Genomic DNA, 72,089 nt, shown 5'->3' with positions numbered 1-72,089 from the left:
TTGCTTTGGATTCCTGCCTTTGTCTAAGGGTGCTGGATGCTCCTGCATCACTTCCTATTTTGAGAATTTCATCTTGGTACCATTCAATATCCCTATATTTCCCCTCAACGATCTTCTTAATCCTGAACTCAATGTCTTCCAAAGAAAATATATCTTCCGCTATAAGAATGTTTTTGATGTTTCCCATGGTGTTCGGATAGTCATAAAGTTTCTTGATATAGATATATGATTCCTTTAAGTAGACTAGACCCTTTTCTTTCAATTTACGGATAAGAACATTCCTCCAAATATTTTTAGGCTCAACTTTAGAGAGTTTAAGAAGATGATTTTGCCTCTTGTTCATATAGTCCCTTTTTTCCTTTTCATAAGAGTTTTATACACCCTAATTTTTTCACCCAACAGTTTCATTGGGAGCATCTGTAATCTCTTTCCTAGCATACTTACAATCATTATCGTACCAGGGGTTGGAAGTTCTAATTTTACTTTTATATGATAGCTTTGTAAGGAAATTTTTGATGGTAGTGAAAAGAATAGTAGTAGAATTGTGGTATATGTGATTAATGTTGTCATTATATGTTAAGGAACCTAATTCCCTTGTTAAATCTTTGAAGATGCGATCCTTTTTTTTTTTTTTCGAAGCGAATGTGTCTTTAGCTATCACCATTCTTATGCATGTGGTTGGTGTAAATATCAAGGTTAAGGGTTAATGATAGAGGTATGGGGTTAGAGTCAGGCTCATGGTTATTTAGGAGGTTAAAATTAAAAATGCAGGAGAGAACCTCAGTATCAGATATTATGTAGTCCACAACAATATTGTCGCAACCATGAATACAAGTCATATGGTTAGAGGAAGGCTGATTATTAATCCCATTAAGAATAATTAGTTCTTGGGAACCATAAAGCTTGATTAGCTCGGTACCAAAAAGGTCCTCGATAGTGTCTCGATAATTTCTTTTGAATTTACTAGCTAGATCATAATACTCATCAAGCCATAAGCGATTAGGGTTAGAGTTATTACTTAATAGAGTGGCTTGGTTAGTGACAGTTGATTTCCCCAAGAAAAACGATGTTGCCTTCATTTCTTATGTTGTGGATATCATGTTCTAAGTTAATGAAGGGACAATTCTTATCCATATTGTTTCATCTTATAGGAAATAGAGTTGATGGGAAAAAATTAACAAGTTGCAAGGAGAATCCTATTAGTATTAGAGTCAGATATTGATCCAAATGTATTGATTTAGGGGGTAAATCTTATGAAGATAAATGTGGGAAGCAATGTTATTATTTATATAATAGGCCTATACCACAAAATCCTCTGCAAGAGGATTTCTTGTTCCATGTGGACCAAAGAATGAAACCATCGATGTGGGGAACCCTAGATTCATCATGCTCCCAAGTTTTGACTAAGAGAATGAGATTAATATCACTCATGATCCAACTTAACGTAGGACGTTTGTGCAACGAAAAACCATGGCAGTTTGATAAGAGGATATGGAGCATTCCTAATTTCTATTTATCACTTTTAATTTGGAATTTATCTCTAATGATAACTTTTCTATTTTTTATGATTGCCCATTTTCCTTCCTTTCTTTCCTCCTTTACCTTTTGGACCTCCTTCCCTAGTTCAACTTCGTCTTCTGGAATAAAATCTTCATTTATAAAGATACATGGCCTTTTTAGACTGGGAGATTTACTAAATATATCTATTTTGTGGTTATCATTGTAGCTTACCTTAACACGGATTAGTCTATGCTTATGCTCAAGTGTCTTTCCCACCCTTTGTGCTTTCGTTAGATAGGTTGTTTGAATTTGTGAGTGAATTTTCAGTTGTTCTTTTACTATTTCTAATGTGTCCTCATCTTTTTTCTCCTTTATACCAACAATGATAAGGTTTAGGGCTATTTTCTTTCGTTCATGATCGAATTCAATTATTTTTTTCATTTCCTCTATATGGGTTTCATATCGAGTTGATTTTTTGTGCTACTTAGAGCTGAACTGTTATCTAGTTTTTCATTTAATTCTTTAATCTCATCTCTCAAGGTGTAACTTTCTTCGGCCATTGATTTATTTTTGTGTTCTAAATCTTGCATCCTATCTTTCATTATTTGAATTTTAGTCTCGAATTTGGTAATTTTATCTTCTAATGACTTATAGTTATTGCTAAGCATTGTAAATAATTCAACTTTATGTTTTTTAAGCATTGAAGACAATTCTTCATTATGATGGTTTTCTCTTTCTTCTCTTTGTTGTTCTAAAGATTCAATGTATTAATAGAGACTATCTAAGGTAATTTTGCTTGGCCTCCCTCTACAATAAGTAGGCTTAGAAATATGGAGAGAAATAATAATATTTACCAACCATAATTCAGTAGAAGGAAGAGAGAGAGGAATTGATACACTTGGAATGTTTGAGGAGACCAATTGACTCCCAGCAATATTACAAAGCCAAAGCCATAGAAATTCTCCCACTAGGATCCACGGAGAGACTTGAACAAAAATACACTGCCACCTCAGATCGTGTTTATGGTTCACCCATAGGAGAGAGAATTAAGGGTTCAACAACCCTCACTATGGTACTTTGCTTGTTAATATTCCAACGTAAAGATATATTGCAGATTGGAGCATGAAATAATACAAATGCAAAAATAATCTTAGAAAATCGATTGTTAACTCTCTCTCTATATAATTTATTTATTTTAGTTCAAAGCACTAAGATAGTCTAATCACAAAATCTACATCACCATGCCGCATATATTACAAACAAGACCCCTAGAAAGCAAAGATCCGTTGCAGTGTTTAATTGAGTTGTAGACTTTATACCACCGAACGATATCCACGGCAGACTTTATATTGCAGCAACAAATATAACTTATATTGCCATCGCGGAGATGCACCATGATAATCCAACTGCAAAGACACTAATATAAAAAAAAATCAATTGCGGGCCACAGATATATATTGCAGAGTGAGACTCGGTGGATATATGCCACAGCGATGGTGTTTATAAAGATCTCAGAGCGAGCTTCAATATTTAAATTGATATTATATATATATATATAAAAGCATATGTAATATAAACTTTATATATATATGCATTTATTTGTCAATACATAAATATATAATTATTAATATATGAATTAATAAATTTAGTTATGTTTATTGTTTTTTATTTATTTATTCTTTCTTAAATAAATAAATAAATAAATAAATATATATATATATATATATATATATATATATATTATTTTATTTTATTTAAATTCAATTATATATATAAACTCTGTTATATACCCGTTAATGTAATGGGTAGATCTGGTTTATTTTCTGAATATTTATTATTTTTTAAAAATTCTTCTAATATACATATATTCTAGTAAATACAAATAGATATTATTAACACACGGATATATTAATATTTTATTTATTTTAATTTTTTTGTCTTACAATATATTAATGGTTAATGTAATTTATTTATTATTTTTTAACTTTTTAATTTCATTTTTTCTTAAAATATTTTTTAATTTAGATATTTCGTTTAATAGAAAGATTTTAATTATTTTTTATCGTTAGAATTTAGTTGTTATAATTATTTTCCCCTCTTGGCATCTTTATTGTATCTTTGCATCTCTAGCGTATTTAATTGCTAGTTCACATTCTCCATCTTAGTCTGGATGATGAATCATACTAGGTGGTTCAAAATGTATCTACTAAAGACATATGAATGTGATTTTGCTTGAAAATTTTCTTTGAAAGAAAAATAGCTTTCAATTAAGTTTAAAATGCCTTTTGAGATTTCAGCTAAGGTTGACAAAAAAACAAGAATCCTTTCAACCAAAAATTTAATCAGAATCAATTGTCCTCCCATCGATCTCCATTGATTACACCATAATTTTGAGCCTTTCCAACTTTCTTATCAACCATTGACAATCAACCACTGATCTGAAATGAGATCTTTGACTAAAATTAAGGTATTACAGACTCATGTGCATGGATTTGCCTATATTGCTTAGTGCAATGGATTGATAAGATTGCAAATAACATAGACAATGAAGCAGTTAAAGAAACATAATAGACAAACACACATAACACAACAAGTTTAATATGGATTTCACCCAAAACTCTTGGTCTATGTCTCTTGGTCCAGCCTTCAATGCTGACCTCTCTATTATGTCTTCAAGAGCAGAGTTTTACAAAATGTGAGCTCAAATTGAGTCTCAACACAATAGATACAAAATGGCAGGAGTTTGCTTGAATCCCTCAGGCCTCTCTGAGTACATATACTCTTTCTCTCCTTCTTTGGTTATGTTTCCTCTCTGTCTCAGCACTAGTTGTCTCTGTCTTCTATCTTCTGTGGCTTTTAAGCCAATCAACATTGTCTGTTCGTTTCCTCTTCTGGGCTCTCTGGATTTTCGGCCTCTGTCCACTCAAATCCCCCTCTGAGTGTTAGCAATCATTGCTAAACACCTTCAGGGATGGTGGCCACCTGTTCTGTAATGGAAGGACCATCAGTGCCTTTGAAATCCTTAGAATAATCATTCTCTGTTTACATGGAGAAATACGCTAAAACACAGGAAAATCCACTAATTTGTCATTTATTGGACCTGAAATATCATTAAATCCATCCTAGACTCCTATCGGGTCCACCTTTATATCGCTATCGCATATCCACCGTTGATCTGAGTGATCTTGATCCAACGGTTGAGATTCATTTCGGGCGGCTTATGCGTACTAGGATAAACCACCCGAAAAGGGTGGTTTCCTCTCTCTGGCGCCTAGCCATGTGGCAGCCAATGTATGGGCTCAGGCAGAGCCCGGCCAATACCACTTATTGCCTACAGCCCGCCCAAAATCCTACTCATTTTGGAACTCAAATGAGATAAAACTACATATATATCCCTTTTGGGTCCGTTTTCATCGCATCGGACGTGTTTCTCTTGTTTTTTGTTTATTTAATGAAAATGCAAAATACATTGAAAAATCCCTTTTACCGGACTTGAAATATTATCAAATTTCATCCATAATCCTATCGGGTCCGTTTTTATCGCATTGGATGCATTTCCTTTGTGTTTCATTTATTTGGCGAAAATGTGAAATACACCAAAAAATGTCATTTTCTGGATCTCAAAATATGTTAAATATCATCTATAACCCCATTGGGTCTGACTATTGCAAGTCATAATTATATTGGCCCCGCTCCATTATATTACTCCGACGCGATATTGCGATGCGATTGATCGCAATCACATATCGCATAGACCCTGGGCCATTTGTAAGCGCTCCTTTATAATCTGCCGATTGCGATATTGTGAGTTAACCTGGGCCATCGATCTGCGTGCTTGATTGATGGTCCTTGTTGACCTGCGCTGATCGCTATCACATATTTCATATGGTAGCCTCTGATAGCCTCTGCCGATTACGATATGCTGATTGAATCTGGTCTGTTGATTGGCCAGATCTGACGGCTCCTGCACATCATTCCTTTGACCTTCGATAGGCCTATTTTCCACTATTTCTTCATGTTTTTCACTCTCGATAGTGATTTCCGCCATTTTGTAAAGGTTTTCCTTTTGCAATAGTTTTGATTTTTGAAGACTTAGAAGGTTCTTAGGATCCATTTTGGATCATGCCTTCCCACTGAAAAAGCTTTTGGACCACCAAAAGTTGACTTTTAAGCATCAATCAAGTGAGGATAAAACATCCTCACTTGTCTAATCTCTATCCATCTTGCACTGCTTGGTTTTGAACCTTTGAGTCTGATTCTGAGGTACTCAACATCTCCTCTGCACGTAGTTCTCACCGTCCTATCCAGAACTGTGTCTTCCTGCAACTCATTAAGATATTCAGGCAACAGATGATCAATAGAAGAAAACTGACTTTGCTCTTCGGGATCTTCAATCAATGAAGGTTCATATAGTCTCAAGTTCTCTGCATTAATGACTAAATAGATATGCATATAAGCTGGCAAATCAAGGCGAAAAGTGTTTTCACCAATTTTCTCAAGTATCTTGAAAGGCCCATACCTTATTAGCTTTAGCTTCTTACCTTCACCTTACATTCTGTCTTTGCTGATGTACATCCAGACTTGATCACCAACTTGGAAGCTATGCTCAATTCGATTCTTATCATGCCTTGCCTTGTATTTGGCCTGGCTTCTCTCCAACTATTCCTACATTGTTTGGTGAATTTCTTGTATTTGTTCAATGAACTTGGTTGCTTTGTCCACATCATTGTGTCCATCAACTGCTATGTCTTTTCCAAAGACAAAATCCAAGGGAGACCTTTGTGAAAAACCAAAAGAAGTCTCAAAAGGAGATCTCTGTGTATAAGAGTGTTTAGTACAGTTGTAAGGATGTTGCACATAACATAAATGTTCATCCCAAAGCTTGGGATGCTTGCTGCCATAGCCCCTGAGCAACTGGATCACTGTCTTGTTGACCACCTCTGTTTGGCCATCTATTTGTGGATGAAATTTTGTGCTCTTCTTCAATCCGGTGTCCATCAACTCCCATAGACTTGACCAAAACTTCCCAATAAATCGGGAATCCCAATCAAATACAATAGAAGTGGGTAACCCAAATGAACCCACACATGCTTAAAGAACAACTTTGTTGTTTGTTCAACTGCAATCTGCTTGTTACAAGGTATTAAAATAAACATTTTGTTGAACCTGTCCGCAAGAACATATAAATAATCATGACCTTTTCTAGATTTTGGCAATCCCCCAAGAAAGTCCATGGAAACACTTTCCCAAGGATGAGAAGGAACTGGAAGTGGAGTGTACAAGCCTAGTTTTCTATTGCTGGGCTTGCTTTTAGCACACATGGTACACCCTTTAATATATCTAGAAACTGTTTCATGCATTCTTGGCCAATAACGGAACCTTTGCAGTTGTGCAACAGTTTCACTTACACCAAAATGACCTCATATTAGAGAAGTATGTGCTTCTCGGAGTATGTTAACTCTTTCAGTTTGAGGAATGCATAACTTTCCCAAATGATACAAGAGTTGGTCCTTAACATGATAATCCAATTCTTCTAGTTGTTTGCCATGACTTAAAGTTGCATATACATCTTTAAAATCTTCATCTTGAGCATATTGTTCAATGTAGCTTTCATCCAATATTGAGTTATGCTTAAGTATAGTAGATGCATTTATGATTGGTCTTGATAATATCTCTGCAACCTTATTGTGTAAAGAAAACCCATCCACCTATAGTGTCTTGATTATTGCAATTTAGTTTGTGAGTGCAAATATTGAGGTGGTTGATGTTTTGTATGTATAATTGTTTCTTTGCCCAATAGGTGATGTTTCCACTTTTTCACACTCTGCACTAATGCATATAATTCTTGATCATATGTGGGATAATTAACTACTGCAGAATTAAATGTCTCAAAATGATAACATATGGGTTTACTATGTCGCATCAACACTGCTCCCATGGCATAGTCACTGTCATCTATTTCAATCTTAAATGGTCATTGAAGATCTCGTAGTGCTAGTACTGGTGTTGTACTAATTTTTTCTTTCAAGGTGTCGAAGGCTTTTTGCTATTTTCCTCCCCACTGAAACACCTTGTTCAATCTTGTCAAAGCATGTAAGGGAGATGCAATCAAGGAAAAGTTAGCAATAAACTTTCTCCAATATTGTGCTACTCCTAGGAAACGCCTAACTTCTTTAGCAAATTTGGGTTTAGGTCAGTTCACAATGACTTCAACCTTAGAGGGATCTATCTTTAATTCACCACCCCCTATAATATGACCCAAATAATTTAAAGATGTTTTGCCAAATTAACATTTTGATAGCTTCACATAGAGATTTTCTCTTTTCAAAACATCTAAAGTCTACTTTACATGATTCAAATGTTCTTCCCATGTTTTACTGAAAACAAGAATGTCATCTAAATACACAATTACAAAATCATCAATAAAAGGTCTGAGTACATCATTCATAACTCTCATGAAAGTGGCAGGAGCATTAGTTAAGCCCAAAGGAATAACTAGCCATTCATACAACCCTTGCCTTGTTTTGAAAGCAGTCTTCCATGCATCTTGTTATCCAACTCTGACCTGATGATAGCCACTATGCAAGTCCAACTTGGAAAAGTAATCTGCTTCTTTCAATTGATCTAATACATCATCTATGCGAGGAAGAGGATAACGATTCTTGATTGTTATTTTATTCAGTGCTCTGTAATCAATGCACATCCTCCATGAACCATCTTTCTTTCTCACTAACACAATTGGAGATCCACATGGTGATGTGCTTGGTCTGATGAACCCTTTAGCGAGTAGCTCCTGTACTTGCTTCTTGATCTCTGCATTCCCTAAAGCAAATAACATGTACATTCTGATGCTAGGCAATGGAGCATCTTGCTGCAAATGAATATCATGTACTATTTCCCTTTTGGGTGGAAAACCTTTTACGTTCTTGAAATAGGATATCATATTCTGAAACATCTTTATCTAAATCAACTTTCTGTTTAGCATCAAAGCCTTCAAATACATTGGTTTTATCAGGGGTCCTTTCCTTTACAACCATTAATAAAAAATTGCTTGCATGAATTTACAATTCTTTTCATCTGCCCTGAGTTTATGAGAGTGCTGTTATTTTTGAGTTGATGAGCTCTTACAATATATTCTATTCCATCTTTTGTGATTTGATACTTATTTTCAGTTCTATAGAAAATGGATTTTCTATCATACAGGTAAGGACTTCCTAAAACAATCCCACATATATCCAGGGGTTCCTAAAGCACCTAGAGTTAAAGCTATTTTCTAAATTTCTGGGTATAGAATTGTACACTTTGGCCCTTTAATTGGCAAAGAGTTTGCCAACTCATCATTGCTTGTTGCATATAAGCTAGTGGATAGAATTGTTTTTTAATGGTAGAAAGAAATTCATTCCAGGTAGAAAGAATTTTACCATGCTTCTTCAAATCAGCTTGTGTCCTGCCTTCCCACCACACTATGGCAGTTCCTTCAAGGCGAAGGCTAGCCAGTTGAATCTTTCTCTTCTATGAGTCAATGTTTTGCACCCTGCAATATACATGAATCTGTCTAATCCAGTTATCTATCTTTTCTACATTTAATTCTCCATCATAGATTGGCAAATCAAATTTCACATCTAATTTAATCATAAATGTTTTCTTCTTTTTCTTTTAAGGGCTAGGAGATGAGGATGATGGAGGTGATGGTGGAGGAGATGATGGAGGAAGCTTTTCCCCTTTCCCTTTGCCCTCTATGGCATCTAGAGAAGGTTCCTTTTCTCCTTTGTCTTGTTTGGAGGTACAAGTACTTTCACCTCGACCTTTCTTAAATTCTCTATACATCTCTTCCACCATGGCTCTCATGGTCATGAAACTGTCCATGAACTAAGATTCTGATTCCAGTGGGGTTTGCTCTGCCATTCTCATCTTAGGATAGACTCTTCCAATTTCTGGAGTAGCCTCAACAAGTTCTCCTTCTCCTAGTTTGAGCTTTGACCTAGTTAGCATACAACAATCCAACACAAGCTTGTCTAACCTTAGCAAACCTAAAGCTCTGATACCACTTGATCTGAAATGAGATCTTTGACTAAGATTAAGGTATTACAGACTCATGTGCATGGATTTTCCTATATTACTTAGTGCAATGGATTGATAAGATTGAAAATAACATAGACAATGAAGCAGTTAAAGAAACATAATAGGCAAACACATATAACACAAGAAGTTTAATATGGAGTTCACCCAAAAATCTTGGGCTATGTCTCTTGGTCCAGCCTTCAGTGCTGACCTCTCTATTATGTCTTCAAGAGCAGAGTTTTACAAAATGTGAGATCAAATTGAGTCTCAACACAACAGATACAAAACAGCAGGAGTTTTCTTAAATCCCTCAAGCCTGTCTGAGTACATAGACCCTTTCTCTCCTTCTCTGGCTTTGTTTTCTCTCTACCTCATCACTGCTTGTCTTTGTCTTCTATCTTCTGTGGCTTTTATGCCAATCGAAACTGTCTGTTCATTTCCTCTTCTGGGCTCTCGAGCTTCCTGACCTCTGTCCGCTCAAATCCCCCTCTGAGCGTTAGCAATCGTTGCTAAATGCCTTCAGGGATGGTGGCCACCTATTCTGTAATGGAAGGACCATCGATGCCTTTGAAATCCTCAGAATAGTCATTCTCTATTTACACGGAGAAATACACTAAAACACGGGAAAATCCACCAATTTTCCGTTTATCAGACCTGAAATATCATTAAATATGCCCTAGACTCCTATCGGGTTCGCTTTTATATTGCTATCGCATATCCACTTTTGATCTGAGTGATCTTGATCCAACAGTTGAGATTCATTTCGGGCGGCTTATGCGTATACGGATTAACAGCCCAAAAAGGGTGGTTTCCTCTCTCCGGTGCCTAGCCATGTGGCAGCTAGTGTATGGGCTTGGTCGGAGCCCGACCAATACCACTTACCGCCTACAGCCGGCCCGAAATCCCACTCGTTTCGGAACTCAAATGAGATAAAAGTACATATATAACCCTTTCGAGTCCATTTTCATCGCATTAGGCACGTTTCTTTTTCTTTTTGTTTATTTAACGAAAATGCAAAATACATTGAAAAAACCCTTTTGTTGGACTTGAAATATTATCAAATTTCATCCATAATCCTGTCGAGTCCGTTTTTGTCGCATCAGGTGCATTTCCTTTGTATTTCATTTATTTGGCGAAAATGCGAAATACACAGAAAAATGCCTTTTTCTGGATCTCAAAATATGTTAAATATCATCTATAACCCCATCGGGTCCGGCTATCACAAGTCATATTTATATCGACCCTACTCCGTTCTTTTACTCCGACATGATATTGCAATGTGAATGATCACAATCGCATATTGAATAGAACCTGGGCTGTTTGTAAGCACTCCTTTGTAATCTGCCGATTGCGATATTGCGAGTTAACCTGGGTCGTCGATCTACGCACTTGATCGACGGTCCTTGTTGACCCGTGCTGATCACTATCACATATTTCATATGGTAGCCTCCGATAGCCTCCAATAGCCTCTGCTGATTGTGATATGTCAATCGGATCTGGACCGTTGATTGCCCATGTCTTATGGCTCCTGTGCGTCGTTCCTTTGACCTTCGATAGGCCTGTTTTCTAATGTTTCTTCATGTTTTTCGCTCCCGATAGTGTTTTCCGTCATTTTGTAAAGGTTTTCCTTTTGCAATAGTTTTTATTTTTGAAGCCTTAGAGGGTTTCTAGGATCCATTTTGGATCAACCACCTTGTAATAATTTGGTTTTAAGCAAAAAAAAAAACCAAAATATTTTAGCACTTCATTGAGATGGCCAAAAGAGAATGGAAAAATATGCTTCAAAGGGATTATGTTATCCTCCTCCATATTTCTACTCAGAGAAACCAATTTCTCCATGCTCCCATTAATCCAAAATGTACTTATAAGTATTCCACTCTTCAACACAACCCATTTCGAATAGTAGAACATTATTAACAAAAAGATGTGAGTAATGCATAGATCATCACTCACCGTCACACCCTGAATTCTCCCTTCATCCTTTTCTTTTTGGCTCATCCTAATTAACCCCTTCTTTCATAAGAAGGAATAGGAAGGGGGATAATGGGAACCCTTGTTTAATTCCCCTCAACATTCTTAAGAAATCAAAAGGTTATACATTAATCAAAATAAAAAAAATTGTTTATCTAATCCAAGACATAATCCAGGAGACAATATTGAAACTCATTCTAATCTTCAAAAGAACCAATCTAAGGAACGACCAATCAAATTTATCATAAGTGTTTTTTTAAATAAATTTTCATTAAAAGATGAATATTTTTTCTTTTAATAGAATGCATTATTTCCCGAGTCACTAAAGAATCATGAATTAGGTGATTGTTTAGAAACACCAACTGAGTTGAAGACATATACTTAGGAGAGCCCTACTTTTAATCTATCTTCTAATAATTTTGAAATCACTTTAAACAAAGAGTTACACAAAACTATAGCACAAAAATCATTGAAATTACTAGGATCTACACTTTTAGGAATTAAAGTTAGAAAGGATGCATTGAGACTACTAGACATAATTCCTCCTCTTGGGATACTCAACTACCTAGACTATATCCTTACCCATCATTTGAAAACAGTGTAGAAATAGATCCATTGTCCAGCCATCACAACTCCGAATTTTTTCCTTTGGCATTTATTTTAGAATATTGAAAATATCCTCTTCTCATGTTGACCACCCAATCTAATTGATGTCCTCTTCTGAAAGGAAAAAACGATAGGACTTGATAACCTACATTTGACCCCCTGTATTCATTATTCCCATATCTAAGAGGAAAAAAAAAGAAGTGACACTTTCTTGAGCTAAATCATAATAAGAGACCATAAACCTTGACCCATCCAATGACCAAAGTTCCCAAATGTGGTTTACAGTCCCTCTATGATTGACATAGTTATGAAAATATTTAGTATTATTGTCCCCCTCTACAATCCAATTATCCTTGATTTTCAACCTCCAATAAATTTCTTCTTCCCCTTAGTAAACCCGCTTTCCTTTGCTTGAGCCTCTTAACCCTATCCTGTTTAAAATCTATTAAATTTCTTTCACCCCTTGCGAACAACAAGAAAATCTCTCTTTCGATATAGTCCATCTATCCATCTTCCTCCTATTTCTTCTTTGTAACCTAGGACACCACCACTACCTTTAAATTGATCAACTTTTCTAAATAAATAATCCATTGGAAAAATCTGAAAAGAGTTATTGACATGTTTCCATACCAACCTCATAATAGAATCAAAAGAAACATCCTCCATACAGACTCGATTGAAATGAAAATCAAATCTCCTTTTTCCAATTTCCCCGATTCTAAGAATATAGGTTTATGATCAAAATTATTATCACATGCCATTGAGGATCTGAATATACAAATCCTTAATAGAAATTTGGCCTCCACGAGAAAGAGGTCCAACTTCTTCCCTACCTGTCGATCCTCTCTATGATTATTTTTCCAAGTAAGGAGCATTTGTGATGGCTACACATTAACATAACCCACTGGCGTTATCGATTGTCGAAAAAATGCAATAAAATCATCTCCTTTGGCATTAACCCCCAAATCTCTCGACGTAAGATTGTAAAAGACATCATTATCCTTTCCAAAACTATCACTATCTATAATTTATGACCAAAACATTTCTCTTTTAACAAACGTACTATGACAATTCACTATAACAATAGACACAGGTTTTAGATATTTTTTCTAAATATACAAACAAAAACATAGTTATATAATATAAACAATATTATGTGATAATAAGGGTAGAGTTCAATATTTTGTTGATTATCATTAGGTTTTGGATAATTCACTCTATTATTTTACTTAAATTTATATAATAAATTTACATATTTTTATATTATTTTCAATCTCTAATCATGATAAGTTTGAAAATTTTTAAAAATAGATAAGTATATTAAAGAAAATTTATGATGATTATAATTTATTAAAGTATTTCATTACAAGATGATTTTTAAAATTTAATTTTCTAATTAGCAATATGGGTATATTTTGTTTTTACATACTATATTTTGAAGTTCACTATTTATGATTAATTTTGAAGTGATTGATGCATGATGAAACTACATTAATTTTTCTCGTAGGGTTTTATTTTTCAATCTCTTTGTGGATAAATGTAAATGTATTTTCTTTTATTAAGGTAAATTTTTATTTTTATTATAATTTTTTATAAAACTTTTTATTAATGAAAATTATTGGGCCTTTGTGGATGAATGCAAGCGTTTATTATTCTACCAAGAACATCTTTACCAAATTTCATTATAGAGTTTTATGAATTGTTTCTCAATTAAAGATAATGATTGGTTTAGTTTGACTGTAAATTCCTAAATAAGTGTATTTATATCTCCAAACAAATATTAGATGTTCCTTCAGCCTTCTATTGAGCTAGCAAGAACCTTGATTACTATTTTCAACTTCAACATATAATGGAGGAAAAACGAGCATGGGGATCCTTATTTTGTGTGGGTGTTTATGGAGCTTCATGGACTTTACAATATATTGTCTTTGTTTAATTTGAAGTTTTTGGTTATGAAGCTTGTCTTATTTCTCTTATCGTTGAAACTGGGCAATCTCATCAAATACTTACTTTGACAACTTCCGTAGCCTCTTAACAATTTGTTTTGGCCCCTTACTGATCCGAGATTATGGAGGAATGCAAAAAAATACAAGGATACCCATATACACAGAGATGCAGTAGAAATGAAACTTCATTTTATTAATATCAAAGAATTGAAATATGCTTACATACAGAAACAAAAATAAACTAGCTCGGGCGATGGTAGGTTATCTCTAAGAAGAGATGTGGCGGCTACATGCCTCTGAACTGGGTTACAATGAGGGTCAAAGGCATATTTATTATTGAGAAACAATGGAAAACCCTAATCATCCAAAAACCTAAACCTAGGAGATGAAGCGTCAAAACTATGGGCCCCGTTTGGGTAGATTGGTACATCAACTTCCTGGGGTTGTAACTTTGGCATACGGTCTCCGTTTTGCTATCATAATACCTCATTTCAAATATCTCAAAGAAGAGGCCGAAAAAAAATTAGAAATATTGAATGAGATTTTCTGGGTATCTCTGTTTTCCCTAAAAACGTCTTTTAGTCCCACAAAATGGCACCAGAAGTTTAGGACCCACAAAACTACCAAAAATAATAATTTGGGTTAAAAATAAAGGAAAATGAAAAGAAGCAATGGTGGGGGTCCAAGTGGAATAGGCTGGTGGCCACTAATATCCACCTAGATCAGTCCTCCCCCCATAGGAAGAAATGGTCCCCATTGCATTGAGTGCCTCCATGACATGGGGAAATTCTATTGAAGTTGGTCCATGGTGAGCCACTTGCCTTGGTGCAGGAGTTGGACAACTTTGATAGCCTGACATGGTTGGATCTTCTGTTGGCGAGTGTTCTTGATTTACGTGTCCATGATTTGATTAGTGGTGGCCTATTTTATGTAGTATGGGTTTAACTTTGTTGGTGTGAGTTGTTCTGCAATGTCTGATGTGTCTAGTAATGGTGGAAAGTATGGTCCAAGGCAATCCACATTGAACACTGGGTGCAGTCTAAGGAATGGTGGAATGTTGAGCTCAAAATAATTGTCCCCTACAACCTTAGTGACGTTGTAAGGCCCATATTGGAGTGGGTGAATCTTGTGGTGGGGCCTAGTGAGGTTCTCCTTCTGCAAATGTAACCAACTTTGACGCCCACCTGGAACTTGTGTGGCACACGATGCGATCATGATGCTACTTGTACTTAGCATTGGATTTGTCCAATATCTCATGGACCTTCTGGCAGATGTGATGAATGCGCTTAATGAAGTTGTTAGCCCTTTCATCTTCAGACTGGATATGCACCGAATCTACCTAAATAGCTACAAATGGTATGGCCACATCATTGGGACATCGTGGCTTGAATCCCAACCCCACCTGAAAGGGGCTATGGCCATTCGACCTACAGAGAGCTCTGTTATAGCTATGATGGACATAGGGGAGGCTTTCATCCCATGTGCGTGCATGCTTCGAGTTGTAAATACACAGGATGTGTATGATGATCCTTTTGACGACCCCTGTTTGGCCATTGTGCTGGAGGTGGAAATTCGTAGACTTAGTGAGCTTGGTATCCAACATCAACCAGAGACTCGCCCTAAATGTGCCTAGGAACCTACTATCTCGATCTGAGATAATGGACTATGCAAACCCAAAATGTACGCACGCTCGTTCAAAGAAGAGCTTAGCAGTGGCTTCTGTTGTGATACTCCTTTTGCAGGCTGCCATAATGGTCATCTTCGAGAATCTATCAATCATCATGAAAAAACAGTCGTTTCCATTCTTAGTAGAAGGAAGGCCCGACATGTAATCCATGGAGATGGATTCCCAAGTTCGACTGGGAGTAGGAAGAGGAGTATATATGCCTTTATTATTGATGGTCGGTTTGGAAATAACATTGTTAGTGCAGGATATGATGTACTTCCCAACATCTCGTCAAAGATTTGGCTAATAAAAATACTTCTGCAACATTGAAGATGTTTTCTCTACCCTGAAAGGTCTAGCGACCTAACTGTAGTGCGCCTCCCAATTCATCTTGGCACGCTCACTTGAAGGAACATAGATGTGTCCCAGGTGGCATAATAGTGCATCCTAGAGGTGAAAATTTGGAACTTTCTTACCTCCAGGAGTGTCTCGTATGTGTTTCTAAATTCTGAATTGCTCTCATAAAGATGCAGCCACCCTGCAGTCTCGTGCCCATAAGAGTCGAGCACAGTGGTCAATGCCATGACCGATGGTCGGCTAAGGCAGTCTTCAATATTTTTGGTGCTGCACTTCTTGTGCTTAATGTTCAAATGGATCTATTGCAAGCATGTGGACCATTTATGATGGCTATCGTTCCACATCTTCCCTTGTGTCTGTATGAACTACAGGGGTCGGTGGTCTGTGTGGATGACCATTTGCTTCCCCAGAATGTAATGCTTCCATTTTCGGCATGCCTGCACAATGGAATACATCTCTTTTTCATAATTGGGATACCTTTATATTGTCTGTGAAAGTCTATCACTATGATATGCCAATAGATTCCACTGTTGAGTAAAAACTGCACCAATAGCATAGTCGGAGGCATCTGTCTTGAGCTTAAATGGTTGTTTTAGGTCAGGTATTGTGAGCATTGGTGCAGAGAAAAGGTGATGCTTCAACTTGGAAAATGCCTTCTATTGGGATTTAAACCAAAATAACTTTTATTTCACTCCACCCTTGGTGACTTGAATTAAACGCCAAGTTATATGAGAGAACCTCAACACAAACCTACAATAGAAATTGACAAGGCGCACAAAGCCATGGAGCTCTGTTAGAGTGGTTTGTGCTGACCAATCTCGGATGAATTGTATCTTCATTGGATCCACATGCACACCCTTCTCATCAATGATGTAGCCTAGATATTGAACCTGGGTTTTTCCAAAAGTGTATTTATCCAAATTGGCACACAACATGTGTGGTTGCATGGTTTGAAGGACCTGTCGAATATGGTGTAGGCTCTCTTCCCAAATCTAATTGAAGATCAAAATTACATCTAAATACACCACCATGAATGCATTGGTGAAGGGTCACAAGATGTCGTCCATCAATATCATTAAGGTTGCAGGGTCATTGGTGAACCTAAAAGGCATGAACAACCATTCAAAAAGGCCCTCCTTGGATTTCAAGGTAGTATTCCACACATCAGATGTTTCGATAGGAACATGGTGATAACTGGACTTCAAGTCAATCTGCCTGAATATTTTCCCCCCTTGAGTTGGTCCAAAAGGTGATCAATCCATGGAATTGAGTACCTATTCTGGACAATGATCTTGTTGAGTGCTCGATATTCCATATATAGTCTCTAACTCCCATCCCTCTTTGATACCAATACAATCAGGCTTCCATGGGGTGATGAGCTTACCCTGGCGCGCCCTTTCTTCAAAATCTCTTGATAGATTGATAGATTGGTCCATTGGGCAGCGGCATGGCTAGGGACCGATCGATGGAGTGTTTCACCTAATAGTGTAGAGGTACCCTTGTAGGTGAGGCGAAAATATCTCTATACTCCTCCATGACCTTGTCCATCTGATGCTGTTGTGCGGAGAAGCCCCGTCTAGAAGTCGTGGCCACAACCTTCTTCTTGTCCTATGGGAGAGTCATAAAGAGAACAAATTTGCTGGTCTGGGAAATGATCTTACTACATTTCGTTGGAGTGATCAAAGAGATGATAGTAGGCGGGGCTACCTCTTGTATCCTATATAAATGATCACCCAAAGTAATAATCATAGAGTGAGGTCTAGACTCATATACAACATGTCGCTTTAACAAGTATGGTTGTCCTAATAATATATCACAAACTTCAAGAGGAGGAACATCACACAGTACCTCATTTGTGAAGGGCTTGATGCTATAGGAAAGGTGACACTGTTGGCTAACGTGAAGATATCATCCTTGGTGAAGCCTCCTAATGGTGTGCGACTACGGATGTGTTTTAGTTGCTAGGCCTAACTGCTTCATGATCTTTGTTGAAACGAGGTTCTTTTAGCTACCACTGTTGACAATGAATTGTAGTGGAGAACCCTTTACCCACATTTGTGAGTGGAAGAGGCATTTCATCTCCTCTATATCTTTAGGGTCATTCTTTTGGATCTTAGTGGTGGCCATGGTGGCACTAGGCTCTGCGTCAGTGATATGATTCCCTTTGTCATTTCCCTTGTCCGTTTCCAACTCAGAGTTGGAACATGTGTTTGATTCGGAAGCCTTCAGCTTGGCCACTAGTGACTGCTTGTCCTCACACTCACTTGTGTTGTGTGTGGAGCTCTTATGGATCTCACACAATTTTCACGTGTCCTTCTTTGTGTTTGTGGTATTGTTCTTTGCTTGTGGCTTAGGTGGGTTTTCCTAGGTCACCTTGCCTTGGATTTGTCCTTTGCCTTGTGGTTTGGGGGCACATTTTCCTTCCATCGAATTCACATATCCAAAGTCTCACTTATTCTGTTTAAAATTTTGCTCAATCTTGTAGCCTATCGATACATTGTTTCAAGTGAGGTTATGTACTGGAACTCCATCTCATGCTGAATATACTTGTGTAGACAACCACGGTAATTGAGTACCAAATTCCTCTCAAAATCCTTGATACCCAGCTTTGTGTGAAGGGTATGGAAAACATTTGTAAACTTTGACACATCTTGGTCCCTTCCCTGCCATAGCATGGTCCACTTTATGTATTTATCTTCAGAGCTCTAGAAAGGGTAATATTGTTCCTTGATGGTGTCTCCGAAAGTCTTCCATGTTGGTGCAACTGGAAATAGTGAGGTTTCCCTCTCGTCCTTTTGTTCACTGTAGGTTTCCCACTAGTCCTTGATGTGTGGGGCGACTTTAAAAAGTGAAAAAGTAATATTTTCCCTATTGGAAAATTCATGAGCTAAAAAGTATCCTTCCAATAGGTTTAACCATTTATCTACGATGTTTGCACCTATATGGCCTTCCAATATGTGAATGTCAAAGTTAACTTGTACCTTAAAAGGAATGGCACCTCTAAAGTGGCTACTAGATGAAGATGTGTCGCCTGTGGGTAGCCGTTGAAAGATATGGGAAACGTTATCCTTCATCGTATTCCTCTGTGCTCGAGGGCTTCCTCAAGTAGTATTTTGAGAGGATCTCCTTCCCCCTCATCTTTATTTTCTTCTACCATGGGAGGCCGTTGGGTTTTGCAGGCTAGTCTTGCAAAGGTTCAACTAGATCGAACCCTAACTCCTTATACCCTGACCTCGTTGGGGGCATGCAAAGAAAAATAGAGAAAGAGTAGAATACTCTGATACCACTAATCCAGACTTATGCATGAACACAACGAAATACAAAAATACCCATATACACATAGATCCAGTAGAAATAAAACTTCATTTCATTAATATGGAAGAACTGAAATATGCTTACATACAAAAATAAAAATAAACTAGATCGGGTGATGATAGATTATCTCTGAGAAAAGTTGTGGTGGCTACATGCCTCTGAACTATGTTGCAATGAGGCTCAAAGGCCTATTTATTATTGAGAAGCAATCGAAAACCCTAAACATCCCAAAACCTAACCCTAGGAGACGAAGCGCTGAAATCATGGGCCCTGCTTGGGTATATTGGTATACCACCCTTCCAGGGTCATAAATTTGGCATACTATCTTTGTGTGGCCATCATAATACCTCATTTTGAATATCTCAAAGAGGAGGCTGAAAGAAAGTAAATAAAGTAGTTTGGGAAATTTCTGGTCTCTCCATTTTCCCTAAAAAGGTCTTTTAGTCCCTCAAAATGACTCTGGAAGTTTAGGGCCTGAAAAACCGCCAGAAATAGTAAGTTGGGCTACAATTAAGGAAAATGAAAGGGAACAACGGTGGGGGTTCAAGTAGAATAGGCTGGTGGCCACCAATATCCACCTGGATCACTTACAGATTCCTCCAAAACATGTAAAATTATATTTTTTCATCACACAAAAATCTTCTTCATTGTGATATATTGCACCTAAAATACTTTTACTTACAATGAAATCCATATTGTACATCAAATTCATTTGGCTATGACATATCATATCACTAGAAACTTTCTTTCATTCTGAAAAAGGGAAATATCCAATATGATCCGTAATGTGGAGATTTTTTTAATTTTTTAAAAGGGTTTTAAATTTCAAAATATACCATTAAAGCAACCACCTATTAAGTATAAAAAAAAAACTCATACTCTTAGCGCAAAATAATATATTTCCAAATTATCAAATGAAAAACCTTACCATCTTTGTTTAGCCAAGGGAACTATGAGATCAATTTGAATCTTTATATTTTTCTTCCCTTGCAATTTTTTTTTCTATGAAATACTAACAATATTAATATATAATGTTGCCAATGTCAAGGATACAATGACCTATTGTAGTACTCAACAACTCCCCATTTAGTTTTATTTTAGCTATATAATAAATAATGGGAACCCTTTTGAATTTTAATATAACTCTTTAAGTTCTAATAAATATAAGACACTTTTTAATTTTTGTAAATAGCCCTCTTTCATAAAGGTTCCATAGATCAAAACTTACATATTGGAGGATTCAACCTTACAAGTGTTAAAAAAACCTGAGAGGCCTTTTGTTATTTAAAATAATGCATTATCAGTGGAGTTATATCAGATCATTCAAATATCATAACATTCCTTATAGGAAAGTTATGATAAAACATTCCCTGATCAAAATTTCTTGATATTAAAGATAAAGTGAGCACTTCCTTTTATATTGAACACTTTAAAAACCTATCCGCCCCACAAAATTTCTAGTTGACATATCAAAACTCATGAATATCGTAGCTTTTAACAAGAACCATCTAAAAAAACTATGATATTTCAATCCTCCGGTATTTCCATCTTTGCCCATATCGAGACTTTTCATATCAAATGTCACTCTTTAAAGACCCCGATATCCCAATCGCCGATATAAATCCTTCGGTATATCTGCCTTCATATACTTATAGTCGGTATATTTTAAACAAAACATATCGAAAGCCTAAGATATCACAACTTTTAGAGTGAAACCATAGAATTTCTCTGATAAAATTTGTTCACTATGCTGATATGTCCATCGCCCATGTGAATCCACATTTTTCATTTAATTTCCAAGAGTGGCAAATTTATGTTTTTCAAAGTTCTAAAATAGCCTTATTCATTTCAAATTAATATTATCATGATTCACCCTTTAAGACAAAAATCTTTATGAAAATTTGTTATTTGTGTTAAGAGATTTTTGGTGAAAGAATTATCACTCAGTCTTGTGCTTTCCATTGCAGACCAGTCCTGATAAATGTAATTCATAAGATATGGCTAGGGTAACTAAAGAAAGAAAGCTACTAGTTTCTTAGTAGTAGTCCGCTGATCTGCCAACTAAAACTCTTGACAAACCAAGGTTGTTTTTAGATATAACTTCTTCTTCATACACTCGTAATATCTCATGGGAATCTATTCATTAGTGATTCGAAGAAGAGGGACCAAGGGTTACTCAAAGAACAATTACAACAGAGGATTATTCTCTGGTTCCTAATACCACCTACAATGATGTTGCAAATTCAATTTTACATAGAATTGTAGCTCAGCCTAAGCTCCTACCACATACAGATATGATTCGATGGGTCGTGGAACACATGAGCATTGCAAATAAAACATTCATGACAAATAATGACATAATCATTGACTCTTTCACCGACAATTATTTCAGCATGATGTACCACTTTCCACCTCCGTAGTGTAAATATGACAAACATTTCTTGGAGAAATTCATGAGAAACATCGACCATGCATCAGAGCCTATCAAGGATTGGAGGAGAGATCCCAGTAAGCACAAGCGTAAAGAAAAGGGCATATATCTAATAGACTCTCTTACAAGACCTTATAGCCATATTTCTTCCATGATATTTAGTTTATTTTCTTATCCTAATACTCAGAAATTCCTAGATCCATGGAATCCAATGGTTGATGCTAATTCAGAGGGATTTATACTAGACTATGGAAATATTTTATCTAATAACTTAGCCACTTGCATTTTTAATCTGGAAAGAAGGCCTACATTTTCAGAAAATACAATTCCTCCTTTTTATATGAGTGCTTATGTTATGGACTCCATGTGCTACTGCATTGCGTTTTCCTCCATGGGACAGAAATGGACCTTATAGGATCGAACTCCTATTCATATATACCATAATATCCTTTGGGATTCTAAGTACCAAACCCATTTCTTTCAAAACTACTAGGGTGTCATGCTGCATATTCATCAAATTAATTTTAATAAGAGATCCCCTAGGATTTCTCGAGAATAAGAAGGAGACTTGCTCAAGATTGGGAATTGGTTTGGAAAAGAATTGTTTACCTACATTTGGGTCTTGGGAGTCTGGCTAATTCACATATTTTTCCCCTGTATGTCTGTGATAAACCGCTGGCTTGTGAGATAGCCTACCAAACTGTGGGTAATGGAATTTCTAAAATATTGAAGGAATCCAATAAGAAAGTATGGCCTACCTTTCCTTTATGTTTTGGTATGTATACATTAGATAATTTCAAACATGTAGCCATTGAGGTGAAATTTATTTTAGAGTTTAAGCTTCCTACTTTCCCTAACAGGTAGTATGATCCTCATGGAACTGCTAAAAAGGCTACCGCTCAAGCAACCGTAAGGAAATTATCTCAGGAACCTGATTAGTTTGATGATGTCTTTGAAAAAGCTACTACCTATTCAATAGTTTCGAAACATGTTTCAGAGCGAATAACTCCATAGGAAACCAATCAATTTTCTCTCTACAGGGAAACAAGGTTATCTTGTTTGTCCTTCAATTAATTAAAACTATTACAGGAAGAAACAACTCAAGAGAAGGTCATAGATATTTCTTCTACATAGGTTATTGATATCCTTGACCCAAAATATACAAGGACTTCTTCTTCCACTCAGATTGAGGGATAGTTTCCAAGTTCTAAACATGAATAAATATGGAAACAATGCAACTAGGTCTTGAAAGGAAATAAACCATAGGTTTCAAAGACTACCTCACAAGAAAATGTCTTATACATTTTTTGAAAATTTTGAGAAGACTCTGATAACAAAAGGGACTACATATCAACCTTTAGAGGTTGAAGATATCGAAATTATACCACCATTTTTTTACCTCTGAGGTCGTGTTAAGAGTCAAAGATATTCCTCCTCTTGACATATTCTACAATCCCCAACATAAGGCCATGGTGAAAATCTAAAGAAATAAACGAAGATTGACTAATCTCAAGCCCTAGTCCCTACAAATTATTCTTTTGAAGTACTATGGATAGGCTCACAATCCACTCCTATAGGGGAAATCATAGGACTTACTCAGTTCACATGAGCGTATGCCTCTCCAACTATGGATAAATCCACTGAGATACAAAAAATTTTGAAGGAAAAAAAAGATAGGATTTTGTAATTAGAATAAAGCCTTGAGATTCAGAATCAAAGGATTTCCAATCAATGGCAAGAACAACCTGGTCAACTCCAAAATAATTTCAATGCCCTTAAAGTTCAACATGACTCTAATTTGAAGGTTTGAGATGCTCAAATTCAAGAATTACAACATAAAATTGAATAACTGAAAGTCAATCCTGAATTGGAAGAGTTTAGAAGGGAAGGCGAAGAATTAAATACTATCCTTGCTCAACAAGTCATTTTCTATAAGAAATTAGCTACCATTCATGGTTTGTGTCAAACAACCAATACATTGGTAGACCAATTTTCTGACTTGAGGACATATTTTGGTAATATTGAGGAGAATATTGTAGGCTACATAACATGGAAAGATAGTGCTGAAGGGATATTAGCTGATCTCCCAATGATACAGGAATCCCATAAGGATATTGTCTTCAGATAATGGGAAATTTGCCTTAAACATACATAAACAACAATATTCAATGCAAGGGACATCTCCAATGACCTCATTGAAGTTATCCGTGATAATTTGTTTCAGGAAAATCTTATTTTGGACTGCCCCAAGGGAACTGTACCTGATATCAAGTTGCTTACCAAAACATGGTAGGAATTGTCCAAGAAAGAGGGCGAGAAGATTGAAAATCTATCTAAGATTGACTTAGAATTCCATTGGAATTTATTAGTCAAGCCTCATAGCCAATGGATAATGCTTAGATGCTTATCTAACACAAATAGTCATATGATGCGAGCACTCAGGGATGCTATATTTACGAGTTAGATGTAGATTCAGCCACAATTTCCACTTGAATTGAAGCCCATGATAGATATTTATGAACTACGATGACATATGGGAGGGCAGTCTTCTTCACATTCTTAGTTGGGTGGTTACGACAAAGTCTAAAATTGTCTTATCGTTTTATTTTAAGTGTTGTTTGTTGAAAATCGCTTTAGACTTTTACTATGCTTTGCTATATTTGCGTTTTATTTGAAAACTATAAATCCCTTCATTTGAATGGAGAAGGGGTTCTAAGTTTTGGAGAGAAAGATTTTGTTTCCACTACTGTAACTTAAGTTCTTAATAGAAAGTTCAACCACTATTGTTTTCTCATGAGAAGAGTTACAATATATCTTGTATTATTATTTGTCTATTTTTATTTTTCTTAAGAGTTGAATGGTAATTTAATTATGTTTATCATATGTGTGTTGCAAGCATTGATACATCTTTTCACTATTGATATGTGTGATTGGAATCATATATTATATGCATAAAAAACGAAATCTTATATGTGTAACGAGTTCATCAACTAATATAATTAACTATTTAATTAAATTAGTTATCATAATTTTCTTTAACCTCATATTAACTTCATAATCTATATTGTCATGTTGTATTTGAAATGCTTTTAAATCACATATATAGATAAGCTTTCCTTGGATAGATAGATATATAGATAAATAGTTAGTTTAAATACCTTTTATTCTTAGTTCAACTACATCAAAACTCTCACATCTGTATACTTCACCCATTTTCTTATTTTATATCAAGGGAAATTGGTCCCGTAAATTCTAGTCAGAGCCACCATCCCAAATGGAAAAGGATCTGCTGTAAGGTCCCAACCAAGTGTTTTTCCCTGATGTTGAGGCAAACATTTCAATCCTTCAACATTTTTGGCACTAGAAGGAAGGCCTTCAGACTATGAATGGAAACAATGTCAAACCCGAAATTAAAAATTCATTCTAAGAGTCAGTCTCCCTCAAAATCAACACCAACTTCAAGATCACATTCAAAGTCTCCTAACCCTAGATCCGAAGTTATTAAAAAAAAACCACTAAATATCCTAGCACATTTCTGTTGTGCTCTACAACAACCCCCAATTTCATAAATTTTTTATACAAAATCATAATATGAAATGGGTCCCTTCTAAAATAAACTTAGATGTATAAATAAATTGCTATTAACCCATCATAAGAAAAACCCTTATCAAAAGGATTAATGTGAATGAAATATTTTAAAAACCTTTTGAAAATAAATAAAGTGTGGCTTTAAAACTATTATAAAACTCTTTGTTATTGATATAAAGGGATCGGAAGATCGCATATTGTAATAAAAAGGGAAACATATATAAAGACACATTCATTCACTTCGATGCAAAAAGGTAATCGCAGTCGGATATCGAGGAAGGTAAATCACAAAGCACAATGAAATAGCCCCCCTTAGTGTCTCTAATGAGATAAAGTGTATCGCCATTGGCGATCGGAAATAACAAGTCAACACATGATTAAAGGCACACTCGAATCCTCTGATGCGATAAGGCACATCGCAATCGACGATCGGCAAAATCACATTGACACGGTAATAAAACCTGAACCCATTCCCCGATTGCGATGCATTAATAAGGTGCATATCTCGAGAACATAATTAAAAGGTTTGCATGCATTATATCACCTTTCGGTGATCAGAAATGTTTAAAACAAATATTAAATCCTTTCCTTTCACATTACTGATCATCGATTTGTGGTTTACTTCGGATTATCCACCAAACAAATTGAAGCCACGCTTGAATGAATCATTCATCATATAAATGACATGATGGACATTTAAAACCTCCTTTATCATGATTGACATTTTAAACGGCTAATTAGTGAAGTAGTTAAGGGTAGATCTTTTCATTAGATTTTATCCGCGACGATCTTATTGTGATCCATTATCACCTGCTAATCTACGTAATTCCTTCTCATTTTCATATTTTACTATAGCAGCATTTTTCTGTATCACAGTTTTCCCGTCGCTTGTGCAGAGCGCTGCTGAAATAAGAAATTTGAAACAAATGGGGAAGAAATCAAAGAAATCTGTAGCTGCGGCTCCTACAGTAACAGTGCAACCAGCCAAGGATCCAGGGCCAAGCAAAAAAGGGTTAATCTCAGACACTACATGCCTCGGCCTTGGAAATACTAGTTGGGAGAGAATTTACAATCTAATTGAAGAAGAGGAGCCTGAGGAAATATCAGAAGGAGCCACAGCTGACTCAACTAGAAAATTGGAAGCATCCCTTAGAGATTTAGCTTGTTCATATTTTCACAGAATAGCAGCACAAGAAAATATTCTTCCATACACTGATGTAGTGAGATGGGTGGTAGAAGAAATTCTAGTTTCAAATAAAACATTTTTCACAATTGATGGGAGGATTTTTGGCTCGTTTCAGCCTGATGATATAAGGAAAATGTATCACTTGCCTGTGCCTGAAAGAGATACAACAAAGCCTTCCTTGAAAAATTTTCAAATGAAAATGAGACAGAATCGGCCCCGATTAAGTAGTGGAGACAGAATCCCGAGAAGCACAAACACAAATCATCAGGTAAGTAATATGTGGACTCATTGTCTTCTCCTTACTGTTATGCTAGGGCTATGATGTGTAGAATGTGGGGTAAACATGACTCTGCTAAATTCACCATTGAAATGGTCCCTTTAATGGAAGCAGTAGTCAATAGTTATGTTATTGATTGGGCAAACATTTTGTTCGACAAATTAGCCACAACAATTCTCAAATTCAGATCAAATACACTTAAAACTGCCAGGACCATTCCCCCTTTTAATTGCAGTGCTTATATTATGGACACTCTTTGTTTTAACTCTGAATATCTGGTACTCGAATGGAGATGGATTCCCAAAGACTCCAAGCCAATCCATATTTATCATCAAATGTTATGGAAATCTCACTACAAAGATCATTTGTACAAAATTTGCAATGGTTTTATGTTGCCTGTCTATTATGCTATTTTTGATAAGCCTGCACCAAGGATTTCTGAGGAAGTAGGGATAGACTTGAATGTAGTTGGTAATTGGTTCAGAGAAGACAAGTTCACTTATATAAGGATTTTTGGTAGCCTTACAAGACCCCATGTCCTTCCTTTGTATGTGCCCGATAAGCTGTTAGCTCAGGAATTGGCCTACCAAATAACAACAGAAGGGACATCCAAAACCCTTAGAAACTCTAAGAAATAGGTATGGCCTACATTTCCTCTAAGATGCGGTGTTTACACTCTCCATGATTACAAACACGCAGAAAAGGAGGCAAAAAAAATACAAATGCTCAATCTTGCAACCATCCCCAACAAACAATATGATCCGAGAAAAGTTGCTTGTAATGTTATTGAACAAGTCAAACTTACAAAGTTCGATCATGAAAAAGATGAGTTTGATGACATGTTTTCCTCAGCAGAATCATTATTTTAGGTAAAAGCATTGGCCAGGATCAGGTATAAAGACGAAGGGCTGGAAGTGCTTAATAGGCTTAGAGAAAAGAGGTTGCAAACTTTGCCTCTGGACTTATTAGCCACCACCCCAGCAATCCAGTCAAGCGAGACTAAACAACAAACTGTTGACAGACCTCCTACTGTGGAAAAAATTCTTGAGAAAGGAAAAGAGCTAGAACAGGAGAAAGAACAGGAAAAGGGCAGTGAACACATGGATATAGTACTCAAATCGATCCTAAGCTTCTTAAAGAATGGCAACAGTTCGATTCCATTATAAGAAATCTTGAGAATTCACAGGGTTTTAGTACACCTCAAGTGACAATTGGTCATAAGACAGCAACAAGTACGGTTCCAACTGAAGGAACCAGCGGCCTACCCATAAGCAAAGATATAGAGATAATTCCTAAAGATCCATTAGATGAAATTTTTTTGCAGATAGAAGAAATACCACCATTAGATGTCTTTTATAGCCCTAAGCATAGGGTTGTAGTAAAAAGACAAAGGAAAAAGAGAAGGCTTGATCAATCTTCCCTTTTAACTGCACAGACAGAGATGGCTAATGTGGTATGGAAAGAAGAATTCAATCCTTCCGAAGACCTCACAAAACTCTCTCAATATGCTTGGGCCTACTCGACAGCTACTATGGATAAGGCATCAGAAATGTGCAATTTACTCAAGGAAAAAGACCAAACAATTGTTTCATTGGAGGCACAGGTATCCGAAAGACAACAGAGAATAGAGCAATTGGAACAATAGTTAGCCGCACAGAAGCAAGTAAACAACCAACTAAACGAGCAATTGCTCAAGGAGAAGGAGAGGATAGACCAAAGCGCAGTGCAAAAACAAAAGGAATTATCCACAACACTAGCCAAGCTAAAGACAATGAATGAATAGATGGGTGAAACAAAAGATGAGCAAATTGCTCAATTGTCACAATAGATAGAGAAGTTCAAGAGTTTTCCTCAACCAACATAGTTCTGGTCTGAGGCTTTCTAGATCAATAAAGCATTGATTAAACGACTAAATTTACTATGTCATAATATTTCCCTTGCTGAGCCCCTCTGTGAGATTGCTTCATCAATGATTGACAAATCAGTTGATGCCAGGCAGAATTTGGAATAGGCCGATGAGACTTTAACTAACTTTCTTGCTTGGCAAGAAACCAGTGAAGGGAAAGCTGCAAATCTGCCTAAAATTATAGAATCACACAAGGAGATTCTTTTCCTAGAATGGTAGTCGCAATTGATGAAAGCAGAAAGGGAAACTTCAAGATGCAGATCAACAACCAGTAATTTGATTGAGTTAATCAATGATACTATTTATCTGTCTAATTTGATTTCACAGTGCACTCTAGGCAAATTGTTGTCAACCAGAGCATTGGAATAGACATGCAATTAGGAATTGGAAAATAAGGAAAGATTAATCACAGGCATCCAAAGTTTAACTTGGGACACCTTTTGGTTCTTCCTAGTTAAACCATACAGTCAAAGGGTAGCATTCAAATGTTTAACTGATGCAATCAGTTATATGATTCCTGAAATTCATGATGCTACGTATTCAGCGCAACTGCATCCTCGTCTGAGTCACCCTCCAAAATTGCAACCAATGCTTGCTATTTGCCAGCGTAAGCCAAAGGATGATCGACCGAAACAATGAATCATGCTACCGACTACAAACAGATCTATTTCAAGGATATCTTCATGATTTCGTTATACCATCTAATAGCATTTTTATTTCATAATTAGTTAGCTTAGATAGTATTTATAGACCCTTTCATGTCTTTAGAAAGGGTCCTAAATTTTTGTATAAAACTTCGATCAGGAAGTCACACTATTGTGCTTCTGATATATTTTTTTTATGAAGACTGGGCCTATATTCTGAATTTTAATGAAGAATGCTTTGATGAGATATGCACTATTGCTTTTTGTGAGAGTGTTTCTAAGTTAGAAGACATAATTTGAATGTGATTGATATCGGGAGGGATCATAATTACATATGGTACTATTATCTATGTCTTTGCTCCATTCTTTTCTATGAATTTGCATGTATTTAATCTTGCTATCATTGGATATATGTATGTGTTTTAACAGCAGTCCTTATACTTATCACTATTGAATGTTTAAGGAATGTTATTCTTTCAATCATATTTATGTCAGTGATATATGAAGAATAGTGTAAGAGTGTTTTAATGATTACTTTGTTTAACTACTTGAACAAAGTAATTATCATATGAATGAATATCTTTGTTTACCAATGGAGTCATCTATATGCCTATTTGTAGATAAAGATCATCAAAAGTTACACTAAAGTGAAAATTTCCCGGGATAGATTAGTTTCTTATTATTTTGCATTTCAAAATAAATCATCCATCCATTATCATTAGATAATAGAAAATCAACCACTTATCCATCATATTTACAAACCATTGGGAAACTAGTCCCATTATATCCAGTTGGAGCCACCACACCAAACGGAAAATGAGCTGCCTTTAAGGTCCGGACCGGGTGGTTTTCCCTGATGTTGATGCAACGATTTTCGAGGCCTCAACAACTTCCAAAGTGAGTTTGCCAAATTTCTTCACAAGTACCTATAGATCCCCCTGAACTCCATACTTTGATTCAAATGTTAGAAGGAATTTTCATTTCCACATAACAATATGTTAAAACTTATTTATCAAATGGAAGTGCTACATCATCCTTATAGTCTTCTAGTGCATTGACTAGATCCTAGAGTGAAAAACTTGGATTCAAACCTTTTCAGTTTCCATTACGCACTCACCTGAAAAAGAAAGTACTCTAGAAATATTTCTTCCATTAATGATATTACATCTTCCTCTCCACCTCATACTCCTTCTCTTGGTTCCACTTCCTCCTCAACTCCTTTACCTTCTTCTTATCATCCTCTAGACCATTCCATCCATGTTCCTCAGCCATAACCAACTGGTGCTATTATAATCAATAGCACTACAAGAGAAATTTCATCAACTACTCAAACTCCATCAACCTCCACATATTCTACAACTTCTACATCCCCTAACACTGCTATAGTGGTGCAAAGACCATGGAATAATACAGAAGTAGTATAGATGACTCCACCATTACACCCTCTTCCCAAAATTCCAAAGAGATGGCTTCCTAATTTTAATGCTAATGATGGCTTCCCTATAGAGGAAGATATTCAGAATTTCATGTTAGCCATCAATTTGAATGGAGACATAGAAGAAGATTGTGTTGTCCACATTTTTCCTTACACATGTGAAGGATCTGTAGGGTATTGGTATTTTTCTCTTCCTGCTCGAGCAATAAAAAATTGGGATATGTTTGAAGAACAATTTTTGTTATAATTTAGTGACGACCGAACAACTTCCAATTTGATTAATGATTTGTCAAATCTTAGGGGAAACTCGAATGAAAAAAATAAAGACGGTAATTCAAGATTTAAAAAATTATTGAATAACATACCAGACACATCCAGACCTAGAACTTCTGTACAAATTGAATGGTACCTCTCTTCTCTTCCTTCAAATATTTCCATATTCATCAATAGAGCTAATAAAAAAATATTGCTTGACAACATGAAGGAAGCTCTATCTACGGAAAAAAAAATTCTTGCTCTTGAGAAGAATATTTCCCTTGAGGAAAGAAATGAGACCATGAAAGTCTATTTTAAATATGAATCCAAGAAAAAATCCCCGAAAGATCCTTTCTATTTGGAGGGGCTACAAAAGGTTTTGAAAACAATGTCTAATGAAATGGTAGATATTAGAAAACAAGTTTATGAGTCTTCAAAGAAGTCCTTCCGGCTTTTTGAAAGCAATCAATCATCAAAACCACAACCACTTGCAATTACGTCAAATGTAGAATCTGATCCGAATGACAAAGAAGAAGAAACAACCTTATCTGCTAAGGAATACTAAGAAGAAGAATTAGTGGAAGCCCATGGTTTATGGGATCTCATTCTAACCAATTCATAAAATGGAGAAGAAGAGGAAGCCTTACTAGTGAGTACTAGAACTAAGGGACCTATTGATATATCTCCATCAAATAAAAACAAAAGTCCACTGCTCCTCCTACTAAAGACAAAGTTATAGTTAAAAAGACTTCCACTCCTTCAAATTCTATTCCAACTACTTCTAAATATCCTTCTTCATCTAAGACCTTGATAGTCTCTGATACCATTGAGTATAACATTGTCAAAGACATGAAAAATGTCAAAGCCAACATTTCCTATATGAGGTCAAAAAGTTAAAACAACAACAAACATTTTTACTCAAAGAGTTAAATGCAGTCCCTGCATCTCCATTACCTATTGCTGTCGCTGCAAAAGCTTGAAAAGGGAAAGGAAAACTTACTAATGTCTCTTTAGATAAAATTGACCCTTCTGACACTATTCTAATTGGAGATAGAACAAATTACCACAATCCCTTTTTATTGACTTTTGATTTTTTTAATAAGATTGTTCAAAACTGTTTAATGGATTCTGGTGCATCATCTAATGTCATGCCTTACACAACTTGTCTCAAATATAATATTTCACGTCAAAAATTTATTGTCCAAATTGTTCAATTAGATACACAAAATTTAAAGTGTTGGGAGAAATGAATTATGTTTTAATTAGATTATATTCCAATTCGAAGGTTTGTCAAATAATAGATATATTAGTTGTAGACCTTACTGAATTCTATGGCCTTATTCTAAGCAGAGACTGGTCTAAAAAACTACATAGTTACTTTACAACTGATTGGTCCCACATCTGGCTTCCCTACAATAGAAAACCCAATCAAATTTCTCTTGATAGGGAGAAATATATGAAATATTTAGTGACTGATTTTGATGAAGAAAATGAACTAGTAGTATTTACAAACAACATTCTTGGGAGTTATTCTATTGAGTCTTTCTTTGGCAATTTTCTAGGTCAAAAATCTCTCGTTTTAGTTGATTTTCTTTCATCTCAAATTGAATTTTTTTCTCAAAAAGATTGATCTATATGTATTAATATTGTAGAAAATATTATAAATAAGAATGATAAATTTCTTTTGACTCTTTAATTTGATGGATCAAAATCTAATGATGGTGCATGATTTGGTTGCTTCCTTCTAAATCTTGATGGAGAGAAAACTATGTTGTCTTGAAGATTTGAATTTGATTGTAACAATAACGTTGTTGAATATGAATCTTGGGTACAAGGATTACATAAATCCATTACTCTTGATATCAAATACCTTAATTTTTTTTGTTGACTCAGAGATTGTAATCAAACAAGTTAGGAACATCATCCATTGTGTTTCTAGTCACCTTAAGAAATATTACCAACGTTTGGTCCAAGACCTAACTTCACATTTTACTACATTCAATATAGCTTTGATCCCTAGATTACAGAATGCTAGTGCTGATCTCCTAGCTAATGTTGCTAGAAAGCTCATTCCACTTGAAATTTCATTCCTAATAGATTTTTGATTGAGTTAATTTTTCACCCCTCCATTCCAGAAAACATAACTAACACACGTGTGTTTAATGATGATAATGACACCCTGAGCTTTATGACATCGGAAGGGTCTTACTTTGACCATGTTATTGATGAATATGAGCATGACAAGGAGTTGAATAAATCTTCTGAAGAGAATTCTTTACATAGACCTGTATTAAAAATGGAGAATATATATGATATGAAAGATAGGTTTAAAAGTATAACTAATTGCAAGCTTCAACATTCTACTCCGAGATTTGAATTACTTAATTTAGGATCTAATCATAAGCCTCAAAACTTCAATTTAGGCCTTGGACTCAAAACATATGAGAGGTCTTCTTTCGTTCATCTGTTGAAAATATATAAGAATGTATTTGCTTGGAATTATGATGATCTAAAAACTTATAATACATCTATCATTCAGAAAACCATACCTATGCTGCCAGATGCAAAGCCCATTAAACAAAAGGTTAGAAAGATTCATCCAAACTTGGAAGCCCAGATTATGAGTGATTTAAACAAGCTCCTCAAAGCCAAAACTATATTCCTGGTTAGATATTCCAAGTGGGTCTCTAATCTTGTACCAATTAGAAAAAAGGATGGAGATATATTCGTATTTATATAGATTTTAGAAACTTGAATAAAGAGTGTGAAAATGATAACCTTCCTTTGCCTCCAATGGAACAAATTTTACAATCTATTGTTGGTTCTGAGCTAGTGTATTTCTTAGATGTTTTCTCAGGTTACAATCATACTCTTGTACATCCAGAAGATAGACAAAAAACTACATTCAAAACCAAGTGGGGAATGCATGCCTATCAAAAAATTCCTTTTGGATTGATTAATGCTAAAGCCACTTTCTAGAGAGCCATGGAAATTACTTTCAAAGTTTTGATTAATATAAAAATTGTAGTGTACTTAGATGACAATACAATTTATTCGAAAAACAGAAGTAATCACCTCCATGATTTGAAACAAATCTTTGAAAGATGTAAAAAATTTGGAATCTCCATGAATCCCAAAAAGTCATTGTTTTCCTTTAGCGAAGGTAAGATTCTAGGTTTCATTGTGCAAAATATAGAATCTTCCTAGGCCTAGAGATAATTAAGGTAATTTTTGAAATCCCCTTACCACACAACAAAAAATCCATGCAATCCTTTCTTGGCCAAATCAATCTTGGCAAATGGTTTGTCTCATATTTTTTACAAATTATTTTACCCTTACAAACTATGATCAAGAAGAAACCAATTTTCAAATGTGGACTAATTGAAAGGAAAACAATTGAATAAAAAAAACAAGAAATCATAGAAGCTCCTTCGTTGTCCACTCCCAAATTTTTGAAATAATTTTTTCTTTACACCTTTGCTTCCCAACAATCCTATGCAACAGTATTGACACAACCCAATGAAAAACAAGTTGAGACTCCCATTTCCTTCTTTAGTTCCAATTTGCATGGAGTTGGTTTAAACTATCTAGAGGTTGGGAAACAAGCTTTTGCAGTTTTTAAGTCCATAAAACGTTTATGTCATTTCCTCCTAAAGGCACATACAAAAGTAATCGTTCCTTTCCTTGCAGTTAGACAATTTCTTATCCAAGAGGAATTAGGAGAGAAAACAGCTAATTGGGTTACTACCTGTTGACGCCCCGAAAATCAGGTCGACAACAAGGGGGATACCCACCTGGTCTGGACCTTGGTTGGAAACTCCTTATTCGTTTGGTATAGCGGGTCCGACTGGGGATAATGGGACCAGTTTCCCAATCTATGCGTGTGTGTGTGTGTAGAATTGGATGTTTCTGATCTAACAGTAACTATCTAAGCTATTCTAATCCAAAATTTAATCTAATTCTATGCTATGGTAATCTAATAAAAACAGCACATCTAATCCATGCTAACCCAGGATGTAACTCTTCTATTATGTGATCTAAAGAGATTTCATATAACAACTGGTAAGAAAGATCATTCAGTAATTATAAGAAAGGAAATCAATTAAGATGAACAATTTTGGATAAAAAGTTAGGCAAAACAGTTATGAACAACATATCGCATAATAAGCTATTCATACATTAAACATAAATAAATAGCTACCACCATACAAAAGTGCCAAATGGTAACTCAAGCATTCATGCAATAACATATAAACAACTAAAAACTGTATATCACTTTAACATATAAGCAGAAATGGTCAAGAGATAAAAGTACCATTTATGATTGGTCCTACTCATAAGCTTCAAGCAATAATAATTTATTTCTCCATGCTCTAACATCTACTAAGAGTATAGAAGTGCAACATCAGTAGCAAATACAAAATGCAAACAACAACAAATATTGATCCATTCATTCAACAAAACCTCCTTGGAGGGTGCAAAAGTGCATGTTCTGAGGACAAGTTTTTGGTAAATTTATGGACCCTTCTCTAAATGCATGAGAAGGGTTTAAATACTACTAACTAAATAACTTAATTACACATATTCAGGATACGGTTTAAATGACCGCCCTTTTTCTAAGCAAAATTATTTCTAAAAATTAAATCTAATATCTAACTATTTCTGCATTTGCTCCTTAATGTTGTGATCATTCAATATTTGCCTGGGTAGAGTCGGCTGACTGTCTTCCGCTTTTGGTTGAGCTAAACAAACAGAAATGGCAAGTGTTGGCACCATTTTTTACAGCAAAATAGCAGATATGCTTTAGAATCATCTCTGGCTATGTGGATTTACTGTGTATTCTTAGTAATAACCCGAATTCCACTTGGTTAACCCTTAAATTGCCTTTGCCTTTGCTTTCTTGTGTTTCCGGGCTTACGAGTGACTAAGCAGTTAAGGACTTTGCTTTTTGAGCAATCTTCTCAGCGATGCGCGATTAGCGCTAGGCGCTAATCGCGCATCGAAAATTGCCTTCATTCTTTGATCCAGGCCTTTCTGGTGCGTTTTTTGCCTTTAGCACCTTTCCTTTACCTGGTGTAAGCTTTAAACTTTTGCAAACATACTGCTTTTGTGAACTTCTACCCTTGAGCGTTAAATTGCATGTTGATATCAGCATTGTTCCACCATTCATTGAACCATGGCTCTGACTGATAGATCTATAATGAATATCTCAGTAGCGCTCTGAAATTTGCGGCTCTGTTGCATGTGGTATCTGTTCATGAGGGCATTTCTTCTTTGCTTCCGAGCATTGGAGCTTTACCTTTTTCCTTAATCACTCCCTGCACATTGCTTCATATTGTTTCTGTCTTTCCTTCCTGCAATTCACACATAAGGAGAGTGTAATGATAATAAAAATTGACAAGAAAGATTTGAGCTCTACAGATGTACAAAAACATGCCACCTGATGTGAACTAACTCTTCGAAAAACACAAAACTATCTTTCATTAACACTTGGTGTACATTCATTAATTTTCATTAACGCGCATATTCAATTTTTCTTGAATGTTGAGCCAGGGATAATCTGTGATGGACGATTTCTGCGATTCGCATCGCAGCATCGCATCATCGTGTTATCCCATTTTATCAATATGTGTTATCGTAGGGTTAGCCGATCACATTTATCACAGAATCGCAGATTGTTGTTTCGTCCGATCACAAGATCGCCAATTGCATTATCGCAGGTTGTTACAATTCGTTAAATAGTTATGTGTTGTTTTTGCAATGTTGCGATATACAATGTCGCATATCGACCATTGGTGATTTCTTAAAGTTTTCATTTATGAGAGTTTCCTAATGCCTGTGATGCGATGCATTTCGCGTCGCATTCTCACAGTTTATCATTTTACTCACAAGGAAATGTCCTATCTTCTTCACGCGATGCGATATTTTCTTAAGGAGTATAATACATGAGTTTTGATTAAATTTTTTGAATTTTTTACTAAGGGTCCCCACTTACCTAGTGTTATTGCTAATACTAAATAAGGAGGGGGGGTTGTTGGTGGCCACAACAATTGGCGATTCACTTGGAAGAACTAGTTATGTATGTTTTCCTATTGAATTTTTCAAACTTCCAAAACAGAAAATTTTTCAGAAAATTAAACTTTGTTATGGACAGATAGAGTACATTTTGCTTTAAATTGTCAATGATATTTTGCTTCAACCTCTTTTTATTCTAATTATTTGCTTCCTTAGGCTAGTCCTTGTATTTACATCAGTTATTAGTTGGTCTTGTAAAGATAAAATAAAGTCTCCTCTGTAAACCAGTTTTTAAATATGCTCATTTGTCGTAGGTAGAGCCTCTACTGCCAGCAGGCGTTTATAGCCTCGACAGGGTTACCTGTTACCCAACAATGATCCTGTATCCTACTTAAGGTGACATACAACTTTCAAAGAAAAATCCATATTTACACATATTGCTTTGATTTTCTTTTTATTCTTAAAGAACAATGTCTTGGTTTGGTAGCCAGATTATGACACAGTCACTCACTTGATACATAACTTTGCTGAACAAGCTGGCTCGTGATGAGATCCCTTGTCTTTTGATTGCAACAATCTTGAGTCATTGCCCTGTTGTGGTAGACAATATTGGCAATGTCAACAAGTTATGATATCTGTGATCATGATAAGCCGGCTCGTGATGAGACCTCTTATTCTTCAAGATATAGTGTATCCTTGGATTATCCCTCTGAAAGCTGCGATTTTCCTTTAGCAGGGAGGAAGTCATTGTTTCCTTAAGATGGCTCTGGACGACAATAATAGAGTTTTTGGAAACAGCTGTTCTACAGAGAATCTTCATTTTGTTATTGATACCTTTCATTATGCTGATATAAAACAATTTCTTCACTAAAGGTTGCTTTCATCAAATTCCTTGAAGTTGAAACTCGTATCATATCTAGGCTAAAGTTTTTAACTGTATCTGTCAATAATAAAGATCAATTTTCCAAAAGATTTGCTATTTATACAAGCGAAAAGCTCAAAATCTGAAAGAGAATAGGTGTCTTTTTCGTAAATACCTAATGTAACCACTTACAACTGGTTTTATTATGAAAAGAAAAACTATTCTACAAAAAATAGAAGAATAATCTTCTATGGAAAATATTTCTTGAGAATTTTTCCATTAACATGCAAAGGATCGCTCCTACCTGCTAAATCCTGTAACACAATTGTTGATGGACCTATGACTTCAACAATCTGAAAAGGACCAAGCCACATCCTTTGAAATTTTGTGTGTTTGCCCTTTTCTTCATGAGCCTTATCCCACTTTAAAGCTAAAGCTCCCATCTGAAAATCTTTTCTGGTCATTATGTTTGAACCAAAGAGGATTTTACAAGCGCTTGATGATGAGCATGTGTTTTCTTAGCTTATTCTCGTTGTTCTTCTAATTTAACCATTTCCATTTGTCTCAGGTGTAAGGAGGAAGTGGTTACTTCATCAATGTATTGTACTAAAGACAAAGAGGGAATGGCTAAGTGAGTTGGAATAACCACTTCTTTCCCATAAACTAAATTAAAGGGAGAAGTGCCGATTGAAGCTTTTTGCGTTATCCTATCTACCCATAAAGCATATACCAAAGCTTTGTGCCAATTCTTTTGATTTCGGTCAACTGTTCTTTTAATAATCCTAATTAGGTTTTTATTTGTTGACTCAGCTAACCCATTACCTTGCGGATAGTAATTGGCCGAATATTTAAGTTTGAATCCTTTTTTAAGTGCAAAATCAGTCATTGCATTTCCAGAAAAGTATGATGCATTGTCAAACATTAAAGCAGATGGAAATCCAAACCTAGTGATTATAAATTGATCTATGAATTCAATTTAATATTTTTAGAATTAGCTATCTTGAGCGAAACTGCTTCTACCCATTTTGTGAAATAATCTGTTGCCATGAGGATATATCTATGCTGCTTAGAAGAGTGAGGAACAATCTCACCTATTATGTCTAAGCCCCACAGACTGAAAGGTTGGTCGATGTTTACCGGTTGTAGTGGCAGGGACAACTTCTTTTGTCTCCCAGTAGTAGTTTGGCAGACTTGACATCTTCTCACATAACTGTGTGAGTCTTTGAAAAACGTGGGCCAGTAATATCCTACGCATAAGATTTTATGTGTAGTAGCATCTCCAACATAGTGTCCGCCTGGTGGCCCATCATGGAGTTCCTGCAAAACTTTTTCAGCTTCAGTTTTTTCAAGACGCCTAAGAAGAACAGAATCATAATTTTTTCTGAAGAGAATATCATTTATGAGTTGATATTGTATAGCTTTCAATCTTAGAGCTCTTTTATTAGTATGACCAAGGTGTGAAGGAGCATACTCGTTCCTAAGATAATAAATGATATCAGCATATAATGATTCTGCTTCGTTTAGGCTTACCTCACCCATTTGTACCTCTTCAGATGGAGTTTCAGAAATTTGCGATGCTCCGACCAGCATTTTGCAGAAGCCTTGACCTCTTACAATGTTTGCTGGTTTTATCTCAAGGTCGTATTCTTGTAAGGCAGTAACCAATTGGCCCTTTTCTCACCCACATCCTTCTACACTAGAAGATTCCTTACCGTTGGAAACGGTACTATGATCTTAGTACGGGTTTTAAGTAAGAAAGGTCTAAAGTATTTGACTGCTTTGAAAACAACATAAGCCTGTTTCTCCACGTTAGAATAATTGAGTTCAACACCTTGTAAATTTGAGCTAAAAAACGCAATCGGAGCTTCCGCTTTTTCTTGATTCTCTTGAGTTAGTATCGCGACATATGACTTATCTGAGGCAAATGTGTATAAAATAAAAGATTCTGAAAAATTTGGGGTTGCTAAAGATGGAGCATTAATAATAGCTTGCTTAATTAGGTTGAATGCTTCATGTTCATCTTGACCCCATTTAAAATTTGAATTCCTTTTAATCATGGTCTGCAAAGGAGACGCGATTCACGAAAAATCTGGAACGAATCTCTTTACAAAATTTATTTGGCCAAGGAAAGATTGCATGGCTTTTTTGTTATGAGGTAGGGATATTTCAGAAATTTCTTTGATGCTATCCGGATCAACGTGAATACCGGATTTTGACACTATGAATCCTATAATTTTCCCTTCACTTAATGCGAAAAAATATTTCTTTAGGCTAAGTGAAACTCCATACCTTAGACACCATTGAAAGATTTGTTTTAGGTCTTTGAGATGGTCGCATCGCTTTTTGGAGTACACTGTTATATTATCCAAATAAATTACTACAGATTTATTGACTAAACCTTTGAATGCGATGTCCATGGCTCTCTGAAATGTAGCACCAGCATTAATCAAACCAAATGGCATCTTCCGATATGCATATGTTCCCCATTTAGTTCTGAATGTGGTTTTCAACTGATCATCAGGATGTACCAACACTTGATTGTACCCTGAAAATCCATCCAAGAAAGACATTAGTTCTGAACCTGCCACCACCTACAGTATTTGCTCCATAGGTGGAAGAGGAAAATTGTCTATTTGACAGGCTTTGTTAAGATTCTGAAAGTCAATGCAAATCCTAATGTCTCTGTTTTTCTTTCTAACGGGTACCATATTGGAGACCCATTTGGAATGTCTGACGGGAAAGATTATCCCGGCTTTCAGTAACTTGTTGAGCTCGATTTTTATTTGATTTTCTAAATTGGGGTGGATCTTTCTCAGTTTTTGTTGGACAGGTTTTTCGTTATCAATCATAGGAATAGTATGATGGATGATAGAAGTGTCGTATGTTTTCAGCTCATCATAATTCCAGGCATAAACATTTTTATATTGTCTCAAAAGACGAATATATGCTAGTTTCTCTTCAGGGGCTAGGCCGAGGTCTAGATTAATGTTTTGTGGTTTAGCATCGGTCCCTAGGTTTACTAATTCGTAGTTCAAATTTGAACTGTAGAGTTTTGAATTGGTAGACCTCTTAAACCGATCTTTCAAATTGTATAAGTCTTCTAACTTAACCACTGACTTTGGTATAGCATTATTAGTGCTATTTTGTTGCAATTGTCGATCGTGCTAGTCTTCATAGATTATTTGATTGGATTAGGATCCTTCAGATGTGAGGATATTTACGATATCTGGATCATCATTGAATACTCTCCAATTTGTGATGTTGTCAGGAATGGACGGTCTAAAGATTAATTCTATTGAGAATCTATTTGGACGAAAATCTTCAGAGGGAATAAGCTTAGAAGCTACGTTAGCCAAAAGGTCTACACTTGCGTTTTGGAGTTTGGGGATTGAAGAAATATTAAACGCTATGAAATGCTCAGTCAGATCTTGTACTAAAGATTGATAGTGTTTTAAGTGACCTGATAAGCAATGTATAGTGTTACATACCTGCTTAACCACAATCTCAGAGTCTCCAAATACTTGAAGATACTTGACATCTAACCCGATTGCCTTGTACAAGCCTTGAACCAAAGCCTCGTATTCTGTTGTATTGTTTGTGCAACCAAATTCGAGTCTGCATGTGAGCATGATCTTTTATCCTTCTGGACTAATCAGAACTCATCCTGCTCCTGCTCCTTCGTTAGATCTAGAGCCATCAAAAAATAATTTCCGCAACAAAGATGTATTAACAGGTTTATCTAAAAAATTAATACATTTCGAACTATCAGTTCGAGAAAAATTCTCAACTTGGGACAAAACAGGATTTTCTAAATAAGGTGACGCATGAGCATTGAAATTGCCGAGGAAGGAATCTACTGAGTAATTGCCAATGATACTGATGTTATACGCTACCAGTTCATTTACTCCCTCTAACTCCGTTACTATGTACTTCTGGTGTAGCTCTCGTTCAACTTGTATTTGATTCGGTTTACCGTTGTAGGGTAGCCACATGTGTGACCAATAAGTTGCGAAGTATCCATGGAGTTTCTCTGACCAATCCCTGCTAAGGATTAAGCCATAGAATTCTGGGATGTCAGCAACTAGAATGTCAATAACTTGACATACCTTCGGGTTGGATGACAATCTTATGGTTACTTGATTTAATTCGCCGATCACTTCGACTTGAGATCGATCGAGCTGAACTATGCGCACTGCGGATTTCTGTGGTTGAATATTTAATTTTGCACATATAGATTTGGGTAAAATATTCGATGAAGCACCAGAATCTACTAAACAATTGTGCACATTTTTATTAAAGATTTCATAAGTAAGGAGAAACGGGGGAGTGTGAGATCTTGATCTTCCTCCAATCAAGGCGATGTCATTTGGGTCAATCTTATTGATCGCGTTCGTTGGAGGTCTTCCCATGTTGTGGGAAGCTTCAGAAAGTACAGCGGCAGGAAAAGGTGCAACTGGCGCGGCATGTAATTCTTTCATCATTATCTTCTGTTGATGTTTCAATTTTCTCAGTTCGTAAAGGGTGATATTAGCCCTAGTCTTTTTCATGTCATCAATACTATTGTACTCCATTTCATCCGACACTATCAGTGTTTTTGGTGGAGTCGTTTCATCTGCTTGGACTGGGCTAGTTTGAGTCACTTTGGATGTCATTTTCTTTGTTGTGACTTTATCTTTTGTTGCAGAGCTTGCGCTCTTTTGCTTAGGGGTAGTTTGGGGAGGATCAAGCTGATTTTTACTTCATGTGCTAACTGGAAATACTTCTTGATCTTCCTTGTGGGAGGATGAAGTCCCACATTCCTTGTAATTCCACAACTTCTTCGTCATCGGTCTGCCCTTCAGTGGCAATTTCCTCTTCCTCTTTCTCAGATTCAACATTTGAAATGGCATTGGGTGGCTTTGCATCCGTTGAAGGACCTCTTTTAAAAGCTCTGTAGGGATTTTTCAAAGAAGTTTCCGCTACTTGCTTTTTTATGTCGACCATCTCATTGGACATGGTCTTTAGAACTTTCTGCAATCCTTCTAAATCAAAAGGATCTTTTGGTTGTTTCTTCTTGGAGTCTTCCTTGAAGGTGACTTTTTTGGACTTACGTTCCTCTATCGCAGATCTCTTTTCCAGGGCTATTATTCGTTTTTCTACTGCTATCGCCTCTTCCATGTTTTCAGCTAAGGTTGTTTTATTTGCCCTGTCCACGAGGATTGCTATGTTTGATGGCAGAGTGGTAATATACCATTCGCATCGTACTTCTTCGCTGGGCTGAGAAGCAGTAGGAATTTTGTTGAACCGTAAATTGAAATCCTTAATAGGCTCTCTAGCTTCAACTTTAAGATTGGATAGGTCATTGATTAACATTGCCATTGATCTGTCATCACCAAACTTGGTTAGGAATTAGTCCTGGAAGATATCCCAACTTGTAATGGATCCGGAGGGTAATGAAAAGTACCATGACCCAGCTGTCCCTTGCAGTGTATAGGGAAAAAGCCGAACAATAGCATCTTCATTAGTAACCCCATTGAGATTAATGGAAAGCAAGAAGTTATTTATGTGCTCTTCTGTTAGCATACCTGCCTCAGGATTGAATTTGGGCAGCCATTTCTCAGGATGGGTCGGTATTTGACTCAAGGGTGTAGGCATTAAGGCTACCCCAGGGTTGTTCCATGGAGACTGGGCCATTGTTGAACTGCTAATAGAGGAAACTGCAGAAGATGATGCCTGTGGCTGGGAGGATGAGGATACTATGATCGTAGATGATTGAAGAGGGGTTGTGGGACTTCCAGTGGACGGATGACAATGTTCTGGAGTGGACGTGTGGATGGTTGACTTCACAGTGAAGTAGTTGAGATGGATGATGTAGACAAAAGAGTCTCACTGTCAAACTCTTGCGGTGATTTCCTTGCTCTTTTCCTGGTGGGAAGAGGTAATTCGGTTGGCTGAACGCCAAACTTTTCACTCTTTAACCTGGTCAGGGGATGAGCAAGGTTGTACTGCGAAGTCACGCTGCCTTGAGATTTATCAGACCTCTGAGGGGAGATGGAAAATCGTTGAAGTTTGTGAATCAGGGATTCGACTTCAGGAGGTTTAATGGTAGATTGGTCTGAAATATCAGTGTGTGTAGCAGTGGTTGATACTCGAGTGACTTCTGACTCTGGATTTAAATGTAATGGGGAAGTCGGGGGAGATGATGAGGGCGATTTACTCTCGGAATGGTATTCAGATTTGGATTTACTTGCCATTCATAGTTCAGGCCCTCCTTCTAGGGCCAAATATGTTGAAGCCCCGAAAATCAGGTCGACAACAAGGGGGATACCCACCCGGTCTAGACCTTGGTTGGCAGCTCCTTATCCGTTTAGTATAGCGGGTCCGACTGGGGATAATGGGACCAGTTTCCCAATCTATGGGTGTGTGTGTGTAGAATTGGATGTTGTTGATCTAACAGTAGCTATCTAAGCTATTCTAATCCAAACTTTAATCTAATTCTATGCTATGGTAATCTAATAAAAACAACACATCTAATCTATGCTAACCTGGGATGTAACTCTTCTATTATGCGATCTAAAGAGATTTCATATAACAACTGGTAATAAAGATCATTCAATAATTATAAGAAAGGGAATCAATTAAGATGAACTATTTTGCATAAAAAGTTAGGCAAAACAGTTATGAACAACATATCGCATAATAAGCTATTCATACATTAAACATAAATAAATAGCTACCACCGTACAAAATTGCCAAATGGTAACTCAAGCATTCATGCAATAACCTATAAACAACTAAAAACTGTATATCACTTTAACATATAAGCAGAAATTGTCAAGAGATAAAAGTACCATTTATGACTGGTCCTACTCATAAGCTTCAAGCAATAATAATTTATTTCTCCTTGCTCTAACATCTACTAAGAGTACAGAAGTGCAACATCAGTAGCAGATATCAAAATGCAAATATCAACAAATCCTGATCCATTCATTCACCAAAACCTCCTCGGAGGGAGCAAAAGTGCATGTTCTGAGGACAAGTTTTTGGTAAATTTCTGGACCCTTCTCTAAATGCATGCGAAGGGTTTAAATACTACTAACTAAATAAATTAATTACACATATTCAGGATACAGTTTAAATGACCGCCCTTTTTCTAAGCAAAATTATTTCTAAAAATTAAATCTAATATCTAACTATTTCTGCATTTGCTCCTTAATGTTGTGAGCATTCAATATTTGCCTGGGTAGAGTCGGCTGACTGTCTTCCGCTTTTGGTTGAGATAAACAAACAGAAATGGCAAATGCTGGCACCATTTTTTCTAGCAAAATAGCAGATATGCTTTAGAATCATCTCTGGCTATGTGGATTTATTGTGTATGCTCAGTAATAACCCAAATTCCACTTGGTTAACCCTTAAATTGCCTCTGCCTTTGCTTTCTTGCATTTCTGGGCTTACGAGTGACTAAGCAGTTAAGGAATTTTCTTTTTGAGAAATTTTCTCAGCGATGCGCGATTAGCGCTAGATGGTAATCGTGCATCGAAAACTGCCTCCGTTCTTTGATCCGTGCCTTTCTGGTGCATTTTTCGCTTTTAGCGCCTTTCCTTTACCAGGTGTAAGCTTTAAAATTTTGCAAACATACTGCTTTTGTGAACTTCTACCCTTGAGCGTTAAATCGCATGTTGATATCAGCATTGTTCCACCATTCATTGAACCATGGCTCTGACTGATAGATCTGTAATGAATAGCTTAGTGGCGCTCTGAAATTTGCAGCTCTATTGCATGCGATATCCATTCATGAGGGCATTTCTTCTCTGCTTCCGAGCATTGGAGCTTTACCTTTTTCTTTAATCGCTCCCTGCACTTTGCTTCATATTGGTTCTGTCTTTCCTTCTTGCAGTTCACACATAAGGAGAGCGTAATGATAATAAAAATTGACAAGAAAGCTCTGAGCTCTATGGATGTACAAAAACATGCCACCTGACGTGAACTAACTCTTTGAAAAACACAAAACTGTCTTTCATTAACACTTGGCGTAAATTCATTTAATTTCATTAACGCGCGTATTCAATCTTTCTTGAATGTTGAGCCAGGGAAAATCTGCGATGGACGATTTCTGTGATTCGCATCGCAGCATTGCATCATTGTGTTACCGCATTTTATCAATATGTGTTATCACAGGGTTAGCCGATCACGTTTATCACAGAATCGCAGACTGCTATTTCGTGCGATCGCAAGATCGCCGATCGCATTATCGCATTATCGCAAGATCACATATTGTTACAATTTGTTAAATAGTTATGTGCTGTTTTTGCGATGTTGCGATATGCGATGTTGCGTATCGACCATCAGCGATTTCTTAAAGTTTTCTTTTGTGAGAGTTTCTTAATGCTTGCGATGTGATGGATTTCGCGTCGCATTCTCGCAGTTTATCATTTTACTCACAAGGAAATGTCTTCGCGCGATGAGATATTTTCTTAAGGAGTATAATACATGAGTTTTGATTAAATTTTTTGAATTTTTTACTAAGGGTCCCCACTTACCTATTGTTATTGCTAATACTGAATAAGGAGGGGGGGTTGTTGGTGGCCACAACACTACCCAACAAGAATATGACCTATAGATAAACCAGTTAAAATAGTAAAGGGTCAAGGTTTTTGTAGATTAATTACTAGAGCTTTTTAAACTTTCGTTGATGAAGATTTAGCTAGTAATGTCCAAACTATAGAGGTATTACCTGTTGACACTAAATCTCAATATGTTGATTTAATATTTTATTTAAAAAATGGTTATCCTCCACTAGAGCCCAATTACAAAAGAAAATGATCCTTAAGACTTAAATCTAATCAATACCAACTTGTTAATGTTGCCTTATTTAGAAAAAAAATATGATTTTGTTTTATTAAGATGTTTAGAAAAATCTGAAGTAGAGAAAGTTTTGCAAGAAATACATGATGGACCAGTTGGTGGACACTATAGTGGGGACACCACTACTCATAAGATCCTACATGTTGGTTACTATTGGTTGACCTCATTCAAAGACACCCATGCTTATGTCATAAAATGCAAAGTCTATCAAACTGATTCATAAAGACAAAAGAAACCAACCTTTCCTTTGTAGCCAGTTAACATTTAATAAAAATTTGAACAATGGGGATTGGAGATCATAGGTGAGATTTTTCCTAACTCTTCTAAGCAACATAAATATATCTTTCCTGCTATGGATTATTTCACCAAATGGGTGAAAGCAATACGTTTGAAGGTGGCCAATTCTGAAAAAATTATTTAATTTACTGATCAATTTGTTATTACCAGGTTTGGTCTTCCTTATGCCCTTATGTTTGATAATGCATCTTACTTTCCAGAAATACCATAACTAAATTTTCTCTCAAAAGAGGTTTCAAACTCAAATATTCTGCAAACTATTATCTTCAAGGAAATGGCCTAGCATAATCAACCAATAAAAACCTCATTATGATAATCAAGCAAAAAATTGACCAAAATCAGAGAAATTAGCACAAAGCTCTATTTATTGCTTTATGGGCTGACATAATCATTCAAAAGGACTCTATAGAAACTTCTCCTTTCAAATTAGTGTATGGAAAAGAATATATCCTACCTCACAATCTAACTCTTCCTTCACTAGCCCTACTGTAATCTATTGAAGAAAAACCTTCTTCTTCTTTACAATTTAGGCTGTCTCAAATTCTTAATCTAGAAGAAAAAGAGATAAACCCAAACAAGTTCTTGCCCACCACCAAAGGTTGGCCATGTCCTCATTTGGTGCAAGTTTAGTTTATGTTATGAAACCAGCTCAAGAAAAGATAGAAAAGATAGATCAACGCCTTAGAATTCAGCCTCTTCGAAGGGGCAACCTCCTTTACATTACATAAATGAACAATTCTTGGATGATACAAATGAAAAGACCTCCTTTCTATATATAGGAGTCTAAGGGGTCATAACATAACCAGAGCCGACATAACAATAATAATGTAAGGGCACAATAATAACAATAGTGGGCTTCTATGGGGCATAGTAGTAACAATATGGGCACTACATGGGTACATCAATATAATAAGTGGGTTATACTAATAACAATAAGGGGTTACACTAGTAGTATAGGGGCCTAACATGCCCCTCTCCTTCAAAAAGCGTTGTCCTCAACGCTTGAGTAGTTCTTGATGCTTCTGTATAAAATTCTTGTCCTCCCATGTGGAATATTCAGCGGGTAAGTTCTTCCACTTTATGAGATACTCTGAAATTGATCGATTTCGTAGCTGTCAGGTTCTTGTTTCTATGGCTGCTCCAGGTTCCAATATGATTTTTCCTTCCTCTTTAATTTCTGGCAATATTCTTTGAATTGGGATCTTTTGCAACTTTTGAATAAGTGGCCATACTTCTTCGTCCTTCTTCCATTCATCCCTTGCTTCGTTTATCCAATCTGGTTGGATAATATAAATAGCACAAAACAATGCTTCCACATCCTCATCCTAGAAGAGTCTTCCCATTCGGTAAGGTCGCCATTTTTTAAGTGCATGTTGTTTCGTTTGATTTTGCACCGAAGTGGCGTTATCCTTTAAAAGTTGGAGAACTTGTTGTTGATGCTCGATGTGATCTTTCACTGCTTGAACCTTTTTATTCATGATATGTCCTTCTATCTCTAGAGTTTGAGGAGTGGTAATTTCTTTCAATCCTTTACAAGATATGGTCGGATTTATTTCTTGATGCTCGATGTGATCTTTCACTTCTTGAACATTTTTCTTCTTTATATGTCCTTCTATCTTGATAGTTTTAGGAGTGGTAATTTCGAACAATGAATTACAAGATATGGTTGGATTCATTTCTTCTTTCTCGAGGTGATCTTTCACTTCTTGCACCTTTTTCTTCTTGATATGTCCTTCTATCTTGAGATTTTGAGGAGTGGTAATTCTTTCCAATGTTTTACAAGATATGGTCTAATTCATTTCTTCTTTCTTTGGGGTGGGCTCCTGGCGTATATCTTCTTCTTTTGTTGTTTCTTGATCATTTTCTTCCTCCTCTTCATATTCTATGTAAAATAATTTCTTCTCAGCACACTTATGACCTTTAGTGAATTTGCTATCACAATTGTAACAAAGACCTTTTTCTCTTTTTTCTTCCAATTGTTGTGGTGTAACCCTTGTAGGTTGTGGAAGGCTAGGAGAAACAACACTTCCATATTTATAGTTGTGAGGGGTACACTTCCTGGTTTCCATAATTTTGCTTTCCACTATGTCACAAAGCCCTTTTACTCTTTCCAATTGTTTTGGTGTTGCTCTAAAGAAGTTGTTGCTCTTTGTATCCTCATAATGTGCTATCATTTCCTCCGTGAAAATTGACCACATAACAAGTTTTTTACGAGAACAAAGCCCTTTGTACCATAAAAATTGATCTGGTTCTAAATATGAAGATGCAATACATACCTTTTGTAATAGTTGTACACCATGTATATCAAAATATTGCTCCATCTGAAGTATCCAATTTACCGGATCCTTGCCATCAAACTTCCTCATCTTGTTTTTTCTTGATTTTAGGAGCTCTACCTTGAAACGACTGTAACTCTGTACTTTCAGATCTTTAAGTTCTGAAATTGTGACTGATAGTATCCCTCTGTGTCCTCTTTCCACTGCCACCAGTCTGATCCAAATTGGATTCTCCAAGAAAGGGTTATGCACAATCTCCCGCAGTGACCTGATTATAGACTAGTTCAGTAGAGCTAACTTGTATGAAGTTCCACGTGTCACTGTTTCAACCTTTGAATCTGAAACACACACACAACAAACTACAGTTCGTTCTCTTTGTGTACCTTCTTACGAAATTTTAATCCGATCCCCAGAGAGAAAGTTATGACGATTTTCCCCCGGTCACCTGTTTTGAATGTAATTCAGGAGTCTGCAAAAAGACCAAATTCCTCAGATCATATCTCCACAAATATCGCGCGAAAACCTCTGAAATTCGGACCCAAGGTTCAGCCTGATTTATTCTTAAATGGGTTTTTTTTGCGACTTCTAAAATGTCACAGAAAAAACGTTACAGCAAAAATGCCACGATGACCTGTTTGGAGCAGCGAAACCCTAGAATCCAAAGCTCTGATACCAAATGTTATGAAACCAGCTCAAGAAAAGATAGAAAAGATAGATCAACGCCTTAGAATTTAGCCTCTTCGAGGGGGAAACCTCCTTTAAATTACATAAATGAAAAATTCTTGGATGATACAAATGAAAAGACCTCCTTTCTATATATAGGAGTCTAAGGGGTCATAACATAACCAGAGCCGACATAACAATAATAATGTAAGGGCACAATAATAACAATAGTGGGCTTCTATGGGGCACAATAGTAACAATATGGGCACTACATGGGTACATCAATATAATAAGTGGGTTATACTAATAATAATAAGGGGTTACACTAGTAGTATAGGGGCCTAACAGTTTATAACAAATTTTTCGAAATCGTTGACTTAGTTTTGAAATAAGATAAGGCCCATGAAGAGAGAGGAAAACATACAAAATTCGAAAATTTGTGGTTATACCCATTTCGGATCATTGAGAAACTAGGCCCATCAACCTTTATCCTTCAAGATTGACAGGGAAAGAGGGATGCTCTTCTTGTTAATGGGCTAGTTTTGAAAAATTATTTTTCTTATAAGATACCTTGTCCTGTTGTAAATATGTAAATAATCATGTGTACATATTAGTGTCTCTAGCTTTAGTAATTTTAGGTAATACTCTTTTGACTTCATATTGGGGTCTCTCATCATTTACATGAAGTTTAACTAATTAAAGAAGAAATATGAGAAAGCAAATTATAACATTGAAGTTTAGTATTGCATCTATTATAGTCTATGAAATATTTATATCCACTAAGTTGTAAAAAAATCATACCTTGAAACTTTAAAAGACCTTGTTGTCCTATGATTGGTCATGAAAAGTTTTCTTGAAAAAAGTGAAGACTATTTTGGAGTTTTAGCATATTTTGACTCCAATTGTCGTCTATAACTCTTAAGGACTAAATTTTCCTCCCCATCCACTAGTTTTAGATTTTTAAGTGTGTCATTCAAAAATATATAAAACTTGAAAGGTAAGAGGTCTCATCATGAGCCAACTTATCATTATCATGGGAAATTAATGATGTTGACATTATCATGACTAGTCACCAAACAAAGATAATGGCTTGTGGCTATGTAACTATAAGACGAGGTATCATCACAAGCCGACTTGTTCAATATCATTGTAACTTGTGAATGGAAGTGTCATCATCTGGACACCAAACTAGGACATTGGCTTTCAAGTAGCTTAAAAAGAAAATTTAAATGAAAAATTAATAGCTCTGAACAATTACTATAAGTGGATTGGATATTGGTACATTTTGGCTAAATGGTAACCTTGTCAAGTCTACGGACACCTGTTAGCAGCAGTGGCTCTACCAGTGACAAATAAGTATATCTAAAATGCTAAACTTCTACAGCCATTGAATTTATCTTTACAACTAACTAAATGACCAACAAAGATAACAAAGATTTTCATCAATAATAGGTTGTGAGACAATTTACAAAATAATGAATTCTTTTATTCAAAGTAATCTTTATCAATCAAAACTTCAAATATTTTTACATTTCTAAGTCTTTTTCTTTAGTACTTAAAATTTAATTTATTTTTTAATAAAGATAATTGTTTCACCGAGTATGTCACCAGTTGTTGTAGTACTCAAAAACTCCCTGTTGGTGAGGTAAATCCCCTCTGCGGACAGAGGCGATCCCACTAGCCTAAAACAGAACTAGCCACAATCAAACCACGCTGCTACGCAAGTTCCTAGTTATGCATCAAAGGTGAATTAAGAAGACCAACCTGGAGTCCAATGCTATGATTGAAGCAGAGTTGATATTCCCGCTCCCTCGCTCCATCAGATCATAAACGAACACCTGCACATGCAAAGGAAGAGACAGATACCAACATAACATCTACCAAGGCACAACTATATTTCAGTCAGAAAGGAAATAAATCAACACATCACCATAATAGACAATGAGATTGGAACTATAATAGCAGTCGCTAATTAATTAATAATAAACAGGAAAAGTTACAACCATGGTTCTGACATTGAACCTCTCCTGGCTGGGTGAGTAACTATATGTGTCTTGCAATGTGTTAGTGTTTGAAATTTCACCTCAGGCTGAAAAGGCAAATCTCAAAGCTACATCAAACCATTCAGCCTCGTAGCTAGCCCTACGGGGCAGGAGAAGGCTCTCTCCGTTCAATCTCGGTAAATTTTCAATAGGAAGAGATGACCAATCAAGGTAACACTGATATTAGGCTAGTAAACTGATTAAAAGGTTGATTTGGGGGTCTTTGGGGTTTTTGGTGGCAAATTGAGGATCTGCAATTTAGGGTGCGGGGATTTGACACAGTTTCTGCAGGGGGGTCTTTGGGGCAAGGTAGGAGCTTGTATTGATGTCTTTAGCTGAAATGGATGATTAGGAGGAAAGAAAAGAAGGCTAAAGAGAGCAAACAATGAATTTGAATTCTCTTTAGACAGCAGAAAACATAGAAATTAAACAAATTTGAAAGTAGAGCATGGCAAGCATGAATTCTGACTTTATCACTTCATTTGTTTAATATGCAGCAGTATAGAAAGGAAATGAATCACATAACAAAGCTTACAATAACATGAAGAGACACACCATCAACACAATGAGTCCACAAGAATCCCAAAGATGACTGCAAAACCCTGGTCTTCCTTAGCCAAAAATTGCAGAGATACAAGTGATAATACAATGATAGCTTCTCCCTCAAGAGTCCAACCTTGAAAATGAGCATGAAAGTACATAATATAGATGATCTAACCTCTTTCCCTGCCTCCATGGGTCGAGCTCAATATCCTAGGAGCTGTTTGAACAACTTCTAAACTAAGCACTACAAAATAGGCAGTCAAAACAACTTGCCTCTAAAAACTTGGAAACCAGTTCATACAGTCAATTTTACCCTTTCACATGAGAGAAACTTCTAGAAGAGTAAAACAAGTGTAAAAGTATCCAAAAAGTGCCACAAGTACAGTCAAAAGGACCACCATCGAACTCAGAAAGTCAAACTGGAGCTAAACTGCAAATTCTGGGCTGAACTGGTCAAATCTGGCACAAATTCCTCAACGGTCGCGCACATCATCCTCATCGGGTCGCGCACTTTGGAGCTCTGTTTGGAGGCCTTCCCGATGTTAGAAGGAGGTGCAGGATAGCTTGTTGGAAAGGACTCGGAGTCTACTTTCCAACCCAATTGGAATTTTCGGATTTGGAGGTCATTTGCCCAGTCAAAAGTCAATTCTCCCAAGACTATGTCTGCAGCTCAAAAAAGGGGCAGAAAGTCAAAATTTGGTTGTATTTTGACCTTTTGGAGGCCCAAAACTCCATGAAAACTCAAGGTAATGTATGGGCATATGTAACTTTGCATGAAAAATCCAAAAATGCTGAGTTTTTGCAAAATGAAGCTACGATGACAAAGGGTCTCACCGGGGGTGAGACCCGTTGAGAAGCCAAAACCTGTAAATTTCCCAAAAATACCAAAATTACCCAAAATTCTCCAAAATTTTTGGGATTTGTGTTGTAGATCATGCTAGTGAGTGCCATGATCTTTGAGTGAAGCCTCAGCCAAGATACGGAGGGGATTTGGCCTCCTTCTCCGTTTTAGTGCCTTCGGTCAACCTCCTTTGAAAAACTTTCATTTTAGCCTTGCAGACATGCATCCTTGCCCAATAACCTATGATGACCACCCTTTCCACCCTTATGAGGCCTCCTCTGTACCTCAACCTCTGTAGATGACGAATGGTCATCACTTTGCTCATAAGTTTCGGTTTCTGACATGGTTTAGGAGCAAAGTGGACAAATTGAACTGCTGCCTCTGCCTGCAAAAGTACTGAACTCTATGCTGTTTCAAGGGGAAAAAACATGAGGGGAATGTTAGGGGAGGGAACTTCTTAACAAGGAATGGGAATATATGAAAATAATAGGGAATTTCAAGGGAAACTTTACAAATTGTCATGCAAATAGGAACACATTTTAACATTGGGAAATCATTTGCAAAGAACATCTCATATGGGACAAAAACATGTATGATAGTGAACATGGAAGGGGCATACATGTATCAATAGGGACATAGGGACACCATACACCAAGTTTACTTATAGGAGTTCATGTGTATCATAAGGAAAATTTTTTGATAAGGAGTACATGTACATTGTTTTAACATAGAGGGAAGGTTTTCATGTACAAGGGGATGCCAAGGGCATGTAGGGGTTATGTACATGACTCTAGATATACAGCAACATTTATTTTCACATGACTCTTTTCTTTATTTGAAAATGCATCTTTTCTTTTTGTTCTATTTTTGCATGTGTATGGTAGAGGGAATTAGGGTTTTGTGTGCTTGTGAGAGGGATAGGATTTATAGTTTAGGGATGGGGAAAAAGTTTACATTTTATGTACAAATAATATGGGACAGAGATGAAAGCATGACTGTGAATGAAATGGGAAAAGAGGGAAGGGACCAAATGGGACAAAATCACTTGAAACAATCACAAAACCCTAGCATTTTACAAACATTAACAAGCAGCCATATAAGTCTTTTCATTTGCATGATTTGAGGTTAAAATCATAGCATGAGGGCTTACATCCATCACCAACCTCCAAAACAATGTGTAAAGAGCCTATCTTGAACAAATTTGATGATTTGGAGGAAGATTGGGCAATTTTTTGAAGTTTTCAGCAAGACAGCTCAACGCGTCGCGCACCTTGCCCAACGGGTCGCGCACCTTGCCCAACGGGTCGCGCACCTCTGGCTCAACGGGTCGCGCACCTTGCAGGAGGCTTTTGGAGGCCTTCCCGGTGTCGAAATCGGGCGTAGGATGGCGAGTTGGAAAGGTATTTGAGTATACTTTCCAACACAAGTGGAATGTTTCAATTTGGAGTTGATTTGACCTGTCAAAAATCAAATCTCCCAAGACTGGTCAAAAAGTGCCAAATGAGGCTGCCTGAAAGAAGAGTTCTGTTGCAGTCAACTTTTGAATGCCTTCCTCAACCCCAAATTGAGCTCATGATAGCTCATTGGAAATATCTCTATGTCTAGTTATCATTTTACCCATCAAAAAAATCATTTGGCCAACCCAACTAGGAGAAAGCTTGATTTTCCCAAAGTCACTTCAGAGGTGTCTTTGATTCTCTTGGGGCAACGGAATTCTTGACATTTCTCTCAAACCATGACACCTGTGTAAAATGTGAAGGAGGTTTTTCTTCCGTGGAATGTTGTGGACAATAACCTCTCTTATTTTTCAAAAATTCATCTTTGATTTCTCAAAAACATCATTTGAGTGAAACTTGTCCCGATGTGTGAAACAAGGAATTTTGTCGAAATGGAGCGAGATGAAGGGGATAGGGGGATTCTAAATTCTTGGGGAAATTTTTGGGAGTGGGGAGGGATGTTAGGAAGAAGGGGAAAGTGAAATCTCAGAGATTGAGTGAGGGGAAGGGGTCCAAAAGGGCAAAACACAGGCCCAACCTAGAAATTGCCATGTTGTAGCTAGACACTAGGGTTTGTGCAAAAATGAGGATTTTGGCGGATCTAAGGGATGGGAAGTGTTTTATAAGGTACTTTAAGGATAGGGGAAGGTTTATGAACATCAGGAAACAAGTTTTTCCGATGATTTGACCGTCCAAGAGAAATTGGCTTCAAAACCCTAGGAGAGGGAAATGAACTTTGTCTAGGCACAACTGAAGCATGAACAAGATGTAAAATGACTCATTAGACACTGACATGATAATTACAACCCTCTGGATGATGATAGGCTCAGCTGAATGATGACATGGAGTGACATTTGGGCAAACCCTAGGCCTAATGCCTAGTGACCAAATTTTGCTTGAAGACTCACTGAAATGACAAAATTTGACCTTGACACTCTGAGACCACTTTGTAAGAGCATATTTGATCACTGTAGGAAGGCTGTAAAGACTGACACTAACATTGGAACCAATGGGGATGGTAGCTCCTTGGAGGTGCCAAGAACCTCAGACCTCTGGGAGAGCAGACCAGTGCCTTTATCCATTGGGCAATGGAGTCAAAAACTCAAGCTGAATTGCATGGCTGAAAAATGATGACTTGATAACACAAATTGACTCTCACTCAACTAAAAACTGACTCAACACTTAAACATAATCGACCAACAGAAAATGATGCTCAAAGTGGAGCTTATTCATCACAACCTACTCTAACAGTTTCATTCATCACCTGATCAAGTGAAATGAAACAACCAATGCAACCAAGTAAGTATCACCTCTGCTATTCGAATTCTCCACAAGTGCTTGCTTATGAACAACAAGAGAGAACTACTGAAAGGCAACTCCCATGACAACTTAGAAACAGATCCGTGGAATGATATGAATTCTCTATCCACCTCCAAAAACACTGCATAAGGATCTTGAAATTCAAGCACACTGGAACTTAGCTCATCCAATGGATTACTTCTCGTTTCCTCATATGAATGCAAATTGTGATCTGAGCCTTGTGACGAGACCTCTGCCGAAAATGACAAAGAAACTGACTGTTGGATCAAATTCATATCAACACATGTTTCAAGCTCACATGTGATCAATGGAGAAAGACTTTGACTGCAAACATCATCCAAAACATCAGTAATTGGATCATGAAAAGCTTGAAAAGACTGTTGCAACCCATTTTCTATTGGTTCCAATATGATTACATGATTGCCTACATGCTGCTCATTCTTCACTGAAGATGGACTATGCAAATTTCCCTTCAAATACTGAAATGATTCAAAACGGAAAGGTAGGGAACCTTCTTGTATCATTTGATCAAATATGTCAGCTTCCATGCTTTCATCTGCAACTTGACAACCAATGGCATTTGGGGACTGCAAATATGAATATGTAAAGTCTGGAACAAGGTTTTTATTGCCTTCAAGATGGTCTAGATCAAGACTTGTTGACAGCTGATTTCTAATTTCATGGAAGTTGTCTCTAATGAACTGACATGAATCAAAACAAAAAGGCAAAGATCCGCCACTTACTTCAAACTGTGCTGCACTTTCCTCGTCAATGTCATAGCTGATATGTGATGGTTGAACATTGTATTCAAGCTGCTGAAAATGAACTTTTTCCTCCCACAAACTAGCTGCTTGTTTGATTGCAAGATTAGCTTCTGTTTGGAGAACATAATCATCATCATACTGATCAAAATGAGGCAAATCATCACTATAAAACACATCATCAAGCATGCATGTCATATCAACAGTTCTTTCTTCTTCACAATGATCTATAAAACAATCACTATGACAACTGGGATCAGAAACAAAATGTTTTGGGTCAGCAACTTGTTCTTCTTCAATCAGCGAGCCATGATCTTGAACATCATAAGCATTTCTCACGTTGATCTTGTCAATCATCTTTTCCACTGCACTTACCAAAATGTCAAGTTCCACCTCTAAAGATGTTGATTCGGCCAGATCTATGTTTTTCATCTCTTCTTCCTTCATTCTTGCCCTTCGGATCAGTAGATGTGCCTCTACATTCACTGCATTGTTTTGCATCTCGTGAAGTGTTGCAATATCCCTTTCTCTCAACTGAAACTCCATCTCCGGATCAAAGGCGCCCGGATAGTGTAAGAGAGAAGATCTAGGAGTAGGCCTTATATCAACTGGCATCGAATAATAAACTTGATTAAATCTGGCCGAAAACTGTTGTACTGTCTCACCTGGCAATCTTTTCAGCTGGTTATACTCTTCTACAATCAAGAAAAGGTTCTGCCCGATCATCCACCTATTGAGAAAAACTTTGACGAACTGCTGGAAATCTGAGATGCTTGCATCAAGCAGGGTTTTGAACCAACTCTTCACTTTGGCTTGCAAAGAAAGAGCAAAAAGCCTTATACTAACATCTTCTTCATCAACTTCAAAAAGATCTAGAAAATTCTCAAAATTCTGGACATGTTGCTCAGCGTTGACATTCTTACATTCACCATCAAACATCGGCAAGTATAGATCATAGTTTTTGGGAAAAGCATGAAGAACAGAAGGTAAAACAAGAGGTTTATACCGATCTGGAATTTTACAAGGTATAGGGGTATGTACAGCAGGTATAGGTTCATCACAAAATTCGGAAAAAGGATCTTGATCCAGCTCAAAAGTATGCAAATCTTTGGTATTCACAACCTTCAAAGGGAAAGAATCAACGGCAGGCCGAGGATCTTTTCTCAAGCATAATATACTTTGCAAAGCCTTCTTGACATTCTTGGGAAAAGAGAAGAAATAATTTATGACAAAGAACAAAAAGTCTTGGATGAAATTCCAACTTAAGTACCTGATCTGCCCATGTTGTCCTTTCATGTTTCTGCTGGTCGGGATCATCCTCCAGTGGAGTCCTTGGATCTGATCTTGAAAATGATTTAGAGTCGCCAAGTGAATGATTTTAGCCTGTCAAGTGTCTGATCATTGTTCACCATCAACAATCAGATCTGAACTTGATACATGTACTGGGGTAAAGTGTCAATGAAGCGCTACGTTCACAAGCTCACGGAGATTGACTGAAGCAGTGTTTATCTACTAACGCTGATGTAAAACAAGAGCGTTTTCGAAGGCTACCTGGCGTAACTTCAGGCTCCGTCTAAGACTTATGAAATAACACATCAATCCACAAACAAGTTTGTTCTCCCCAGTATGGTCACCAGTATGTTAGCGTTTGAAATTTCACCTCAGGCTGAAAAGGCAAATCTCAAAGCTACATCAAACCATTTAGCCTCGTAGCTAGCCCTACGGGGCAGGAGAAGGCTCTCTCCGGTCAATCTCGGTAAATTTTCAATAGGAAGAGATGACCAATCAAGGTAACACTGATATTAGGCTAGTAAACTGATTAAAAGGTTGATTTGGGGGTTTTTGGGGTTTTTGGTGGCAAATTGAGGATCTGCAATTTAGGGTGCGGGGATTTGACACAGTTTCTGCAGGGGGGTCTTTGGGGAAAGGTAGGAGCTTGTATTGATGTCTTTAGCTGAAATGGATGATTAGGAGGAATGAAAATAAGGCTAAAGAGAGCAGACAATGAATTTGAATTCTCTTTAGAGCATGGCAAGCATGAATTCTGACTTTATCACTTCATTTGTTTAATATGCAGCAGTATAGAAAGGAAATGAATCACATAAAAAAGCTTACAATAACATGAAGAGACACACCATCAACACAATGAGTCCACAAGAATCCCAAAGATGACTGCAAAACCCTGGTCTTCCTTAGCCAAAAATTGCAGAGATACAAGTGATAATACAATGATAGCTTCTCCCTCAAGAGTCCAACCTTGAAAATGAGCATGAAAGTACATAATATAGATGATCTAACCTCTTTCCCTGCCTCCATGGGTCGAGCTCACTATCCTAGGAGCTGTTTGAACAACTTCTAAACTAAGCACTACAAAATAGGCAGTCAAAACAACTTGCCTCTAAAAACTTGGAAACCAGTTCATACAGTCAATTTTACCCTTTTACATGAGAGAAACTTCTAGAAGAGTAAAACAAGGGTAAAAGTATCCAAAAAGTGCCACAAGTACAGTCAAAAGGACCACCATCGACCTCAGAAAGTCAAACTGGAGCTAAACTGCAAATTCTGGGCTGAACTGGTCAAATCTGGCACAAATTCCTCAACGGGTCGCGCACATCATCCTCAACGGGTCGCGCACTTTGGATCCCTGTTTGGAGGCCTTTCCGGTGTCAGAATGAGGTTTAGGATAGCTCGTTAGAAAGGAATCTGAGTCTACTTTCCAACCCAATTGGAATTTTCGGATTTGGAGGTCATTTGCCAAGTCAAATGTCAATTCTTCCAAGACTACTTCTGCAGCTCAAAAAAGGGGCAGAAAGTCAAAATTTGGCTGTATTTTGACCTTTTGGAGGCCCAAAATTCCATGAAAACTCAAGGTAATGTATGGGCATATGTAACTTTGCATGAAAAATCCAAAAGTGCTGAGTTTTTGCAAAACGGAGCTACGATGACAAAGGGTCTCACCGGGGGTGAGACCCGTTGAGAAGCCAAAACCTGTAAATTTCCCAAAACTACCAAAATTACCCAAAATTCTCCAAAATTTTTGGGATTTGTGCTGTAGATGATGCTAGTGAGTGCCATGATCTTTGAGTGAAGCCTCAGCCAAGATACGGAGGGGATTTGGCCTCCTTCTCCGTTTTAGTGCCTTCGGTCAACCTCCTTTGAAAAACTTTCATTTTAGCCTTGCAGACATGCATCCTTGCCCAATAACCTATGATGACCGCCCTTTCCACCCTTATGAGGCCTCCTCTATACCTCAACCTCTGTAGATGACGAATGGTCATCACTTTGCTCATAAGTTTTGGTTTCTGACATGGTTTAGGAGCAAAGTGGACAAATTGAACTGGTGCCTCTGCCTGCAAAAGTACTGAACTCTATGCTGTTTCAAGGGGAAAAAACATGAGGGGAATGTTAGGGGAGGGAACTTCTTAACAAGGAATGGGAATATATGAAAATAATAGGGAATTTCAAGGGAAACTTTACAAATTTTCATGCAAATAGGAACACATTTTAACATTGGGAAATCATTTGCAAAGAACATCTCATATGGGACAAAAACATGTATGATAGTGAACATGGAAGGGGCATACATGTATCAATAGGGACATAGGGACACCATACACCAAGTTTACTTATAGGAGTTCATGTGTATCATAAGGCAAATTTTTTGATAAGGAGTACATGTACATTGTTTTAACATAGAGGGAAGGTTTTCATGTACAAGGGGATGCCAAGGGCATGTAGGGGTTATGTACATGACTCTAGATATACAGCAACATTTATTTTCACATGACTCTTTTCTTTATTTGCAAATGCATCTTTTCTTTTTGTTCTATTTTTTCATGTGTATGGTAGAGGGAATTAGGGTTTTGTGTGCTTGTGAGAGGGATAGGATTTATAGTTTAGGGATGGGGAAAAGGTTTACATTTTATGTACAAATAATATGGGACAGAGATGAAAGCATGACTGTGAATGAAAGGGGAAAAGAGGGAAGGGACCAAATGGGACAAAATCACTTGAAACAGTCACAAAACCCTAGCATTTTACAAACATTAACAAGCAGCCATATAAGTCTTTTCATTTGCATGATTTGAGGTTAAAATCATAGCATGAGGGCTTACATCCATCACCAACCTCCAAAACAATGTGTAAAGAGCCTATATTGAACAAATTTGATGATTTGGAGGAAGATTGGGCAATTTTTTGAAGTTTGCAGCAAGATAGCTCAACGGGTCGCGCACCTTGCCCAACGGGTCGCGCACCTCTGGCTCAACGGGTCGCGCACCTCTGGCTCAACGGGTCGCGCACCTTGCAGGATGCTTTTGGAGGCCTTCTCGGTGTCAGAATTGGGCGCAGGATGGCTCGTTGGAAATTTATTTGAGTCTACTTTCCAACCCAAGTGGAATTTGTCAATTTGGAGTTGATTTGACCTGTCAAAAATCAAATCTCCCAAGACCGGTCAAAAAGTGCCAAATGAGGCTGCCTGAAAGAAGAGTTCTGTTGCAATCAACTTTTGAATGCCTTCCTCAACCCCAAATTGAGCTCATGATAGCTCATTGGAAATATCTCTGTGTCTAGTTATCATTTTAGCCATCAAGAAAATCGTTTGGCCAACCTAGCTAGGAGAAAACGTGATTTTCCCAAAGTCACTTTAGAGGTGTCTTTGATTCTCCTGGGGCAACGGAATTCTTGACATTTCTCTCAAACCATGACACCTGTGTAAAAAGTGAAGGAGGGTTTTCGTCCTTGGCATGTTTTGGACAATAACCTCTCTTAGTTTTCAAAAATTCATCTTTGATTGCTCAGAAACATCATTTGAGTGAAACTTGTCCCGATGTGTGAAACAAGGAATTTTGTCGAAATGGAGCGAGATGAAGGGGATAGGGGGATTCTAAATTCTTGGGGAAATTTGTGGGAGTGGGGAGGGATGTTAGGAAGAAGGGGAAAGTGAAATATGAGAGATTGAGTGACGGGAAGGGGTCCAAAAGGGCAAAACACAGGCCCAACCTAGAAATTGCCAGGTTGTAGCTAGAAACTAGGGTTTGTGCAAAAATGAGGAATTTGGCGGATCTAAGGGATGGGAAGTGTTTTATAAGGTACTTTAAGGATAGGGGAAGGTGTATGAACATCAGGAAACAAGTTTTGCTGATGATTTGACCGTCCAAGAGAAATTGGCTTCAAAACCCTAGGAGAGGGAAATGAACTTTGTCTAGGCACAACTGAAGCATGAACAAGATGTAAAATGACTCATTAGACACTGACATGATAATGACAACCCTTTGGATGATGATAGGCTCAGCTGAATGATGACATGGACTGACATTTGGGCAAACCCTAGGCCTAATGCCTAGTGACCAAATTTTGCTTGAGGACTCACTGAAATGACAAAATTTGACCTTGACACTCTGAGACCACTTTGTAAGAGCATATTTGATCATTGTAGGAAGGCTGGAAAGACTGAAACTAACACAATGAATCTCCTCTCCGGCAGCATAACCTCTCTAGAATTCATTAGCATTCCTCCAAGAACTCAAGAACTCAACATCTAACACTCCATGACTAACGACTATCACTAGCTTGTCCAATGCATAAGGACAAGCTTATATAGGTGAAGAAAGGAGGAGGATACGATTAACCGGGACACCTATTGTGGATTAACATTATCCCCAAAAGCCATTAAAGATGGAGATAGGATAGAGCTCGACATAAGACTGATTTTGTATCCTCAAAAAGCTCCATGTAATGAAGGAAACAACAGTCGGGCGTGCGTTAAGGCAAAAAGCATGACCAAACTTGGTTGGCGTGGCTGTTGCTCTAAGACAGAGTGCCAATGGTCGCGCCCTCTTTTGAGGATCTCCATGATTTGTGCGGGTAAGATACTGTGGACTTGCGCCAATGGAAAAAGAGCACTTTTCAGGGATAATCTGTGGGAGGTGTCTTCAGGGAACATGAAGTACATACTCAGGGGAACATAATGCAAGTGTTTTTAGACTTTGTCACTTCTTATAACTCCCGGGATGACTCGTCGAAGGTATAACAAGAGGAGTAATAGGGATGGTGACAAATTACTGTGTAACAAATGCCTCCTAAGGCATGAAGTCCAAGAGGTGGAGAGGGGTGAAATGCTTTACAAGAACACATAAGAACACATATAGTTACTGCCGTCGAGGATCTGTATTAAGAGACATGATTGATAGTACAATTACATGATGTACGTGGTATGGTCGCAGCCATCCATAAGAGAGTACATAAATAATCTAGATCCATAGTATGGACGCAGCCATCTGGTTAGGATCAATGAATTGACTCAGGCATGGTCGCAGCCATCCAGTGAATGAGTCAAATATCAAGAATCACGCCTGGATTACAACAGACACAATCCAGGGTCTTGCGCTCCATCTCGACCCGAACAAGAGTACAAGTTCAAACATGTGAATATATGAGCTGAAGTCGAACATGCATGAACATCGTCTGATTACCAGTCAATAGTGGAAACTGTTAACAGACGCGAGAGGTACCACCAATAATGACAATGGCCCTCAAGGTACTATAGGTACAATCTACGGCGTGTGAATCAATGATCTGAAGTCGAACACCCGTAGAATTATTCGATCGGAGGCCAATGATGAAAACCTCACGTCGAACACGAAGAACCTACCATTGAGGCATGCAGGCTCCAAGGCACCGGAAAGGAGTCTCTAGATCAACTTCCTAGATAATGAGTTGAAGTCGACAGGAAGTGACCTTGATCGAAGGTGGGCCATAATGTTTCCCACATCATTGACACGAGAAAGAGAGATAATGTTGTGAATCAAGATTGTGCGAACTATCAGAGGGAGGTTGTTTCTTTGCAGAGGTCAACTTCTCTTGAACATATCGGCGGCACAGTAATGGAATTGGCAGTATTCGACATCAATGTATCAAAGGTCATGATGACGAGGCAATGAGTGGATGAGAGGTCAAATAGGGTACCCAAGGCCATGGAAGCAAGTGAAAGATATGAGATGAGATATCCCCACCCCGGACACGAAAGCAGAAAAGTGCCATGTTCAAGAGCGACATACTGCCGTCACGGTAATAATTATGGTTCAAAAATTTTCTTTTCCCCCCGCCATTTCTGGCGAGTATCCCAGTTATTTTTAACAAGCTTGATGGGGATAGCATATGCTTGTGTTGTGACAAAATCCGATGTCATTAAGTTTTAACGAGTCTGACAAAGGAAGAACTCGGCGTCTTTTCATGTTTAGAGAGTTTGAAAAGACAGCAGAAAAGGAAACTCTAGGGATGTCCTTTTTTGTAAAGTTGTGTCTCTCGGGCCCGAAAAAGTATAAAATAATACCCGAAAGAACCGCCCGATCATTACGATCGAGGAGTACTTTTCATAATTAGTGATTTCGACCTGAAAAAGTAAAAAAGCGGTCAAAACCACGTCGTTTCGTAACCATTAACGAGTTTGAAACGACAAAAACCCGATAATCTTTTTATGTTTTAACGGTCGTCAAAAAGAACTTAAAACGACCGCCCCTTATTAACATTTAACGAGTCAAGAGGAGCGACTCGGCAATCTTTTCCTTTTTAAATGGTCAGAAAAGAGCTGAAAGCGGACCTCCATTTTTATTTTCTTTAACGAGTCAAAAAGGAAAAATACTCAGCAATCTTTTCATATTTTACGAGTCAGAAAAGAGCGTAAAGGCGACTCGTCCTGAAGGAACGAGTGGTATAAAGGATAGCAACTGGTTCCGGTAATGGTGGAACTTGCTCGAAACATGTAAAGGTTAAGAGGCTGGCTAATAAAACCACTCATCGCTGTGGTTCCTCAGGAAAGGAGAAACAACCAAGTGAAAGCATATGATCGGCCAAAAAGATGGTGGCGATGGAATGAAACAACCAAGGCTCATCTAGCAGAATTTAGTGGATAAAAGGCAATCACGGGATGTAAATGGGTTCATTTATACACAAGCTTGAACCATGGAGAACTTTGCTTGTTAAATTTTTTTTGTTGCATGCCCCCAGCATGATCATACAATATTCGTGCTCATTAAATATTCTAAGGAGACTAGAGTCATCTTTTACCCTTTTCTCGACTCTTAAAAAATGGAAAGGTTAAGTTCAATGTCTTAAAAATTTATTGGCCACGATAACATCTACCCAATTAGATTTTGTTTGCGTTAGCTTGAGTAGGATTATTTCTCGTTCAATGGCAGCCTTCCCGCCGCCCACCGGCCAAGGTGTTCCTCCTGATGGGAACCCTCGTCCATTTCCTTCTGTTGGAAATGTCGGTGTTCAGTATATCGCAACATTGTCTTTCCCTGGGTTGACCATTGGTTTACCCGTATGGTTGTTTTCAAACTCGATAGTCTCAAGTGTGATGACTCCTGTTCCGCCACCACCTCCTCCACTCGAACAACACCATGTTGATTCTAAGGTGGACCCCTTCCCTTCTTCGCCCATTGCTACGTCCTCATCTTCTACTTCGCCTGGTGAAACCGTGGATTTCAGTAACTAGGTGCCTAAGAAGAAGAAGAAGAAGACCAAAAAGAAGAAGTCTCCTAAGGGAAAGGTCACATCTACCATGAAAATATCTGAAGTGGAACCACCTTCTGCTCCTCCGCGGAAGGCTAAGTCTCCTTGTCGATTATGCAAGGAGGACCATTTTCTTTCTGATTGTCCTGGTATTCCCAGGATCCTAGATATATGGTCCCGTGACCCGACTCACCCCTTGTCATCGCAAATCGACGATACCTTATCAGTTGGTAAAAGAAAAGGGAAGGTTCGTTTCCCTTGTCGACTTTGTGAAGGTAATCATCTCCTTCGCCTTTTTCCACTCATGGATGAAGCCTCCCGTCTTTTGGCAAGTCTGTCGGCTCCCTTACCCCAACTACCCGCTGGATATCAGCGTCTTTTTGCAACTGCAGATCATCCTTCCACTAACCAAGTGATCAAACATGATTCCTCTTTGGTCCAGCCCTCTCTTCCTGAACCTACCTGTGCTCCGCCTGCTCCAGACCAGTCCCTGGTCGGAACGAGTGTTGATTTATATTCATCATCTACGCACCACTCTATCGTCAAAGATGAACCACCTGAGTCCAAACCAAACGAAAGTCCACAGTTCCAGATTACAGTTGACCCAGTCTTTCAAAAGGTCCAGATTACAAGTGACCCGGTTTTGCCTACAGAAGTTCCATCCTTAGATGATCTTACACCTGAATCTAAACCAGACAAAAGTCAAACGGTCCGGCTTACAAGTGACCCGGTTTTGCCTTCAGAAGTTACCTCCTCAGATGATGTTATCACTGCAAAGAATGAAGATCCCACCGTCCAAATTCTATTCATCAACATAGACTCTAATGATCAAGTGAGCATCCCTCTCATTCCTTCGCACCAGGAAGAAAGTCCATCAGAATCATATCCGGCTGTCTATCCAGTCCCACCTCCAAGCAACCTAGTTGTTTCCTTCAATTGGGATCAACTAGTCAATCCTTGGTTACCAGCCTCCATTCCATTTCGAATTATAGTCCAAGTCTACCGCATGGTTATGGTCGGTACAATTATTGATGAGGGATCTCCTGTGAGTATCCTTTCTTCAACAGCTTGGGAAGCACTTGGTTCCCCACTGCTTCTGCCTGAGATGCGAAACCTTACAGGTTTCCATCGAGAAATCACTCGACCTTTAGGAATTCTTCCCAATGTACCTATCACGTTAGAAGGGAAGACTATTCAAATGGGTGTCATGGTGGTCCAAGGTCCGTTAGATTACAATTTACTCCTTGGACGAGACTATATTTATCGCATACGTGCTATTGTGTCCTCACTCTTCAGAGTGATGTGTTTTCCGCATGAAGGAAGGACGATCAAAGTCGTAGACCAACTTTCATTCCCCGGTTCACACTTCACATATAGTCATCTACCATTCCTAAATGGTCTTATTTCCACAGGAAATGCCCCAGCATCCACTCCGTCATTCTGATGACGGCAGCTGGCCCGGGGGGGCATGCATCCTCCTTCAAAATCGAGTCTTTCCAAGTAAACCTTCATTCCATCCACTCCGTGAATGCCATGAAGCTTGGGGGGCATGTACGTCGATTTGTATGATCATGCTGGGGGCATGCAACAAAAAAATTTTAACAAGCAAAGTTCTCCATGGTTCAAGCTTGTGTAAAAATGAACCCATTTACATCCCGTGATTGCCTTTTATCCGCTAAATTCTGCTAGATGAGCCTTGGTTGTTTCATTCCATCACCACCATCTTTTTGGCCGATCATATGCTTTCACTTGGTTGTTTCTCCTTTCTTGAGGAACCGCAGCGATGAGTGGTTTTATTAGCCAGCCTCTTAACCTTTACATGTTTCGAGAAAGTTCCACCATTACCGGAACCAGTTGCTATCCTTTATACCACTCGTTCCTTCAGGACGAGTCGCCTTTACGCTCTTTTCTGACTCGTAAAATATGAAAAGATTGCCGAGTATTTTTCCTTTTTGACTCGTTAAAGAAAATAAAAATGGAGGTCCGCTTTCAGCTCTTTTCTGACCATTTAAAAAGGAAAAGATTGTCGAGTCGCTCCTCTTGACTCGTTAAATGTTAATAAGGGGCGGTCGTTTTAAGTTCTTTTTGACGGCCGTTAAAACATAAAAAGATTACCGGGTTTTTGTCGTTTCAAACTCGTTAATGGTTACGAAACGACGTGGTTTTTACCGCTTTTTTACTTTTTCATGTCGAAATCACTAATTATGAAAAGTACTCCTCGATCGTAATGGTCGGGTGGTTCTTTCGGGTATTATTTTATACTTTTTCGGGCCCGAGAGACACAACTTTACGAAAAAGGACATCCCTGGAGTTTCCTTTTCTGCTGTCTTTTCAAACTCTCTAAACATGAAAAGACGCCGAGTTATTCCTTTGTCAGACTCGTTAAAACTTAATGACATCGGATTTTGTCACAACACAAGCATATGCTATCCCCATCAAGCTTGTTAAAAATAACTGGGGTACTCGCCAGAAATGGCGGGGGGAAAAGAAAAATTTTGAACCATAATTATTACCGTGACGGCAGTATGTCGCTCTTGAACATGGCACTTTTCTACTTTCGTGTCCGAGGTGGGGATATCTCATCTCATATCTTTCACTTGCTTCCATGGACTTGGGTACCCTATTTGACCTCTCATCCACTCATTGCCTCATCATCATGACCTTTGATACATTGATGTCGAATACTGCCAATTCCATTACTGTGCCACCGATATGTTCAAGAGAAGTTGACCTCTGCAAAGAAACAACCTCCCTCTGATAGTTCGTACAATCTTGATTCACAACATTATCTCTCTGTCTCGTGTCGATGATGTGGGAAACATTATGGCCCACCTTCGATCAAGGTCACTTCCTGTCGACTTCAACTCATTATCCAGGAGGTTGATCTAGAGACTCCTTTCCGGTGCCTTGGAGCCTGCATGCCTCAATGGCAGGTTCTTCGTGTTCGACGTGAGGTTTTCATCATTGGCCTCCGATCGAATAATTCTACGGGTGTTCGACTTCAGATCATTGATTCACACGCCGTAGATTGTACCTGTAGTACCTTGAGGGCCATTGTCATTATTGGTGGTACCTCTCGCGTCTGTTAACAGTTTCCACTATTGACTGGTAATCAGACGATGTTCATGCATGTTCGACTTCAGCTCATATATTCACATGTTTGAACTTGTACTCTTGTTCAGGTCGAGATGGAGCGCAAGACCCTGGATTGTGTCTGTTGTAATCCAGGCGTGATTCTTGATATTTGACTCATTCACTGGATGGCTGCGACCATGCCTGAGTCAATTCATTGATCCTAACCAGATGGCTGCGTCCATACTATGGATCTAGATTATTTATGTACTCTCTTATGGATGGCTACGACCATACCACGTACATCATGTAATTGAACTATCAGTCATGTCTCTTAATACAGATCCTCGACGGCAGTAACTATATGTGTTCTTATGTGTTCTTGTAAAGCATTTCACTCCTCTCCACCTCTCGGACTTCATGCTTTAGGGGGCATCTGTTACACAGTAATTTGTCACCATCCCTATTACTCCTCTTGTTGTACCTTGGAGGACTCATCCCAGGAGTTATAAGAAGTGACAAAGTCTAAAAACACTTGCATTTTGTTCCCCTGAGTATGTACTTCATGTTCCCTGAAGACACCTCCCACAGATTATCCCTGAAAAGTGCTCTTTTTCCATTGGCGCAAGTCCACAGTATCTTACCCACGCCAATCATGGAGATCCTCAAAAGAGGGCGCGACCATTGGCGCTCTGTCTTAGAGCAACAGTCGCGCCAACCAAGTTTGGTCATGCTTTTTGCCTTAACGCACGCCCGACTGTTGTTTCCTTCATTACATGGAGCTTTTTGAGGATAAAAAATCAGTCTTATGTCGAGCTCTATCCTATCTCCATCTTTAATGGCTTTTGGGGATAATGTTAATCCACAATAGGTGTCCTGGTTCATCGTATCCTCCTCCCTTCTTCATCTATATAAGCTTGTCCTTATGCATTGGACAAGCTAGTGATAGTCGTTAGTCATGGAGTGTTAGATGTTGAGTTCTTGAGTTCTTGAGCGTCTTGTCACTTCACTGGATAGGTGCAGAACACAACCAACAAGCTGACTGGATAATCAAGAGACCGAAACTTCCCACAGAAGGCTAGACATGCAAAGTCACTAGATGTTCTAGGGCTGAGACGAAAATCAATAGAAATAAGCAAACAGCTGAAGGATAAAGGCTAAGACCAGTCACGCAGAGGTTCAACACACTTCCAGAGGCTGTAAGAGATATAAAAAGAGACTGAAAGAGCTTTCCACCCACACACAGGCAAAATTTATAGGGCTAGCGCGACTGTCATCCTGCAACTTGCGCTACCACAGGATTGGCGCGATTTGCCTTTGAGCAACATGCGCCAACTGGCGCGACTGTCAGAGTAATAACCGCGCCAATTAAGCTTGCCGGCTAGAAAAATAAATGATACGACCTCAGGTCGGGTTGACAGTGCTCAGATGGGTCAAACAGTAAAGAATAAACTCAAAACTGACTCAGGAAGCTCATTTACTCAAGCAAGCAGAAGAAAATTAACATGCAAGACAAATTCCAAATAGCTTCTCCCCAGCCAGGAGAGGTTCAACGTCAGAACCATGGTTGTAACTTTTCCTGTTTATTATTAATTAATGAGCGACTGCTATTATAGTTCCAATCTCATTGTCTATTATGGTGATGTGTTGATTTATTTCCTTTCTGACTGAAATATAGTTGTGCCTTGGTAGATGTTATGTTGGTATCTGTCTCTTCCTTTGCATGTGCAGGTGTTCGTTTATGATCTGCTGGAGCGAGGGAGCGGGAATATCAACTCTGCTTCAATCATAGCGTTGGACTCCAGGTTGGTCTTCTTAATTCACCTTTGATGCATAACTAGGAACTTGCGTAGCAGCGTGGTTTGATTGTGGCTAGTTCTGTTTTAGGCTAGTGGGATCGCCTCTGTCCGCAGAGGGGATTTACCTCACCAACACACCTATTGTGGATTAACATTATCCCCAAAAGCCATTAGAGATGGAGATAGGATAGAGCTCGACATAAGACTGATTTTTTATCCTCAAAAAGCTCCATGTAATGAAGGAAACAACAGTCGAGCATGCGTTAAGGCAAAAAGCATGACCAAACTTGGTTGGCGCGACTATTGCTCTAAGACAGAGCGCCAATGGTCGCGCCCTCTTTTGAGGATCTCCATGATTGGCGCGGGTAAGATACTGTGGACTTGCGCCAATGGAAAAAGAGCACTTTTCAGGGATAATCTGTGGGAGGTGTCTTCAGGGAACATGAAGTACATACTCAGGGGAACATAATGCAAGTGTTTTTAGACTTTGTCACTTCTTATAACTCCCGGGATGAGTCCTCCAAGGTATAACAAGAGGAGTAATAGGGATGGTGACAAATTACTGTGTAACACTCCCCATTTAGTTTTATTTTAGCTATGTAATAAATAATGGGAACCCTTTTGAATTTTAATAAAACTCTTTAAGATATAATAAAGATAAGATGATTTTTAATTTTTGTAAATAACCCTCTTTCATAAAGGTTACACATATCAAGTCTTACATATCAAAGGACTCAAACTTTACAAGTGTCACAAAAACACGATAGACCTTTCTTTATTCAAAATAATGCATTATTGAGGGAGTTATATCTGATCATTGAAATATCGTAACATTCCTTATAGGAAAGTTACGATAAAACATTCTCGGATTGAAATTTCTTGATATATAAAGATAAAGTGGGTGCTTCCCTTTATATTGAATACTTTAAAGAACTATCGACCGCACAACATTTCCACTTGGCATACTAGAACTCCCGAATATCATAAATTTTAACAAGCAACATCTCAAAAAACTCTGATATCTTAGTCCTTCGGTATTCCCGTCTCTGCCCATATAATTTCTTTTCATATCGGATGCCATTCTTTGAAAACCTCAATATTCCAATCACCAATAAAAATTCCTCGATATATTTGCCCTTCTATAATTATAATTGTTATATTTTAAACAACACATCAGAAGCCTTAGATATCGTAACTTTTAGAGTGCAACCATAGGATTTATTCAATAAAATTTCTCTAATATGATGATTTGTCCATTGCCAACATGAATTCATGTCTTTAATTTAATTTCCAAGAGTGGAAAATTTATGGTTTTTGAAGTTTTAAAACAAATTTATCCATTTCAAATTAATATTCTCAGGGTTCGCCCTTTAAGACATAATTTGTTATGAAAATTCGTTATTTGTGTTAAGAGATTTTTGGCGAAAGAATTATCACTTAGTGTTGTGTTTTCAATTGCCGACGAGTCTCGATAAACACAATTCAAACGTTACGTCTAGGATACCTAAAGCAAGAAAGAAACCCATTTCTTAGTAGCAGTTGGTTGCTTCACCAAGTGAAAATCTTGACGCACTAGGGTTGTTTTCACTTATAGTTT

This window comes from Pinus tabuliformis, chromosome 5_2, assembly GCF_031772625.1.
Source record: "Pinus tabuliformis cultivar Carrire ecotype Pingquan chromosome 5_2, CPIR1, whole genome shotgun sequence".
NCBI lineage: Eukaryota > Viridiplantae > Streptophyta > Pinopsida > Pinales > Pinaceae > Pinus > Pinus tabuliformis.
This window is presented reverse-complemented; position numbering follows the sequence as displayed.